Consider the following 72,089-nt stretch of genomic DNA (forward strand, 5'->3'; position numbering starts at 1 on the left):
GGGAATGCAATGGTGACAAAGCAATTTTGTTCCTGGTGCAAGGGTTAAAAGAAAAGTATTAATAACTATAGCTAAAATAAATTGTCAAAAGAAACACATTATAAAATGACATAAATTCTGACATCAAAAGCATAAAATATGGGGAAGGGGCCATAAAAGTACTTTGCTATGTGCAAAGTTAAGTTGTTATCAGCTTGAAATAGGCTATTACAAATACGAGATGCTCTATGTAGGCCTCATGGTAACCACAAATCAGAAATCTTTAGTAGAAGGACAAAACAAAAATAGAAAGCATTCCAGTACAGAAAAATATCAAACAATAAAGGGAGATAGCAAGAGAGGGAGAGAAAAACAAAGTATCTACAAAACAAGCAGAAAACAATTAACACAATGGCAGTATTAAATCCTTACCTATCAAAAATTACCTTGAATGTGAATGTATTAAATAACCTAATAGAAAGCTATAGAGTGATAAATGGATTTTAAAAGTCTTGTTTTTTTAAAAACAATTTAATTGTATGCTGCCTACAAAAGACTTTTCTTATTTTTAAGGACACACATAATTGAAACTATTTTGGAAAACAAAAGAGAGCAGGGATAGCTAAAATTATTTAAGACAAAATAGACTTTAAGTCAAAAATTCTAAAAAGAGACAAAGTAAGACACTATATAATGATAAAGGACTCAATTCATCAAGAGAACAGAAGAGCTATAAATATGTACTCATCCAACAGCAGACCATAATTTATAAATTATAGGATCTGGAGGGAGAGATAGATTGCAATATGGTAATACTCAGGAGCTTCAATATCCCAGTTTCAACAATGGATATCTCATCTAGACAGAAAATTAGTAAGGAAAGATTGGACTTGACCAACATTTTCAACCAAATGAACCTAACAGACAAATATGAAACCTTTCATCCAACAAAAACAGAATACACATTCTTCTCAAGGGCACACAGAACATTTTCCAAGACAGATCATGTTAGGGCACAAAACAAGCCTCAGCAAATGAAAGAAGACTGAAATAGTATCGAATCTCTTTTGACCACAATGCCATGAAACCAGAAATAAATAGGAACAGGAATTTTGGAAAATTCACAGATACATAGAAATTAAACAACATGCCCTGAACAACAAATGAGTCAATGAAGAAATTAAAAGGAAAATTTTTAAAATATCTTGAAACAAACTAAAATGGAAATACAATATACCAAAACTTGTGGGATACAACAAAAGCAGTTCTAAAGTAAAATTTACAGCAATAAATTCCTAGATAAAAAAAGAAGAAACATCTCAAATAATTAACCTAATGTTACACCTAAAGGAAGTAGAAAAAGAACAAACTAAGTGCAAAGTTAGCAAAAACAAAAGGAAATATTAAAAATCAACGCGGAAATAAATGAAAGGCCAGTCATGGTTGCTCATGCCTATAATCCTAGCACTTTGGGAGGCTGAAGCAGGCAGATCACTTGAGGTAAGGAGTGCAAGACCAGCCTGACCAACATTGTGAAACCCTGTCTCTACTAAAAAGACAAAAGTTACCTGGTGTGGTGGCACACGCCTGTCATCCCAGCTACTCCGGAGGCAGAGGCAGGAGAATCACTTGAATCTGCGAGGTGGAGGTCGCAGTGAACCGAGGTCACACCACTATCCACCACTTTCCTTCTGATGCATCACTGATTACTTTAAACCTAAGTGGATTAAACTCTCCAATCAAAAGATAGAGATTAGCAGAAAAATGAGAAAACATAATCGAACTATCTGCTCTATATAAGAAATTCACTTAAGATCCAAAGACACAAATACATTGAAAGTAAAAGAATGAAAAAGATATTCCATACAAATGGTAACCAGAAGAGACCAGCCATAGCTATATTAATATGAGATAAAACAGACTTTAAACTAAAAAAAAAATTATGAGATAATAAAAGCTTCAATACATCAAGAAGATACAATAATTACAAATTTTTTTTGCATATAACAGGTCGTCAAAACATATGAAGCAAAAATTGGCAGAATAGAAGGGAGAAATAGTTCTACAATATTAGTTGAAGAATACCCCACATTGAATAATGAATAGAATAACCAAACAGAAGATAAGTAAGGAAACAGAGAATTTGAACAACACAATAAACCATCTAGATCTAACAGGCTTATACAGAATATACTATGCAACAGGAAAAAAAGTACACACTCTTCTCAGGGACACACAGGACACTCTCCAGAAAAGATCATACTCTGGGTCACAAAACAAGTCTTAATAAATTTTAAAAGACTGAAATCATGCCAAGTATCTTCTCTTACCACAGTGGAATGAAACCGGAAATCAATGACAAAATGAAAACTGGAAAATTCATTAATGGATAGAAATTAAATAACACACTCTTGAAAAACTAATGTGTCAAAGAAAAAAATAACAAGGAAAATTACAATGTATCTTTAGACAAATGAAATCAAAAGTACAAGACACCAAAACTTACGAGATATGGCAAAAAGTTGTACTAAGAAGTTTACAGAGATAAATGTTTACACTAAAAAAAAAAAAGAAGAAGAACGATCTCAAATCAGCAACCTAACTTTACAACTTAAGGAACTAAAAAAAAGAGCAAATTAAATCCAAAACTAGCAGGCAGAAAAAATAAAGATTAGAACAGATATAGAGGAAATGAGAAAAGAAATATAATAGAGAAAAACAACGAAATCACAAGTTAGTTCTTCAAAACGATCAACAAAATTGGCAAACCTTTAGGTGGATGGACTAAGAAAAAAGAAAGAAACAAGACTCAAATTACTAACATCAGAAATGAAAGTGGGGACATAACTACTGATTCTACGGATATAAAAAGGATTATAAGAAGTACTATGTACTACATGCCAACAAATTGGATACCCGAGATGAAATAGAAAATTCCTAGAAACACAAAACCTACCAATACTAAATTATGAAGAAATAGAAAATCTGAATAGGTCTATAACTAATGAGGAGGTTGAATCAGTAATCAAGAATCTCCCAATTAAAAACAAAACAAAACAAAAAAGCCAAGGATGTGATAGCCTTGCTGCTAAATTCTACCATTTAAAAACTAACCCCACTACTTCTCAAGTATTTCCAAATAAAGTTTTAAAATCTGATTCATCCTATGAGGCCAGCATTACCCCCAATACCAATGCCATACAAAGACACTACAAGAAAAGAAAATTACAGACCAGTATCTCTCATGAACACTGATACAAGAATCCTCCCAAAAAATGATAACAAACTGAATTTATTAGATTAAAAAGGTTATACACCATCCTCAAGTGATATTTATTCCTGGAATACAAGGAGGAATTTTAAAAAATCAATCAGTGTAATACATAACATTAACAGAATGATGGCAAAAAACACAAACATTGCAATTGATGAAGTAAAAGCATTTGACAAAAGTCAATATCCTTTCATGATAAAAGCACTCAAAAAACTAGGAATACAAGAAAACTATCCTCAATATGATAAAAATCGTATGTGAAAAACCTACAATGAACATCATACACAATAGTGAAAGGCTAAAAGCTTTTCTCTAAGATTAGAAATAGGCAAGTATGCCCACTTTCACCACTTCATTCAACATAGTACTGGAAGTTCTAGTCAGAGCAATTAGGTTAGAAAAAGAAATAAATGGCATCCAATTTGGAAAGTAAGAAGTAAAATTATCCCTTTTTCAGATTATATGACTTTATATGTAGAAAATCCTAAAGACTCCATCCCCCCACCACACACACACACACACACACACACACACAAATTGTTAGAATAAACAAATTCAGCAAAGTGGCAACATGCAAAGTCAACACAAAAATATCAGTTGCATTTCTATACCTATACCGTAACAACGTTTAATCCAAAAAGGAAATTAAAGAAATGACGCCATTAAAGCATCAAAAGAATAAAGCACTTAGGAATTAACGTAACCAAGAATGTAGAAGACTTATGCAATGAAAACTATAACACATTTCTGAATCAAATTAAAGAAAACGTAAATAAATGGAAAGATGTCCCACGTTCATGTGCTGGAAGACTTAATATTGTTAAGATATTTATACTACCCCAAACAATTCACAGATTCAGTGCAATCCCTACCGAAATCCCAATGATGAATTTGCAGAAGTAGAAAAACCCATACTAAAATCCACATGGAATCTCAAGGGACCCCAAATAGCCAAAACAATTCTGAAAAAGAAGAACAAACCAGGAGGACTCACTTTTTGATTTCAAAACTTACTACAAAACAAGAGTGATTAAAATAGTGTGCTACTGACATAAAGACAGACATATGCACCAATGGAATAGAATAGAGAGCCAAGAAATGAACTCATGCATATGTGGTCAAATAATTTTTGACAACAGTGCAAAGACCATTCAATAGGGAAAGGATAGTTTTTTCAACAAATGGAACTGGGAAAACTGAATATCCGCATGCAAAAGAATGACACTGGACCCTATTAAAAATTAATTCAAAATGGATCTATGGCCTATATGCAATTCTTAAAATTATAAAAATCTTAGAGAAGACAACATAGGGCAAAAGCTTCTCGACAATGAATTTGGCATTGATTTCTTAGATATGACATCAAAGGTACAGGCAACCATAATATGACAAATTAGACTTCATGAAAATTTAAAACTTTGTGCATCAAAAGTAAAAAGGAGACTCATAAAATGGAAGTAATCATTTGCAAATCATATATATAATAAGGGGTTCATACACAAACTATATAGAAAACTCCTAAAACTCAACAACAACAACAACAAAAAATAACCTAATTTGAAAATGAGCAAAGAACTTGGACATTTCTCCAAAGAAGTATACAAACTTCTTTTCATGGCTACTAAGCACATGAAAAGATGCCCAGCATCACTAAAGAGGAGTCCAGATGGTTTGGACTTCTAGCAACAACCAAAAAAAAAAAAAAAAAACACTCACTCACCGATAAAAAAGCTTTACAGTCTTCAGACATAACTCGTAAAATTCAACAGGAGTTACATGTGAAGACTGCTAACCAATGAAAGAGAAGAAATAAAATAATTTTTTTCTTGATATCCTGAAACTTCCATGTAAATAGTTTAAAAATAATCAAGTCAAGACTGGCCTAGAAAGGAAGGTATTCCTAATTTACGTGAGGTTCTAAAACAATCAGCTGAAGTGTAAACCCATGGATCAAGGTCTGACTTCCCCTAGACCTTGGTGTGGATGTCAGAAAGAGAATAGCTCTGGGGCTCTTATCTGTGCCTGTCGTTTGGAGACGACCCTGAAGCACACTGCGCTGGGCAGAGAAACCCCTAAGAAAAGAGATGGTCCTTTACTTCTGCACAAAGGCTAACATGGCCCCTGACGCTGTGTGCTGGTTCCATAAATGTTGAACGAGTCACCAAAAACCGCATCTCCGCAAAAAAAAAACCCTGGAGGTCTTTGTCACCAAGGAAAGTGGCTTTTTTTCTTTTTCTTTTCTTTTCTTTTTTTTTTTTTTTTTTTTTTTGATTTTGAGACGGAATCTCGCAATGGCGCGATCTCGGCTCACTGCAACTTCCGCCTTCCGGGTTCAAGCGAGTCCCCTGCCTCAGCCTCCGGAGTAGCTGGGATTAGGGGTGCGCGCCACCACGCCCGGCTAATTTTTGTATTTGTTTAGTAGAGACAGGGTTTCAACATATTGGCCAGGCTGGTTTCGAACTCCTGATCTCAGGCGATACACCCGCCTGGGCCTCCCAAAATGCTGGGATTACAGGCGTGAGACACCGCGCCTGGCCGGAAAGGGGCTATTTTAAGAAGACCCAGAACATGTTTCGCCGGGTCGCATTATTCTGCATGACGAGGCTCACAGAGGAGAACCCCACCCTTACTCCAAAGGCCTTTGACAGCAGCTCTGGAAAGGGCAGGGTTTGCTTCACCTTCTGCCCAACGTCTCCCCAGGCTGCCCGTGCCACCTTCCGGTCTCACCTCCTCGGAGTTCGGGTCAAACGCGGAGCTCCAGTTTCTCAGCCCCTCCTGGAGCTCAGTGATGTCCACCACGCCGTCCCCATTGCGGTCCAGGTCTTCGAAAAGGATCCCGTAGCGTAAGTAGTCTTCGTCATCCTGGCAAGCCACCGCCTCCAGCACGAAGCCCTGTATCCAGAGCAGCATGGCTGGGTCCAGAGGCTGCGGGGACCACTAGGCCACCCCGCCCGCACCGCGGCACTCGCCGCCGCCTCCTCGACGCCTGGCTGCGCAAACCAGGGGGTCCCGGCTGTCAGCCAGCTTCTGCAACTGTCTGGCGGAGCCGCTGCAGTTCGGAGCCCACGCGGGCCCAGCCACCCGCGCCTGCGGGCTCTCGGGGCCACGGAGAGGCGGCGCCACCTTGTGGGACCTCTGAGGCGCCACGCGACATCTGAGGCGCCAGGTGTGAGGTGAGGTGCCAGACATGAGTTGAGTAGCCAGACGTGGTCGCGTTGGGTACCCAGGGCCCTTGGACGGGTGGTCGACAGGGGAGCCGAGGGACGTTTGGGGAAAGGGAGCGCATTCCCCAGCAGGCTCGAAAGGGTACTCGCGGGTGTGAGATTCTCGCGATGCAGACTCAGTGCCTGCCGGAAGTCACTGCTGCCATGGGAGATGTGGCCAGGAGTGAGCCGCTCAGACGCGCTCTTATGCCAGCGTCCAGTACTCTGGTGCCACCCTTCCTCCCAGGAGGACCTGCACCTAGAGGTCAGGACCCCGGCGACCCCGCAAAAGAGGTCTAAAGAGGAAAGGCCTCCTGAGGAGCCTCTGCCCTATCCCTGTCTCTCTCTTCCCTCCTTGCCTGCCAAGCCCATGTTGGCAAACCTATTTTGGCCATAGTGGGATTAGACTTTTCATGTTTTTATGTAACCTTTTTCCAGTTAATTGGGTTGTGTGCAGAAATACTTCTATCTCTATTAATAAACGAAAGATAAAAATAAATAATAAAGGTAAGATACATACGATTAAACTAGAACATTTCTCCAAATCCAGAAATATGAAACACACATCATAACAGTTCCAATTTGTATGCCACATTTCTATTCATAAATTTTGTTCTAAAATAGAGAGAAAAAGTAAATAGCAAAATACTTTCAAGTAGATCTGAAGCATTCAAAGTATCTTTGGTATGCATTTCTTTTAAATCAATCTCTGAGTTTTATTATCTATAGGGCTATTAAGGGATCCAGTTCCCATTTATTTTTCCTCTATATTTTAGAATAGAAGTTCAAATAAACAAATTTAATTTCTAATTGCTTGTTAATTATGAGTCATGATAACATACTAATTTATCAAGATGTGCTTTATATTAGTCACATTTATGTAAACTGTATGAGTTCATTATATATGTTTCATATCTTTCTATTAATCCTATTAAGAAAAAAACGGATAATTTGTCTGAAAATTGACTTTAGTTACTCAAATTTATGTTAATTGTGCGTTTATATTCATTTCAATTTTTAGAAAATGTAACAACTTAATTCCATCATTAATAGTTTATTAAGTACCCTATCCCAACCTGAGAAAGTTGAATTTCTCTAATGTCACAGCAAATTCAAACGTGGCATTTAACAAGAGGGAAAAAGATTATATCAAATATTCTTCTGAATTTTAACACTTTACAGTGAGAGCAGATTTTAACTACATTTTAATAACCTTGAGAAGTATGATACAACCCCAAATATTAAAGTAATCAAAATCTTTAGTTTATAAAATGGCAGAAAATTCTGTGCCCTGAAAAACTGGAAAAATTGACTGATCTAATGTATTACTGGTTGTTTGGTATATTATAAATTATATCATTATAGTTAAATTTATTAAATCACAATTTTAAAACGCATCTAATCTTTATAATGTAGCTATACATAGACATCTTAAAATATCTTTGGCCTGGTCTCTTTCAACATAAATTGAAAAGATAGAGGCAAAAAAAGGAGGGATGGAGAAGAATACTATTCATATAAGTTTAAGACTGTAAAGGGAAGTTCCAGTCAGCCTTTCTTTATTCTAGTAGATCGGAGCTTGAAAGTAAAATATAAAGTACATAGAGAAAAAAAGAAAAACCCAGTCTTTTTAAACACAAATTTAAGTATAAGAGCTCACACATTTTTCTGAATTACTTTGGTTACATTGGTGACTTTCTTGTAATTATTCCATTCACAACACTGGTAGGAGACTGAGGTATTCTGATGCCATGAAATTGTATTTAGGGCTTTCTATTTTGTTTTGTTTATTTTAGAGAAGGAAAAGGAGCCCCAACTCAACTGTTTTGCTGTGAATTATAGTTTTCAATGCTTGAGTTTTCTATTAGTACTTTCAAATATTTTAAATATACACATATGGCAAGAAGAGGTGAAAAAATAAATTTAAAATGCACATAAAGCACTAAAATATTAGCTTTTAAAATACAAAGTAGAGAATTCAGAAAAGCTTCAAAATATTCTAACTCTTTAATATGAAATTATACTAGGTTAATTATATAATCAGGTTATATTCTGTATTATAAATTGCATTTTAATTCACATAAATGCAAATTTCTCTGACTTATCGTTAACATTTGGAAAAATATAAATAGATTTTATGAATATTGCAGATTTTAATTCACCAAGAAATTAATAAACTGTATTTCTGGTTTACTTAAAATTCAATATTTAAGTCTAATTTGTATGTTTACCTTTTGGGAAAATGGATATAGCATCTTTTCATACAGACCTTGTGCAAATTAAGGAAAAAGCCAAGACATTTTCATATTTCTAAACAAGTGTCCAGATAATGACTGTTCAAAATTTCATTTCTATATTTTATTTTTGAGATGGAGTTTCACTCTTGTTGCCCAGACTGGAGTGCAATGGCACAATCTTGGCTCACCGCAACCTCTGCCTCCTGGGTTCAAGTGATTCTCCTGCCTCAGCCTCCTGAGTAGCTGAGATTACAGGCGTGCGCCACCACCCACTTAATTTTGTATTTTTAGTAGAGACAGAGTTTCTCCATGTTGGTCAGGCTGGTCTCGAACTCCTGACCTCAGGTAATCCACCCACCTCGGCCTTCCAAAGTGCTGAGATTACAGGTGTGAGCCACCACGCCCAGTCTCAAGATTTCATTTCTAAAATATTCCCAAGAGCAGTTTTGCTGATTCATAAACCACACAGTTTACAACACACTGACATAAGAAACTTTAAGGAACTTGGAGTCACGCCTCTGGAAAACCCTGTCACTCCACTCCTTTTATAAATTTGAGAAAATAAGCTGATCATATTTAGCTGTGGGGCTCATATCATGGCTAGAGAATGCAAAGGAAGGGAAAAGACCAATTAATTTGATATTTTAGCTTTCTTAAATGTTAAGTTAAAACATGCTAAAACAGATAATAAAATAAAATTAAATAAATTATTGCACAAGGATCCCCAAGGGAAAATCTCTAGTTAATTATAGTTTATAGTCAGAGGCTCTCATGGAACTATTTGATGATCATCACTATTTATTCTTCCTTCCTTTTAGGAACAAAGTCTGTCCACTAATGGTGAAATCTACTTATGATTATTGTGGAGTTACAATTTAAAAAATTCTCTAGACATACACAGGTACCTTCATTCAACCTCTCATGTCTTAAGAACGTCTCAAACTCAAAAACAACAAAAAATATATGTATGTTTCTCATTCTGTGTTTCACTTTTCAGGGAATGACTGCACCATTCATATAGCTTCTGCAACTGAAACCCTAGAAGGTATCCATGACATTTCCCTTTTAATCGCAGTTTATAACTATATATTTGTATACATTTTTAATTAATTTCTATCTTCCCTACTAGACTATCAATTCTATAACAGCAGAGTCTCTTTTTGCTCACCCAAATACCATGTGCTTGGCTTGTTGCACAGTACCTGGCTACCTTAAATTCTCAAATTACAATAGCTAGTATTTTTCTCTCTAATCTTTATATTATCCTACTATTTTTCTCTCTAATCTTTATATTATGTTCCCAAAATTGATGTAGCTAAATAGAGTAAAATCAAGACAATTGAAAAGTAAGTCTTTCACTGTTCGTTTTAGTCTAAACATTCTGTTTCCCCCTCCCGCCCACCCCTACAAGAAATTAAATAACTCCTCTAAAATATAGAGAAGATCCCTTGAAAATTTAGAAAATATTACTTGCCATGGAATTTCTTGGAAAATGTTCTGTTGCTGTATGCATCTTTTTGTTTTTTTAATCAGAAACTAATAACATCCCCTCCAGTTTTTATAGTTTTGTAATGAAATTGGAAACTTTCTTACTTTTTTCTACTGTTGAATTTACTTTGCCCATTGATTTTCTCCCAACTTATTATGAAAACTGTAAACTCTAGAAAGGATAGCACAATGAACATTTATATATTCACCACCTATAAAATGCAACATTTTGCCGTAATTACATTTTGTCTCTCTCCATTCTACTTAAACATGTATATAAATGTGTGTGTGTCTATCTGAGCCATTTGAAAGTAAGTTACAGATATGATGACACTTAACCATAAAGTACTTGGACATATCCTAAAAACAAGGACATTAGCTTACGTAACCACAATGCCATGATGATATTTGAGAAATTTAAAAATAATTCTCTATTACTTGAGATGTTAAGGCAGGAGGATCACTTGAGCTCAGGAGTTTGAAGCCAGCCTGGGCAACATAGCAAGGTCCTGTCTCTTTAAAAATAAATGAATAAATAAACAAACAAACAAATAAATAACCTCTATACCATCAATACTTATTCTATATTCAAATTTTCCCAATTGTCCCCAAAAATGCCATTTACAGATTTTTTCAAACTAATATCCAAATAAATTTACCCATTGCCCTTATAATGTTTATTCTCTTAATCAAGACTGGTACCAGTCCACCACCAATACTGTTTTTCCCACAACAATGACTTTTTGAAGAACCCAGCCCAACTGTCTTATAGAATATTCCACAATCATGATTTGTTTGATTGTTTCTTAATGGTATTATTTAACTTGTTCCTCCATCGCCTGTATTTTCTACAGTTCTAAAGACATGGTCAGATTGTAGTAAAAAACAATTTGGGCAAAAATACTTCATAGGAGAGGCTGTGCAATTTACTGTCTCCTCAGTTTAATAACATCTTTGTTTTCTTTCTCAAATAGTTACCATATGTCCAGTAACATGGACCCTATTCACCTACGCTGAAATTTGTTAAATATCTAAGGAAAAAAACAGGGTGAATGAAGTTCTTATGTCAGTGTACTTTTCTTCTCTTTGTTTTGCTTGCATTGTTTGCTGTCCCGTTGTTTGCCCTCCCATAACTTGAAGCAGTGACTTTCTTTCTTATTACAAGCAGTAAGGAAGGACATCTTATAATAATAAAAAGGTCAATCCTAAATTTGTGTGTACATAATAATACAGCTTCAAAATATATAAAGCTAAAGTGGCAAATGTAGAGGAGTGATAGGGAAATCTGCAATCATGGTTAGAGATATAAACGTGGTTAGAGATTTACCTTTTTCAGTACCCAGTAAGAAAAGCAGACAAAAAAATTAATAATAATCTAAAACATTTGATAACACATTTAACTAATTGATCTTATAGAACACATATATAGAACACAAAATACAACTTCAAAATCCATTTATTTCAAAGAACAGAAATCATACAGAGCACATTCTGATGGCAGTGCAATTAAAACATGAGTTCACCATCAGGAAGATAATTGGAAAAATCCCCAAATGTTTGTAAATTAAGCAAGATATTGCTACATAACTGATGGGTCAAAAAGAAATCACGATGGAAACTGGACATTTTGAAATGAACAATAATGAAAACAGTACATACCAAAATTTATTGAGTGTAGGGAAAGCAGTACTTAGAGGGAAATTAAAACTTTAAATTAATATACTAGAAAAGAAAAAAAAAAAGTCAATTATTTAAGCCAGGAATTAGCAACCTTTTTCTGTAAGTGTCCAGAGAGTGAATATTTTAGGCTCCGCAGACCATGTGATCTCTCGCAGTTACTCAATTCTGCCCTTGTAGCCATAGATAATACATAAACAAATGGAAGTGTCTGTGTTAAATTAAATTCAATTTACAGAAATAGGTGGCAGGTCAGATTGCGCCCTCAGGCCAAAGTTTGCCAACCCATGACCTAAACTTCAAACCCAGGAGATTAAACAGGAAACAGAAAGAAAGGAGCATGAAAATAGTAAAGATAGGAGTAGAAACTAATGAAACAGGCCAGGTACGGTGGCTCACACCTGTAGTCCCAGCAATTTGGGAGGCTGGGCAGGCAGATCACTTGAGGTCAGGAGTTCGAGACCAGCCTGGTCAACAGGGTAAAAAATTAGCCAGGCATGGTAGTGCATGCCTGTAGTCCCAGCTACTTGGGAGGCTGAGGCACATGAATCCCCTGTATCATTTCTGATTGTGTTTATTGGAATTTTCTCTCTTCTCTTCTTTATTAGTCTTGCTAGTAGTCTATTTTATTGACTTTTTTATTTTTTATTTTCAAAATCCAGCTCCTGGATTTGTTGATTTTTTTGAAGGGTTTTTCATGTCTATCTCCTTCAGTTTCACATTGAGCTTGGCTATTTCTTGTCTTCTGCTAGCTCTGGGGTTTGTTTCCTCTTGGTTCTCTAGTTCTTTTAGTTGTAATGTTAGGGTGTTGATTTGAGATCTTTCTAGCTTTTTGATGGGGCATTTAGTGCTATAAATTTCTCTCTTAACACTGCTTTTGCTGCACCCCAGAGATTCTGGTACATTGTCTCTTTGTTCCTATTGGTTTCAAAGAACTTCCTGATTTCTGATTTAATTTCATTACACACGCAGGAGTCATTCAGGAGCAGGTTGTTTAATTTCCGTGTAGTCGTGTGGTTTTGAGTGGGCTTCTTAATCTTGAGTTCTCATTTGATTGCACTGTGGTCTGAGAGACTGTTATTATTTCAGTTCTTTTTGCATTTGATGAGGAGTGTTTTACTTCCAATTATGTGATCAATTTTAGATTAAGTGCCATGTGACACCAAAAAAATGTATATTCTGTTGTTTTGGGGTGGAGAGTTCTGTAGATGTCTATCAGGTCCACTTGGTCTAGAGCTGAGTTCAAATCTTGAATATGTTTGTAAATTTTCTGTCTTGACAATCTGTCTAATATTGACAGTGGGGTATTAAAGTTTCCCACTATTATTGTGTGGGGGTGTAAGTCTCTTTGTAGGTTTTTAAGAACTTGTTTTATGAATCTAGGTGCTCCCGTATTGGGTACATGTATATTTCGGGTAGTTAGCTCTTCTGTTGAATAGATCCCTTTACCATTATGTAATGCCCTTCTTTGTTTTTTTGACCTTCGTTGGTTTAAAGTTTATTTTGTCAGAAACTACGATTGCAACCCCTGTCTTTTTTTTTTTTCTGCTTTCCATTTGCTTTGTAAATTTTCCTCCATCCCTCAACTTTGAGTCTATGTGCATCTTTGCACATAAGATATGTCTCTTAAATACAGCATACCGAATGGCTCTTGGCTTTGTATTCAGCTTGCCATTCTGTGTCTTTTAATTGGGGCATTTAGCTCATTTACATTTAAGGTTAATGTTTTTATGTGTGAATTTGAACCTGTCATCATGATACTGGCTAGTTAATTTTGCAGACTTGTCAATGTAGTTGTTTCATCATGTCACTGGTCTGTGTACTTCAGTGTGTTTTTGCAGGTGATTTTCCTATCCATGTTTAGTGCTTCCTTCAGGAGCTCTTGCAAGGCAGACCTGGTGGTGACGAAATCCCTTAGCATTTTCTTGTCTCAAAAAGATTTTATTTCTCCTTTGCTTATGAAGATTAGTTTGGTCTGATATGAAATTCTGGGTTGGCATTTCTTTTCTTTAAGAATGTTGAATATTGGCCCCCAGTCTTATCTGGCTTGTAAAGTTTATGCTGAGAGGTCCACTGTTAGTCTGATGGGCTTCCCTTTGTACGTGACCTGGCCTTTCTCTCTGGCTGCCCTTAACACTTTTTCCTTCATTTCAACCTTGGAGAACCTGATAATTATGTGCCTTGGGGTAGAACTTTTTGTGGAGTATCTTATTGGGGTTCTCTGGATTTCCTGAGTTTGAATATTGGCTTGTCTTTCTAGGTTGGGGAAGTTCTCCTGGATGATATCCTGAAGTGTGTTTTCCAACTTGGTTCCATTGTCCCCAACTGTTTCCGGTACTCCAGTCATAGTTTCAGTCTTTTTACATAGTCCCATAGTTCTCATAGGTTTTGCTTGTTCCTTTTCATGCTTCATTCTCTAATTTTGTCTGCCTGCCTTATTTCAGCACGATAGTCTTCAAGGTCTGATATCTTCTCTTCCACTTGGTTGCTTTGGCTACTGATACTTGTGTTTGCATCATGAAGTTCTTGTGCTGTGTTTTTCAGTTTCATCAGATCGTTTATGTTCCTTTCTATACTGGTTATTATAGTTAATACCTCCTGTAATCTTTTATCATGGTTCTTAACTTCTTGTATTGGGTTAGAACATAATCCTTTGGCTCAGTGAAATTAATTATTACCCACTTTCAGAAACCTACTTCTCTCAGTTAATCAGTCTCAGCTTCAGCCCTGTTCTGTGCTCTTACTAGAGAAGGGTTGAGATCATTTGGAACAAAAGAGGCATTCTGGCTTTTGAAATTTTCAGTGTTTTTTCATTGGTTTTTCCTCATCTTCATGGTTTTGTCTACCTGTGATCTTTGAGGCTGTTGACCTTTGGATGTGGTTTTTGTGGGGTCTTTTGTGTTGATGTTGTGGTTGTTGTTGTTACTTTCTGTTTGTTTATGTTCTAACAGGCCTCTCTTCTGCAGGTCTGCTGCAGTTTGCTGGGGGTCCACTCCAGACCCTGTTCACCTGGGTATCACCAGTGGAGGCTGCAGAACAGCAAAGATTGCTGTCTGCTCCTTCCTCCAGAAGCTTCTTCCCAGAGTGGCATCGACCTGATTGATGTCAGCCAGAACTCTCCTGCATGAGGTGTCTGGAGACCCCTGATGAAGGTCTAACCCAGTCAAGAAGCACAGGATTGAATCGGGGACCTGCTTAGGGAGGCAGACTGACTGTGTCTTAACAGAGCTGGTGTGCTGTACTGGAGGAGTAGCCCTCATTGGGATCAGGTGGTCTCTTCAGAACCAGTAGGCAGGAAAGATTAAGTCTGCTGAACCTGAGACCATGGCTGCCCCTCCCACCAGGTGCTCTGTCCCAGGGAGATAAGAGTTCTGTCTGTAAACCCCTGACTGTAGCTGCTGGAATTCCTGCAGGGATCCCCTGCCTGGTGAGGAGGGATGGCTTCGGGTCCCACATAGGAAGCAGTCTGGCCATGATCTGCAACAGCCACTTTGCTGTGTTATGGGGGAGTTCCGCCCAATCCAAACCTCCTAGTCTCCTTAGCACTGTCAGGGAAAAACCTCCAACTAAAGCCTCAGTAATGATGGTCGCGCCTCCCCTGGGAAAGGAGTTGTCACAGGCGGACTCCAGACTGCTCTGACGTCAGCAAGGATTTCAAGCCAGTGGATTTTAGCCTGTGGGGCTCCGTGGAATTGGGACCGTCTGAGCGAGACCACTTGACTCCCTGGCTACAGCCCCCTTTCCACTGAAGTGGACATTTCTCCTACCTCACTGGAGTTCTGGGTGCTGCGGGAGTATGTAAAAACTCCTCGGCTGAGCGCCCTGATTCATGCGTGTAATCAAAGCACTTTGGGAGGCCGAGGCCGGTGGATCACAAGGTCAGGAGATCCAGACCATCCTGGCTAACAAGGTGAAACCCTGTCTCCACTAAAAATACAAAAATTAGCCAGGCATGGTGGCGGGCACCTGTAGTCCCAGCTATTCAGGAGACTGAGGCAGGAGAATGATGTGAACCAGGGAGGCAGACTTGCAGTGAGCCAAGATTGCACCACTGCACTCCAGCCTGGGCAACAGAGCGAAACTCCATCTCAAAAAAACAAAAACAAAAACACCTGCAGGTCAGCACCTGCCCAAACAGCTGCCAACAAAAGCAGCTGTCACTGGTCTGCCCAGTATTGTGTTTGAGACCCAGTTTTGTGTTTGAGGCCCTGCTGAGATAGGCTCCTGAGGGCATCTCCTGATCTGCGGATTGCAAAAATCTGTGGGAAAAGCTTAGTACCCTTGGTGGGTAGCACTGTCCCTTACCACTTCCCTTGGCTGGAGAGGGAGGTCCCCCTGCCCTGTGCAGTTCCTGGGTGAAGCAATACCCTGCTTCTTCTCGCTCTCTGTGGGTCATGCCAACCATCTAGTCAGTCCCAATGAGATGAACTGGGTATCAGTTTCCAACTCAGTTGGAAATGTAGAAATCAGCCACCTTCCTCCTTCCTCTCACCAGCAGCTGCAGACCAGAGCTGCTTCTAGTCGGCCAACTTGGCCCCTCCCCACAGAGGTAAGTTTAATAAGTCTTCTAAATTTGTCCTTGCCATAATGATCAGTGATGATCTGTCTTTTTTTTTTTTTTAAATTATACTTTAAGTTCTAGGGTACATGTGCACAACATGCAAGTTTGTTACATATATATACATGTGCCATGATGGTGTGCTGCACCCATTAACTCATCATTTACATTAGGTATGTCTCCTAATGCTATCTCTCCCCCCTACCCCCTCCCCACAATAGGACCCGGTGTGTGATGCTCCCCTTCCTGTGTCCAAGTGATCTCATTGTTCAATTCCCACCTATGACTGAGAACATGCGGTATGTGGTTTTCCGTTCTTGTGATAGTTTGCTGAGAATGATGGTGTCAAGCTGCATCCATGTCCCTACAAAGGACACGAACTCATCCTTTTTTATGGCTGCATAGTATTCCATGGTGTATATGTGCCACATTTTCTTAATCCAGTCTGCCACTGATGGACATTTGGGTTGATTCCAAGTCTTTGCTGTTGTAAATAGTGCCACAATAAACATACGTGTGCATGTGTCTTTATAGCAACATGACTTATAATCCTTTGGGTATATCCCCAGTAATGGGATGGCTGGGTCAAATGGTATTTCTAGTTCTAGATCCTTGAGGAATCACCACACTGTTTTCCACAATGGTTGAACTAGTTTACAATCCCACCAACAGTGTAAAAGTGTACCTATTTCTCCACATCCTCTCTAGCACCCGTTGTTTCCTGATTTTTTTTAATGATTGCCATTCTAACTGGTGTGAGATGGTATCTCATTGTAGTTTTGATTTGCATTTCTCTGATGGCGAGTGATGATGATGATCTGTCTTTTATTTATTTATTTATTTATTTATTTATTTATTTATTTATTTTTTTAGGGGGATGGAGTCTTGCTCCGTAGCCCAGGCTGGAGTGCAGTGGCCGGATCTCAGCTCACTGCAAGCTCCGCCTCCCAGGTTTACGCCATTCTCCTGCCTCAGCCTCCCGAGTAGCTGGGACTACAGGCGCCCGCCACCTTGCCCAGCTAGATTTTTTGTATTTTTTAGTAGAGACGGTGTTTCACCGTGTTAGCCAGGATGGTCTCGATCTCCTGACCTCGTGATCTGCCCGACTCGGCCTCCCAAAGTGCTGGGATTACAGGCTTGAGCCACCACGCCCGGCCGATGATCTGTCTTTTAATAACTTAAATGCTTTCCAGATTTCAAGACTCTCACCCACATCAAAAATAAAATTATGTATCTGCTGTATTACCAGGTTTTTAGAATGTTGTACTTTATCCTCTAATTATAGGTCAAATAACTAAGGTAGAAAGGAGTAAAGCAACTTCCATGTATGTAGTGAGGATGTTGGGGGATCTGGGAATAAAATTCTGCCTTGGGATTCCCAAGAGGTTGATGATTATGATTTTTGTACTCTTAGAAACAAACTAAAATGACATTCTGTTTTGTTCCTCTGCTTACCGTAATCAATTCTCTAAACTACAAAATCTCTGCTTATCGAGATAACTTGGATTGTCAATTTGTTGAGCTCAGCAAATGCATTTCCTGAGCCCTTGTGAGTAAAGCTCTGTGCTGGTTACACTGGGTATCTGTGCCCAGCTCAGCCTGGGTTGTGAGAAAACCAATAGCCAATACCCACAGGCTTATTCTGGTAAAAGGGAGATGATAACAAATGGTGGGGTTTTTTTTTCTTTTTTTTTTTTTTTTTTTTTGAGATAGTGTCTTGCCATGTTGCCCAGGCTGGTCTCGAACTCCTGGGCTCAGGCAGTCTTCCCTCCTTGGCCTCCCACAGTGCTGGGATTACAGCGTGAGCCACCACACCTGGCCTTGTGATGGTGGTTCTGATACGGCTGGGCTTTCAACCTCCCAAGGATTCTGATCAAACAACCTCAGGAGAATCTTCTGCAGAGAGTGCCCAGCTGCCAACTGTCATAGTTGAGTGTCACAGAGTGGCATGGGTCTCCTCCCACTGTTTTATTTCACAGATTACACGTTGTTAGTAGGAACATCAGCAGAAGGAGCATGAGGATGTTCCTTCTAATGATTAGAAAAGATATGATAATGCTGCTGGGTGGGCTGTCGATTTTAAAAAAGTGATCAAGGGCCTTCTCAGAAAGTGATTTTAGGAACTATAATGCATAGATGGGATAAATTATAGTGTAAGAAGTGAAAAATTATTGCACTGAACAGCATCTAACAGCTTCTGGAGAAAACATATTTCCCAACTGACCCTAATGATGGACTTAAATACCAAAAAAGAGAACCACTAACTTCCATTATCTTGCAGAAACAGGAGAACCTTAATACACTTAAAACTGGAAAAAATGTCTGTGCCTCTAGGGCCATGCAGTGAAACAGATTGCATGGTAGGTGACATAGGCAGGGGCAGAATGGAGTTTGACAATGGCCATAAGATGATGAAAAAATTATTTGGGGCCTTGAAGCAGCAGGTGAACTGGCTTAGAGGAACATTGCACAGTTGTAGAAAAACAACTTTTGCAAAATTTTCCTCCACTCAGTGGGCACTACATATTTATTCTAGGATCTGCATTCATTCTTTCACAGACTATCTACTTATTGGCTTGGGCCTACAATGACTTTTCTGAGAGAGGTGAGGGATTAGCACAATAGCACACACACATCTGAAAGAAATAGTGAATTCCTAATTTTCAGATTTTAGTCTCTGACCTAACCAAAGAATTGACCATTATAGATTTTAACTATTAATAATATTAATGATGCTCACAAATATGAAGATTTAGGCACATCTTATGATAAGATATGCTTTCTAAAAAAAGAAATGTTAGAACTGTAGTCCAGGGATGTTAATAAAAGTGGCAAATAACATTACATCCTCTTTAAAAAAAAAAAAAAAAAAAAGATGAGGTCTCACTGTGTTGCCCAGGCTTGTCTTAAACTACTGAACTCCAGTGATCCTCCCACCTCAGCCTCCCAAAGTACTGGAATCACAAGCTTGAGGCATCACCTTCGGCCCATATCATCTGAACATCCAACAGGAAACAGGTAAAAGAAGGAAGAAGGCTGACAACCCAGTGTACAGATTCATATGTAATATACAAACTGTTGATTGATTATAAATCAGTGGAATTAAATCTATGTTTGTACTGGCTCTTGGGTTCTGTCATAGAGGCAGAACATTGAGAAATAAAAAACTGGAGTATAAGATAAATTTATTTAAGTAACTAGACTTTAGTAAACCACAGACAAACATTTAAGAAACCACCTTTAAAGCTGTTTGTGAGCCATGTTTCAGCCTATCAAGTTTGAACTATAGGAGAGATACATAATGACAAATGAATGCTTTTGTTTTTTGTGACACAGTCAACTGACCCACTGGGAACGTGACCTTGTGAGTCACCCAGGTGAGCAAACTTGACATGATTGGATATAAACCTAGGTCAATAACTAAAGAGGTACTCAAATGTGCTACACATGTCAACTGTGACATAACAAACTGAAGGCCATTCATTCTCCCTTGAGGGAATGAAGCTGATACAGCAGGGGACTGCAGAATCAGGGTCCTGATGCTCACATACCGAAGTGAGTGGGCTCCTACTTCAGATGTGTAATACGATCTACTGTCTCCTAAGGCTGAGTATCCCACAAAGAAATCCCCTCAGCCCAACATTATTAGTTATTTTAAAGCTTTTGGTCTCATTTTATTTATTTTTTATTTTTTTATTTTATTTTATTTTTTTTTTTTGAGACGGAGTCTCGCTGTGTCACCCAGGCTGGAGTGCAGTGGCGCGATCTCGGCTCACTGCAAGCTCCGCCTCCCGGGTTTACGCCATTCTCCTGCCTCAGCCTCCGAGTAGCTGGGACTACAGGCGCCCGCCACCACGCCCGGCTAGTTTTTTGTATTTTTAGTAGAGACGGGGTTTCACCATGTTAGCCAGGATGGTCTCGATCTCCTGACTTCGTGATCCACCCGCCTCGGCCTCCCAAAGTACTGGGATTACAGGCTTGAGCCACCGCGCCCGGCCTTGGTCTCATTTTATAATAGATCACACCAGAAATAAGAATAGTCAGGATCCGGTACAAACTCATGATAACTTGATAGATATATCATTGAAGACCATCACAAAGTCCCTGATACTACATAATGCTGGGATAAATTATTGAATACTAAATTTTAAAAAAGGGATAACATTGCAGAAACAGACAGGCACATGGGAAGTCTCATCAACTGCATGAGCACTCTTAAGGAAAACCTATTGATGAACATAACAGAACATTTCACATGCATTGGTCCACAAGGTACACATTCTGCCCAGCCTCAAAACTTAATATAGATTGGGACATTCCTCTTCCTTGGGCTGATGATAAAGCTCCAAGTAAAATGAAAAAGATTCTTTTCACCTGGTAAATACGCAGGACCCCCCCTCCCCCGCCTGCAAAGATGTTGTCACTGCCAAATGTAACTTCAATTTGAAAAGCATTTGTTTCTAGCAGGATACAAGATCAATATACAAAAATCAATTCTATTTTATGTAATTCCAATGCACAATTGAAATGTAAAAAGCAATACCACTTCCAATAGTGTCAAATGTATAAAATACATAGAGATAAATCTGACTGAAAATTACAAAATGTTTCACAGAGAACATAATGAATACCTAAAAACTAGAGATAAATTCTTTGTTCGTGGGTCAAGAGACTTAATATTGTTGAAATGTAAATTTTCCCCAATTTGATCTATAAATTCAATGCAATTCCGCTCAAAATCTCAGTGAGCATCTTTGGTAGAAAGTGATCAGCTGACTCCAAAATTAATATGAACTAGCATAATCAAAATGCTAGTAAAACGAAGAACAAACTTGGAGGACTAGCTCTACCTGATTTGAAGAATTATTATAAAGTGATAGTAATCAAAACAGAATGGTACTGGGATATGATCTCACGCCTGTAGTCCTAGTACTTTGGGAGGCTGAGGCAATCCCTCTATGTGGATTGCCTGAACTCAGGAGTTCGAGACCAGCCTGGGCAACATGACGAAACCTCATCTCTATTAAAAGTGCAAAAAGCCGGGCATGGTGATACACTCCTGTAATCCCAGCTACTGGGGAGGCTGACGCATGAGAATCACTTGAACCCAGGAAGTGGAGATCACACCACTTCACTCCAGCCTGAGTGACAGAATGAGACTGTGTCTTAAAAAAAGAAAAGAAAAAAAATTAGTAAAATAGGAACAAAATACACAGTCCAAATATAAACCAATGCATATATGGAGAAAAAGATATTTGACAAACATGAAAAAGAAAAATATTTAAAAATGTATAAACTTTCAACAAATGGTAGAGTATTTTCTTTTAAACAAATGGACATGACATCTGTGTGCATATAAAAATAAGTAAAAATCAGATTCACGTGTCATTCCATATATAAAAATTAGTGTGTATCAGAGGCTGGGAATGAGAGTGGGGAGAGGGTAGAAGTTGGTTAATGGGTACATTAGGTTAGGTTATGCTGTGCCATACAGTTAGGTTGAAGAAATAAGTTCTAGTGTTCAATAGTGCAGTAGGGAGACTACTGTTAACAATAATTTATTGTATATTTTTTTAAATAGCTATAAGAAAAGAATTGAAATGTGTGTAACACAAAGAAAATATAAAAGTTTGAGGTGATAGATATCCTAATTACCCTAATTTGGTCATTACACATTATATACAATTATCAAATTATCACACATACTCCCAAAACATGTACAACTACTATACATCAATTAAAACATTAATGAAAAGTAGATCATAAACACATTTATGATGATTGAAATCACATCAAGTATTTTTCTGGACCACAATAGTATGAAACTAAAAATCTACAGAAGGAAAACTGGAAAATTTCACATATAAGTGGAAATTAAATAACATGCTTTTGAACAGCTGATGGGTCAAAGAACAAATCTAAAGGGAAATTTAAAAATATCTTGAGACAAACAAAAATGAAAACAAACATAATGGAACCTTTGGAAACAGCAAAAGCAGCTCTAAGAGGCAAGTTTATGATGATAAATGCCTACATTGGCTGGGCACAATGACTCATGCATGTAATCCCAGCACTTTGGGGAGGCCAAGGTAGGCAGATCACTTGAGGTCAGGAGTTCAAGACCACCCTGACCAACATGGTGAAACCCCATCTCTACCCAAAATGTACAAAAATTAGCCCAGCATGGTGGCACGCACGTGTAATCCCAGCTACTCAAGGAGGCTGAGGCAAGAGAATTTCTTGAACCAAGGAAGCAGAAGTTGCAGTGAGCCAAGATCATGCCACTGCACTCCAGCCTGTGCAATGGAGTGAGATCCTGTGAAGGAAAGAAGGAAGGAAGGAAGGACGGACGGAAGGAAGGAAGGAAGGAAGGAAGGAAGGAAGGAAGGAAGGAAGGAAGGAAGGGAGGGAGGGAGGGAGGGAGGGAGGGAGGGAGGGAGGGAGGGAGGGAAGGAAGGAAGGACGGGAAGGATGGGAGAGGAGGGAAGGGGGGAGAGAAAGAGAAGAAAGAGAGAGAAAGAAAGAAAGAAAAGAAAAAGAAAGAGAAAGAAAAGGAAACCCACATTAAGAAAGAGGGTCTCTAATAAGTAACCTAACATTATACCGTAAATAACTAGGAAAATAATGAAATACAGTTAGCAAAAGGAAGGAAATAATAAAAATCAAAGCAGGAACAAATCAACCAAAGAATAGAAAAACTAGTAAAATTGACAAAACTGAGTTAATTTTTTGAAAAAATAAAATTGACAAACTTTTCACTAGACTAAGAAAAAAAGAGAAGAGTCAAATAAATAACATCAGAAATGATGTGGAGGTATTTCAGCAGATGCGTCATAAATAAAAAGTATCATAAGGAACTATTATAAACAACTATATAGCAACAAATTGGATAACCTATAGAAAATGGATAAATTCCTAGACACATACAACCTATACAGATTCAATCAAGAAATAATAGAAAGCCTGAACAGACCAATAACAAATATGAAGCCAGCATCACTCTGATAGCAAAAAGCCAAAGACACCAGAAGAAAAGAAAACTACAGGTCAATATCTCTGATGAACATAGATGCAAAATTCCTCAATAAAATACTATCAACCCAAATTCAACAACACATCAAAAAGAATATATGTCTTAACCAAGTGGAATTTATCCCTGGGGTATAAGTTTGGTGTAGTATATGCCTTATTTGTTGAGAGTTTTTCTCATGAAAGAATGTTGAGGTTTGTCCACTGCTTTCTCTGGATCTACTGAGGTGATCATGTGGTTTTCATCTTTCATTCTGTATCACATTGATTTGCATATACTACACCATACAAATTTAGAGGTTTTTTTTTTTTTATTTCTGTGAAAAATGCTATTGGAATTTTGATATTTTAATGATATTTATTCTTCCATACCATAAACATGGGATATCTTTCCATTTATTTGTACCTTCAATTTCTTTAACAATGTTTTATAATTTTCAGTGGATAGATCTTTGCCTCCTTGGTGAAATTTACTATTTGTAAATTATATTACAAAGCTATAGCAATCAAGACTGTATGGGATTGGCATTAAAATAGACACATCGACCAGGAACAGAATAGATAGCCCAGAAATAAACCCAAGTACATAAAGTCAACTACTTTTTGACCATGCCCCCAATAACACACAATGAAGAAAGGATAGTCTCTTCAATAAAAGGTATTAGGAAAACTGGGTATCCACATGCAAAAGAATGAAATTGGATTCATATACAAAACACACAAAAATCAACTCAAAATGGATTAAATACTTATGTGTAAGACTTAAAATCATAAAACTCCAAGAAGAAAACAAAGGGGAAAGACTCCTTGGCATTGGTCTTGGTGATGACTTTTGTTTTGCGGGGTGGGGTGGGAGTTGCAGGGGATAGGACACCAAAAGCAAAAACAAACAAATGGAACCAGCTGGGCATGGTGGCTCACACCTGTAATCCCAGCACTTTGGGAGACCGAGGCAGGTGGATCACCTGAGGTCAGGAGTATGAGACCAGCCTAGCCAATATGATGAAACCCCATCTCTATTACAAAAAAATTTGCCAGGCATGGTGGCGGAAGCCTGTAATATCAGCTACTCAGGAGGCTAAGGCAGGAGAATCACTTGAACCCAGAAAGTGGAGGTAGCAGCAAGCCAAGATTGTGCCATTGCACCCCAGCTTGGGCAACAAGAGCGAAACTCCACCAAAAAAAAAAAAAAAAAGGGACCACACCAAACCAAATAGCTTCTGCACAGCAAAGGAAACAATCAACAACATGAAAAGGCAGCCTATAGATTTGGAGAAAATATTTGCAAGCCATATATCTGTTAAGGAGGTTAAATCCAAAATATAAGGAACTGATAGAACTCAATCACCGAATAAATAAAAAATGGACAAAGGACCTGAATAGATATTTCTCCAAAGAGAGCAAACAGATGGGCAACACGCATATGAAAAGTTGCTCAATATCACTAATCATCAGGGAAATGCAAGTCAAAATCATGATATCACCTCACACTTGTTAGGTTGGCAACTGTATAAAAGACAAAGGAGAAGTGTTGGCAACGGTGTGTAGAAAAGGAAACACTTGTACACTGGTGGTAGAAATGTAAACTGGTACAGTCCTTATGGAGAAGAGCATGGAGTTTTCTCAAAAACTTAAAAATATGACCCAGCAATCCCTCTTCTGAGTATATATCCAAAAGAAATGAGATCAGCACCTACTAGAGATATCTGCGCTCCCATATCCATTGCAGCATTATTCACAATAGCTGAGATATGGAAACAACTTAAATGTCCATCACAAATAATGTTTTTACTTATATATGAGAACGTGCTGTATTTGGTTTTCTGTTTCTGCATTAATTCACGTAGGAGCATGGTATGTTTCTCTAAATGTTTGTCTTGTCTCTGATTTCCTTCCACAGTGTTTTACAATTCTTGTTGTAGAGATTTTTCACCACCCTGGTTAGTTGTATTCCTAGGCATTTTATTCTCTTTGTGGCTATTTTGAATGGGATTGCATCCTTGATTTGGCTCCCAGCTTTGATGTTACTGGTGTATAGAAATGCTACTACTTTTGTACATTGATTTTATATCCTGAAACTTTACTGAAGTTGCTTATCATTTCTAGGAGCCTTTGGGCAAAGACATTCAGTCAACTACATTTGACCGTGACCCCAATAACACCCAATGCGGAAAGGATAGTCGGGCAAAAAAATGGGGTGTTCTAGGTATAGAATTAAATCATCAACAAAGAGAGATAGTTTGACTTTCTCTGTTTGTATTTCAATGCCTTTTATTTCATTCATTTGCCTGATTGCTCTGCCTAGGACTCCCAGTACCATGTTGAATAAGAATGGTAAAAGTGGGCATTCTTGTAGACGTTAGGAACAGCTCAAATGAAAAATCTATGAATCAACAACTCTGTGCTGAAAAAAATCAAAGAAAAAAAATTAACAACCTAACATTAGACCAAGGGGAACTAGAAAAAGAAAAGCAAACCAACCCCAAAGCTAGCACAAGAAAGGAAAACCAAATCAGAGCTGAACTGAATAAAATTGAGATGTGAAAGTACATAAAAAAAGCTCAACAAATCCAGAAAACAAAACTAGAAGAAATGAGTAAATTCCTGGAAACATACATTCTCCCAAGATTGAACTAGGATAAAACTGAAATCCTGGAACAGACCATAAAGAGTTTTGAAATTGAATTGATAATAAAAAGCCAACCAACCAGAAAAAGGCCCGGAACAGGTGGATTCATTGCTAAATTCTTATATAATGAAGAGCTGCTAATAATTCTACTGAAATTATTCCAAAAACTTGAGGAGGAAGGACTCCTCCCTAACTCATATTAAGAGGCCAGCATCATTCTGATACCAAAACCTGGCAGAGACATACAACATAAAAAGAAAACTTCAGGCCAATATGCCTGATGAACATAGATACAAAACTCCTCAACAATAAACTAGGAAATCCAACCCAGCAGCACATCAAAAAGCCAATGCACCATGAGCAAGCAGGCTTCATTCCTGGGATGCATGGTTGGTTCAACATACATTATTCATCACATAAATTGAACTAAAACTGAAAACATGATTATCTCAATAGATGCAGAAAAGGCTTTTGATAAAATTCAACATCACTTCATGTTAAAAAAAACTCCCAACAAACTACACACCAAAGGAACATACCTCAAAATAATAAGAGCTATCTATGACAAACCCACAGCCAGCATCATATGGAATGGGCAAAAGCTGGAAGCATTCCCCCTAAAAACTGGTAAAAGAACAAAACAATAAATTACACTTCAATAACACTTTTAAAAAATTGCTCCTCAAAGACATTGGTAAGAGAAAGAAAAGACAAGCCATATTTAAGGAGAAAATGTTTGGAAATTATAGATCTGATAAAGGACCTCTGTCTACAACACTAAGGGAACTCTCAAAATTTATTAATAAAGAGACAATCAAATTTTCAAGTGAATAAAAGATTTGTAGAGATATTCAGCAAAGAAGATATATGGAAGGCACATAACAATATGACAAGGTATTCGATATCATTAGTCATTAGGCAAGTGCAAATTTAAACCACTGTATACCAAGTAAAATGACTAAAGTTAAAAGAATCACCATTCCACATATTGGCAAAGATGTGTGGAAACAAAAACTCTCATACACTGCTGATGGGAATGTGAAACTTTACAAGCACTTTATAAACAGTTTAGCAGCTTCTTAAAATAGTAAACCTGTACCTACCATATGATACTGCTATTTCACCCAAAAGAAAGGAAAGGATATGTCCATACAGATTCGTTGACAAAAGCTTTAGTTTTATAACCAGAAGCCATCCAAATCCATGAACAGATGAATAAATAAAATAAATTGTGATATATTCATCACATGGAATATTAGCAGTATAACACAGTGATCTATTAATACACATGACAACATGGCTACATCTCAAAATAATTATTCTGAATTAAAAAATCAAACCAAAATAATTTACATAGTGTATAATTCTATTTATAGAAAACTTAATCTATTATGATAGAAAGCCAACCAGTAGTTGTCTGAGGTGGGGTAGAAAGGTGAAGGAGGAATTACTAGCGATGCAAGGACACTTTGGAAATGGTATATATATCCACTATCTTTTTTTTTTTTTTTTTTTTTTTGAGACAGTGTCTGGTTCTGTCACCCAGACTGGAGTGTGGTGGCACATTCTTGGCTCACTGCAACCTCTGTCTCCTGGGCTCAAGTCATCCTCCAAACTCAGCCTCCCAAGTAGCTGGGACTACAAGCACATGCCACCATGCCTGGCCAATTTTTGTATATTTTTTAGAGACGGGTTTCACCACGTTTCCTATGCTGGTCTTGAAATCCTGAGCTCAATCTATCCACCTGCCTTGGCCTCCCAAAGTGCTGGGATTACAAGCATGAGCCACCATGCCTGTATATATTTACTATCCTGATTGCAGATGTATACGATGCTCAAACTTTTTAAATTAAACACTTTAATTATGTGCAGTTTTTTGCATGTAAGTTATATCTCAATATAATTGCTAAAAGTTTAAAATATTATTTTAAAACTGCCATAGCTTGATTTAATAAATCTTTTTATATTTAAAAACTGATATAATTCTGTATATTATCAGGACAAAAGAGAAAAACCATGTGATTACCTTGACATACACAGAAAAAGCATTTGGAAAATTGAAAACTTTTTTCATGATTAAAGAAAACAAACTCTCAGCTTGATAAGAACAGAAGGCAACACTTCCAACTCTACTAAGGGCATATTTGAAAAACCCACAGGTAACATTAATAAGATTGAATGCTTTCTATTAAATAGAGAAAAACGTGGAATATCTGCTGTTACTCTTTCAATCCAGCATTATACTAGAGATATTATCCATTGCAATAAAGTAAGAACAGTAAATAAATAGAAACATTGCAAAGATTGAAAAGAAAGAATTGAAGCTATCTTTCTTCACAGATCATGATTATGTATGTAAACAATTCCAGAAATATACAGAAATTTACCAAAACTATTAAGTGAATTTGGCAATGTTGCAGAATGTAAGTTTAATATAAATAGTCTGTTGTATTTCTGTATATTAGCAATGAGTGTTTGGAAAATAAAATAAAAATACAATTTCATTTAAAGTAACATCTGAATTCATGATGTGCTTAGAAACAATCAACAAAATTTATGTAAGGCCAGAACACTGAAAACTACAAAACACTGCTTTGAGAAATTATTTAAAAAAAAAAAACAAAAACAAAAAACAAAAAAACAACTAAATTAGTGGGGAGATAAACCTTGTCATGAATCAGAAGTGCTGTTATAGTTAAAAAGTCAGTTCTACCCAAATTGATCTCCAGATGCAATGCAATTCTAAGAAAAATTCCAACAGGTAATTTGGTAGAAATTTATAAGCTGATTTGTATGAAAATGTCAAGGATCAATAATAATAAGAGAGCAATATTATAAAAGAACAATGGTGAATGTATTCACTCCCTATTTCTAGATTTACTATACAGCTATGGAAATCAAGATAATGTGTATTGTTGAAAAATAGAACATATATCAATATAAGACAAAAGAGAATTCAGAAATAGATCCTTATGTATATGTCTAATAAATGATTCTTAGACATGAACATAGTTATATGTATATATACATAATCACCTTTTGATGATTATCTATCTTTATCTTCAAAGCAGGTAACATTCAGAGAACATAAAAAGAAGCCACAATAGAGGAGAAATTATATTTATCTCCAACAAAGGATTTTTTAATAGTATGTATATATAATGCAGTCTGATAAGATAAACAGCACAATGAAAAAATTTCTCAAAAGACTTGAATAGATACTTCAGAAAATAAGATACATAAATGGTCAATTCGCAAATGAAAAGATGCTCAACTCTTTAGTCATCAGGGAGATCAATCAATACAACAATGAGATACCATTACTTATCCATGAGAACGGCTGAAATTAAAAAGACAGAAAATACCACATATAAAGCACTTGGAAGTTTTATACTTGCGGGAATGAAAAATGGTACAACTCCTTTGAAAATCTGGCTAACAGTTTCCTGTAAGACTAAACGTGTACAGATCAGATGGACAGTCCTTCCACTCCTAGGAATTTACACACTATATCCACACAATGATCTGTATGTGGATGCTCATGATGCTTTATTCAAAATAGCCCAAACCTAGAATGATACAAATGTCCAGCAATAAGTGAATGTATAAACAGACATGGTATAGCCACGCAAAGGAATACTACTCAGCAATTACAAGGCATTAACTGTTGCTGAAAATACTCACATGGATGGATTTTAAAATTAATATAACACATGAAAGAAGGCAGACACAAAAGAACACAGGTATAATTTCATTTATAGAAAATGGTTAAAAATGCACTGCCAGAAAGTGACAGTGGCTCCTCAGACCTGAGGGTTGAAAGATTGATAAACTGCAAAGGGTTACAAGAAACTTTGGGCTTATGGAAATTCCTATATCTTGATTGTAGCAGTAGTTCCATTAGTGTATACCTTTGTAAACATGCATTGGATTATTCATTTTAAAGTGGTGCAGTCTATTGTACCTAATAAATATCCTTATAACGTTGATTTAGTCATCTTAATATCTCCATACTAGCAATTAGCAGCTAGAAAATGAAATTCAATAAAAAATAATAGAGATTAATATCCAAAATCATTACATGCTTAAGAATACATATAATGAAGCAGGTACAAAGCCCCTGAAACCTATTGGTGAGAGAAATTAAAGAAGACTAAATAGAGAAATATATTACATTCATGGATTGGAAGATTCAATTTTGTTAGGATATTACATCAACATAGTTCTGATTAATGTTTCTAGTAGGAATTTTTAGAGAAATGTAAAACCTAATTTCAAGATGTATTTGAAAATCAAAGAACCTAGAACAGGCAAGTCAGTCTTGAAGAAGCAGTAAGTTGTAGGAGTTATTCTGCTGGATTTCAAAACTCATTTTAGAGCTACAATAATTTAAAAACTATGGTACTAGTGTAAGTATATAGAAGTATATCAACATACAAAGAATACAGACTCAAACATTATGCTCACATATATACAGTTATTTAAAGTTTTTAAAAACAAAGACACCAGTGCTTCTCATTGGGGAAATGAAAGACTTTTCAATAAAAAGTTCTTGAGTGAAAGAAGTTTAAGACCAGCCTGAGCAACATAGCAAGACCTCGTCTCTACAAAAAATTTAAAAACAAAAAATTAGCCAGAAATAGTGATGCGTGCCTAGAGTTCCAGATACTTGGAAAGCTGAGGCAGGAGGATTGCTTGTGCCCAGGAGTTCAAGGTTGCAGTGAGCTCTAATAACAACTGCACTCCAGCCTGGATGACAGAATGAGAATCTGTCTCAAAACAAAAAAAACAAAGAAAACGAAAAAAAAACAAAACAAAAAAGCATCTCACATTAATAGTAAGTGGCCAGAATATAATGCTGACTGCAAGTTGTAAGGAAATATATTAAATGAAACAAATTGAATTCAAGAATTGTTTTGTTTTGTTTTTTGTTTGTTTGTTTTAATGTGTGTTTGCTTGTTTTGCAGAAATGAGGTACGGGGGAGAGAAACACCTACTTGGAAAGCACCTACACAACTGAATTGGAAAATGTGGAAAGGGGATTGGGGAAGGGGGACTCTTCTTGACATCGGGCTCCAGTGCTTACAGCAAAGGGAACTTGGGCAAGTTACAGATTCTCTGTGCCTTGGTTTCTTCATCAGCAAAACAGAATCATCCCATAAACTGTAAGGTCCGTGGTATCAGAGTGTCCCCAAACTGACTGCACATCTGAGTCATGTTAACAAACATTCCAGGCCCCACCTGAGGGCACTGAATCAGAATCCCTGCAAGGAGGACACTGGACTTCTATTTGCACTGACCTTCCAGGTGTTTCTTACTCTGGTCAACTTGCGGGTAGGAATCATTGAGCTCCATCACATCATTCCAAAGCCAAAACACAAAAGCAGAACAAGAATGTATTCAATGCAGTCTCTAAAGAGGAGAAAACTGTTGGGGGAACCTAGAAGTGAAGGAGACATGCCTTGCTGGGCTCCATCTAAACTTTATCCTGAGTATGGCAGAAACACGAGACCTTCGGGACACATGCCTGAGGCAGTGACAGTCCAACCTTGGAACAGTGGAAGCCCTAGTTTCAAATTCAAGCTTGCTTTGAGTAGATGTTAAGTTTACATCTTTTTGCATGGCAACAGGGCCAACTTTCTCCAAGCTGCTCAACTTACAAGAAAAGGAATCGTACTGCTAAGACTTCAAACTTCAGCAGACTTGGGTAAGTAAGTCTAATAAATCTGTTCTAGCCGCCTAACAAGAAACCAGAAATTTAGCAAGTTCTTTTTCATTCAGGACAATTGTGTTCACTAGATCAGAAGCACTGAGACATGAAGAAAAGACCCCCTAAAAAGGGAAGCATTCCTTCCTGCTCTAGGACATCCCTGCCAACTTCAGGGAGGTTGGAACACAGCTGCCCACTCTACAATATGGTTTGCTTTTGTGTCTGGAGAGTGTCTGACATCTTGAGACCTGGACCCATTTCAGAGAGCTTTGAGAAGAGCCTGAATCACTGGTGGAATTGGACAGTGCATGTAAATGGTTCAGCAGGATGAGGGTAAGTGCAGGACACGGCCAGGTCATACTGAAAGACAATGAGTGGCGCTGATGGGGACAGACAAAGATTAAAAACAAAAGTTTGTGCTTCAATTTCAGAAACTCAAACCAATAACTAATTTGCTCTTATAAGTAATAACGAGTATTTTTCTATTTACATGAGAATTTAACCTCAAAATAGAAATCAGAAAACTATTAAGTCCAGGGCATAAAACCTAAGCCATAGCTTATATTTATTCTTTCTAAATAGAGTTAAGAGAATAAAATCTTCTCCATAAAAATTATATATCATGGTTACAAAAAGGCAAAAATCTTAATGAGAATAATTGGTATTCTATAGAAGAGTGAATTAAATACAGCCAACGGAAGACCCAAGTGTCATACTTCTCTTGTATATTAGGAAGTTCCATTGAAATTCCAGGTAATAGAGGTTATTTCCCATACTGTTAAAGCAAGGTTGCAGACACTTCTAAACTTTGACCCCAAATACTCTAGTAAGGCACATCTCTGTTCTGGAAAATGATACAGTAATGAATACTATTCCCTTGACTCAATATGGTCATTCTGCCAGAATCACAGAAACAAAAAAATGGAAATATGACCAAATACATGATTTGCTATCCTCTTCTTCAGGTTTCATACCTGTTTCTTATAGATAATAACATTACCTTAAGGATTATAATGAAAATACAAAGTCTAAATATGTGCAGTTTTGGGGAAAATGCCTGGTACAAATTGGTCGATTAATATTATTTATAATTATATGAATATTCACTGAATTCTATGGATTCTGTGAATAATCACTGAATAAATGTGATTGCTTTTATTGACAATGCTCAAGACTCATCCCTGTGAGACCTCAAGTAAGCCATATAACTTTCTGATCTTTCTGATCTGCAGTTTCACCATTTTTAAAATGAAGGAATTTTGCAAATTTTTCCTCCTCCCATATAATATCAGGTCTCACACACACCAGAAAATAGATTTATTTACAGCCTTTGCTACCTCTCAAAGCACTGTCATTACACAGTGTAGTTGGAGGATGGTGCAGGCTGCTGAGAGGCACGCTTTACAATGGGATTGATCCAGTCCTCCTCCCTTCACTTCCACATGAATGCTGAGTAGCCCGTGGTCACACTTATCACACCTCAACTCAGGCAAGTCCAGCAGCCAAACTTAGGAGACTTGGGCTACAGGACAATCTCCCAAGTTCTAGCATCACAAAATCTAGGTGGGGATGAAAGCTGAGAAAGTGAGGAGGTGGTTCAGGGGATCACGCTCCCCTACTCATCCCTCTCATCTCAAACTCACCTTCTATTGCACAGGAACACTGAGGATCACCAACCACCTCTGACCATGAGCTTGATCTTGCCAGGTTCTGTTACTGGAATGCAACCACACATCAGTGGTTTAGAGCAACTCAAAATGTGTATATATCCAACAGTGTTCCATAAGAAGTGTTCATGGCCCTGTTCTTTTCAATATATGGGAAAACTAAATGAAAATAGTTACAGGTTTACAAGACTTCCCAAGATACATGGTCACACATGCTTTCAGGGGATATATACAAATGATTTTCATCACTTGACACCTTGAAAAGAACTCTTGTGGAACCAGAATGATCTTTGTAAGTGATAAGTATGAAACGAGTGTTCAGTGACATTAAAAAAGCAAACCAATCCACGCATAGAGGAAGAGCTATGGATGTAGGGATGTGAAACTGGTCTTAAGTGTAGTGAAAGGACAAGATGCTTCCCCAGTAAGAGAAAAGAAACCAACATAACAATGGGATGCATCAAGAATACTGAGAAAGGATAGAAAATATTTTTTAAAAATAAATTATTCACTCATTTTCAGTAGGCACAGAAAAAAACTGCAGAAGACCCAAAGGATACCATAGCAGTCTAAAATTTGATATCTTTCACTTGTGGAAAAGCATTGAGATCATTTTACCTTAAAAAGAAGGTGGGGTGACTTTGTGACTACCAGTAAGAAAACAACCTTATGGGAAACTATCTCTACCTTGATGATTTTATACACACAAGAGATGAGCAATGAGGAATATGCTTAGATGTATTGGGAAAGAGGTGGGCCTATAGCATTGTCACAAGGGTGCACTAACACTGAGAGTGACTGCTAAAGAAATGGTCCCCATCAGTGACCCTCAGGTGAGACCAGGGAGCCAAGTGTTTCAGCACAGGCTGGGCAATTGGAATACAGGGCTCGTAAGATTCCATGACACCCCCACCTTCTAATTCTGTTATTGCAACTGCAGACCGTTACCTGGCACGCTGGCTGCTACCTCCCTCACTCTTGTCAGAGTCGGAGCTTTAGGCAGTGCCTTCACCTCTGAGCTCAGGCATCCTGGACCCTGTTTTTGTGGTTAAGGACTCTAAAGTGTTGTGGGTGTTGATCAAGTTTTTCTCAACTGTAAGTTAACAATTGCAGTTATTGTCATCTCTCAGTCCTGATGAAACCTAACTGATTTCACTAGTTTTTGAGCCATCATGTGTTTGGGTTTCTTCTCCCCAGTCCCTGACTCTACCTCTTCTGCCACAAACATCAGCATGGTGGTATCTGCCGACCCTTTGTCCGGCGAGAGGGCAGAGATGAACATCCTAGAAATCAACCAGGAATTGCGCTCCCAGCTGGCAGAGAGCAATCAGCAGTTCCGAGACCTCAAAGAGAAATTCCTTATAACTCAAGCTACTGCCTACTCCCTGGCCAACCAGCTGAAGAAATACAGTAAGTTCTATAGATTCACCATCACGAAAGTGATGAATGACCACCTGTCTTCTCTCTGAGAAACTGAACGGTCTCTTCATCAAAATTAATGTCATCCTTCCCATACTTCTAGGAAAATAGAAATGGGTTTTTTAACTTCATGGTGTTAAGGATGGAAAACAGAGGCACAAAGTATTTAGCAACTTTTCCACATTTGCAGTCTGGTGTGAGGTGAGAGGAGAGTTAAAATCCAACATATTGACTGCTGACACAGGCACAGAACCACCTGTTCTTCTCAGCAAGAGGCTAAATCATGTTTATGAGAATCCTCTCTGTACCATGTAAGATGCTGCAGACAAATAACATCTAGTCTGTTGGTCTAAACGTCTGGGACTAATGAACTTCCATTCACTTCAAACTTCTTTGAGGCCTAGTAGGCAAAGCTCTATTCTGGGCACCCTGGGGGAAACATAGTGACAGTACACAGCACCCGCACTAAGGAGTTTAAAGAGGAGACTACTCCTAATAGTAACTGCGGCAGCCATAAGTGACAGCATCAAGAGCAAGGAGTACCATGGTGAGAGGGAAGTCCTGCTTCCTGGGGCACAGGCTCTCATTCCTAAAGAGTAAGAAAGCTGGCACATAAAGACATTGTGGAGGTAGCAGTGTAGTGTACAGAGCAGGGACCCTGGGCTCCTGGGCTCCATCCAAGTTGCCTATCTTCTCAGTGCCTAGGTTTCCTCATCTGTACATGGGTTGTACAATAATACGTACCTCAGAAAAGTGCCGCAATGACTTACATGATGCATTTCTTCTCAATCTCCTAGAACAGTTCTTGGCACAGAGAAAACACTCTCTATTAGTTCTTCATTCTACTGGGTCTAACTTAATTCAAAGTTTATTAGTATTTGGGCATATTTCCACTAAAGCCTCAGGGTGTTATGCCTCATATTTTATGCAGTTATATTCAGATACGATATTTTACATATTTGACATACTTGTGCTTAAAATTTCCAGTACCAGGGAAACCATGAGTCCCATAGTGCTAAGGGTCTTCCCGACTGTGCAGGATATTATTACTTCATGACCCAGTGCAGTGTTTTACAGGAGAGGCTGCAAGGCTTGGGAAAGTGTCCCAAGATTCAGAGTCAGACCTCAGGGGCTGTGAATTCTGACTCTGCCTTGTTCCAGGTGAATCATCTTGTCAAGTTACTTGATGTGCCCTTGAGTTTTTTTGTCCCCATTTCTAAGTTGGAGAGTATCAGATGCCAGAAAGTTGGGAGGTTGATAAATAAAGATGTGGAAATGCCTGCCTAGAGCCTGGTACTGGGGCTGCTTTCGTCCTTGGGATGGATGCTGCTGCCTGCCCTGTAGGCAGTGATCCCAGCAGCTTGTTCAGCCTTGCACTGAGGCAGGTGTGTCTGTCTTTTCTCAGAGTGTGAAGAGTACAAAGACATCATAGACTCTGTGCTGAGGGATGAACAGCAGTTCGTGGAGAAGCTGGCAGAGAAGCTCAGGCAAGCTGAGGAGCTCGGGTGAGCAGGCCCCGTTGGGGGCAGGCAGATGGGCAGGGGTGTGAATCTCTGAAGTGCAGCAACTCAGCTGGGAGAACTAAGAGCTAAGCTGGGCCAGGACAAGGGCAGGCATTTACATGGCAGGCATATGTCACACAAATATTTATAAAATAGAGAACAGTCATGTTAGTAAGTTATGGGTTGCAGTTGTTTCTTGAACCTTGTTTTCTCTTTTTAAAACAAAGCATTGTTGAGGTGAAATTTGCATAACCAAAGTTATGCAAAAGAAAGTGAACCACCCAGCAGCATTTAGCACACTCAAATGGTGTGTGATCACCACCCCATTTACTCTTAGTTAGAATCACCTCCTGACTGCCGCATGTCATTTGTTCAATCAATGTTGCCTTCTTGACCCTGTCCTTTTTTTCTTGCTACATCTTTCCAATTCACCCCATTTGCACCTGGTCACATTTCTGTGCATGGCTTTAGTTCAAGTCACTGCAAGATGCACTGTGTGAATTTCCATATAGAAATGTCCATGGCCAAAGTGAAGAACTGAAAGGACATCCTTTTGGAACCGATCTAGGAAGACACCGGCTTTTGTTTACAGAAAAGAAAGATGAATGGAACATCATGGAGGATCTTACAGGAGCACTCTCTTATGTAGAGGAAGCCTTTAAAAATATATACATATGTATAACTTTAAAAATATATGTATTTTTTATTTTATTTTTCTCTTGGCCAAAGGCATTTCCCCAAATATGTGCTGACCTTCTGCTTGGAAGGCTCCTTGAGGACATTCTCACAGAAACCTCTGTTGCAGTATTAGAACTGATCACTCATCCCATTCCGTTATTAAATGTTCTCTACTATCTCACCTTAGGCAATATAAAGCCCTGGTTCACTCTCAGGCACGAGAGCTGACCCAGTTACGGGAGAAGATACAGGAAGGGAGAGATGCCTCCCGCTCACTGAATCAGCATTTCAAGGCCCTCCTCGCTCCTGATGACCTTGACAAGTCCCAGGGTCAGGATCTCCAAGAGCAACTGGCTGAGGGGCGCCGGCTGGCAGAGCGCCTTCTCCAGAAGCTGAGCCCAGGTGAGGTGGCCACGGGCCCTGATGACACACAGATCTAGGCTTATGGAAGTCCCCAGACCTCCACACCTCCACAATGACAATTTTATGGGTAGTGTATCTTTCCAGTAAACATCTGTGGGCGTGACATGATCAGGACTTCCTGTGTAAAAACAGAGATGGGAAACCCATTGGGCTGGAGGTCACAGTATTGCAAAGGTCTCCTCCTTTCTTGATGGAACATGGTTTTTGGAGCAAGAGGCAGCATTCATCCAGTTTTAAAGGACAGGAAGGAGGCTGTGACAGGAGGCAGCTTGTTAGAGTGAAAAGAGCCTGGGCCTAAGAGTGAAGGTTCCCAGGCTCTGTCTTCAGCAATGTCTTTAGCAACTGTGACCAACTGATTAATTTATCCTTCCTGGGTTTCTGTCTCTAAATCTGTAAAGGCAAACAAATTGTCTCTGGCATTCAAATATGGGAACACTTATGACTCTATTTCACATGAGATAAAGCCCCTCGCTCTGTGCTGTTGGAGAAGGCACTTGAAGTGCTGGCATTTGGTGGTAGGAAGTGGCTTAGGCTGGAGCACTCCCCATGGAGACAATGTCCCTAGATAACGAAGTGTAAGACACCTGGAGGGCCCATGAAGTCCCTGATGTATGGAGTATTGTGGGACAAGGCTGTTTGTCCTATTCTAAGAGAAAGATACAGGTTCTAAATGCGAGCTGTGACAGGACACACAGCCTGTGCCTGGGAATCAGATGTGTGGCAGGATTGGGGAGACAGCTGCTGAAGTTCAGAGAGAGGCTGGACAAGTCTTCAGTGATATGAAGAGGAAAAGATCTTTTCAATATTTGGCCACATCTTGATGGTGACCCTGCAGATCAGAAACGCATTGCCTCATGCATCAGGAAACCATTCCAGGGCATTTTCTTAAAGATAAAACATGAGAGCTTTCAGTACAATGCAGACTCATACATATAGATGTTCATGTCTCCGTGCACATAGGGCTCACTGTGCTTGCATAGGTGAAGTGGGAAATATCTGAATGGACACTTCTGTATTTGCAGAGAATGATGAAGATGAGGATGAAGATGAGAAAGATGAGGAGGTTGAGAAAGTACAGAAATCACCTGCCCCCAGGTAACACTGTATAATCAGGAGCAAGTAATGGGTGGTAAAACATGAAAAGGGTCTCAGAAAGAACCCAAGGCGGGTGAAGGTAGTCACAGATTCCAGATGCAGGATAAATAAAGCTGCAGAGTCCACTGATTCCATCCACTGACCCAGCAAGGAAATAGCCCTGTTAACATGCTTGTCCATTGTCTTCATGGTACCTCTAAGCATGACCCTAGATGAACTCACAGCCCAAGGGACTTCCTGCACACACAAAGGAGACATGTTCTCCCCTGCAGTGAAAGCCAGGAGGAGGCGCAAAGCTGCTTTCTATACGGTTGTCTTTATGTTCTTTTAAGGAAAGATAAATAGCAGAGAGGCAACAAGCAGAGGAATTAGGAAGTACCTAGCAAAGTTGAACACAAAGAAAAGCACCTAGACAAAAAGTTTACATTTCACAGCACAATATTAAAATTTAAAAAAAAAAAATAGAAGGCACACCATCTCTGGAGTCTACAATGGCTCAAAGGCCTGTATTCCCGTGGCCACCATGTGTTAACTACAACCCAGGTTAGACACACTGTGTGGCAGCTGTTTTTAGTCTCTGTGTGCTCTCAAGACTGTACCATACAGAGACAGCTGAGTCTCCGTCCTCAGCTCCTACCTACCCAGTGCAGTGATCACCAGCCACTGTTTCCTCTCTGGTTTTCTCTGCTCTGTTGCAGAGAGGAGAGGATTGTCTGTTCCTTCTTAAAGGGAAACTCCCCTTTGCTTTCTGAGACCACTCTCTTATGCCTCCTGTCAAAACCAGTAGGACTTCCTGGGGTCCAATGCCTTTTGGTTTGATATTCTGTCATTTCTATCCCACCGGGCACATCAGGGAGGTGCAGATGGCTGAAGGAAAGGAAGTCCCTCAGGACTCACTGGAGGAATGTGCTGTCACTTGTTCAAATAGTCACGACCCATCTGACTCCAACCAGCCTCACAGGAGCACCAAAATCACATCTGAGGAAGACAAAGTCGACTCTGCTCTGGTTGTAGAGAATGAACCCTCTCATGATGAAGAGAAGGAAGCTCTAAACATTCTCCCAGGTAGCCTCTCTATTCTTTGTCCCTCCTGCCTCTGTCTAGGCTGAGGAAGATCAATTCTGAGGACAGGCTGCATACATACATATTGGTTTGATTTACAAACTAAGACAGAGCTGGGTGCAGTGGCTCATACCTGTAATCTCAGCACTTTGCGAGGCCTAGGTGGGTGGGTCACTTAAGTTCAGGAATTCAAGAGCAGCTTGGGAAATGTGGTGAAACCAATCTTTACACAGAATATGAAAAATTAGCCAGGCATGGTGGTACGTGCCTGCCATTGGAACTACCTCGGTGGCTGACGGGGGAGTCACCTGAACCCAGGAGGCAGAGACTGCAGTGAGCCATAATTGCACCACTGTACTCCAGCCTGAGTGACAGACAGAGGCCGTGTCTCGAAAAAAAGAAAAATAAAGAAAGACAGAGAAACAGAGAAGGAAGGAAGGAAGGAAGGAAGGAAGGAAGGAAGGAAGGAAGGAAGGAAGGAAGGAAAGAAAGAAAAGAAAGGAAGGAAGGAAGGAAGGAAGGAAGGAAGGAAGGAAGGAAGGAAGGAAGGAAGGAAGGAAGGAAGGAACTATGAGGGAATATTGCACACAGTTATCTGAGAGTCAGAGACCTTTCCTCTCCTCCTTGGCCCATGGCATCACTTTGTCTTCCTGGCCCCAATGTCAGCATGTTGGACCACAGGCAGGTGTGACAAAGTCATAGCCATCTGTGTACAGGAGGTTGCTGTCAGGCCTCCTGGCTCGGTTCCTATGTCTCTTGTCACATGCAATAATGATTAGTGTCCCTGAACAATGTCCATGGAGTTTCTATCCTGTCACAGGCCACTGACAGTCTCGCCTGTGTATTTGGAGCTGTTGTTTCTCTGGATTCACTGTTCTCAGACCGAGGCTGGGTCTCCTTTAGGTCAGCTTGTCCCAGTTAAGCAGTCACCTTGAAAGCAGGACATAAACACCTCTACCTTTATCTTGCTTATAAGTTTCCCTAAACAAGGCTGAGCCCTGAGTTCTTCACCCCATGAGTGGCCAATGTTTCTGTGTAGCATCGCAGACTCTTTTTTATGCAAGGGTTGTTAGAATTTATCCATCAGTTCAGTCTCCTATATAAATTTCTCTAACCATTCATTGACCATGATATATGATGAGATAAATCGGTATTGTAACAACACTTCTGGAGGGTAGTAAGGGCCATTTTTGAATTCTTGTGAGAAAAGTTTTGTTTAACTGTTGGCACAGACTTAGGTCAGAAGAGAGGTAATTATGATCTGCCAGACGAGGGAGATTTTGTTTCATGGGTATGGAAAGAAGGCTCATCTACTTCTGACATCACTTAATGTAGGGCACCTTAGAACCTTCCTGTCAAAATGTCACATTCTTACACTGAGGATATTTATGTTCTTGTGCTATCACTGGACACTGATTTCGACTTGTGTGAAGTGTGATTTCCTTACTGTGACCTGCTCTTCTGAATTTGTTTACAGAAAATCAGAATGATCATGAGGAAGAGGAGGGGAAAGCACCAGTGCTCCCCAGGTAACTGTGGATTCGTGGATTGTTAGTTCAATAGTGACACCTGGACACCACGGATCCAGGGAAAATAGGAAGCGACGAATTGTCTCCTCCATTCATCCAACTGCAAATTACTCCTTTAACAATGTTGTCTTCTTTATTGTGGTACTTGAATAGCTTTCAATTTCTTAATCTCTCTCAAGCATGGGAACTGACAATCAGTTGAGCCAGGTGAACTGACTAAACTCAGGGATTTCCTGATCTCACCTGTGGTCTCCCATGTGGTTAATCCAGAGTGAGATGCATATATGATTTCTGTGTGTTTTGTGTCAGCATGTTGGCAACTACTTAGTTGCAAGAGAGAAAATTAAAAATAAAAATTTCATATGATGTCAAAATATTGAAAAAGGGGGACCATAAAGCAGCATCTGTGTGTCTGGAATGCCCCAAGAGCTCTGGTCACTTGGATGCTGCATGTAAATGTCAACACAATTTTTGTGAAGGAAGTGAAGCCCCATGTTAGATCTCTCTGAGGCAAGTCATGCGGCTAGTTTACAGGGAGAGTCTGGGTCTCCTGCAGCAGCTCGTTTGTGGCAAGTGCACTGAGCACCTGCTGCTCGCGTTGCTCTGTCCCCAGGACAGTCACATCCACCCCACATTTAGAAGGATGGGTTTTCTCTCTTGGAGGAGATGCCCCCTTTGCTCTCTGTGACCACTCCCTTTGTGTCCCATCAAATCACATGACATGCTGTGGTGTTGAGTCTGTCTTGATCTAATCTGCTGTCGTTCCTATCCTACCTGGCTCATCAGGAAGCTGCAGGAGTCTGAAGAGAAGGGAGTCCTGCAGGACTTACTAGAGGAATGTGTTTTTTCTCATTCTAGACACCATGATATATCCAACTCTTACCTGCATCATGAAGTCACTTTCTTGGCGCTGGATGAAGAGAAAGTTTGCTCTGCTCAGGATGTTGCCAGGGATTACTCCAATTCCAAATGGGATGAAACGCCACTTGGCTTCTTAGGTAGACTCCATATTCTTTGCACCCCACAATCTGTCCATAATGATAGATGTCATACCTTCAGGAAGACACGATGCTTATATACCGGTTAGAACCAGGCTTTAGGATTAAGTTTGTAGGAAGGCATCCTAGGAGTCAGAGTTGTGCTCCATCCTCCTCCAAAACCACATATTGTCTTTCATCTTTGCCCCATTGGCAAATCACTGTACCCAAGGTTGACCTGACAAATTCATACCCACCTCTGCAGCCTGGGTGCAGGATGTATCCACCAGTCCTCCTGATTTAGATTTCATCTGTCATCTCACATGAAATCTTCTAATTTTCCTTCTCAAATAACCTGAGTTTCTCTGCCTGTCCAAGGCCACTGGCAGCCTTATCTATATCCTTGGAGCTGTCATTACCCTCGTTCACTTCTCTCAGGCTAGACTCCCTCCCCTTTTAGCAGGCTTGTCTTAGCTAAGAGGTCTGTGAGTACCAGAACATGACACCACTATTAGATTTTGTATGTTTCTGAAAGGAGGCTGGGCCCTGGAACTCCCTGCCACATGAAAGGCCTATGTTTCCATGTAGCGTTAGAGAATCATTTGATTTAATCTATCCTTCTAAATGTACATTCTACAAAAACACCGAAAACATGTTATCAGATGGAAACATACTGAATACTGCAGTAACCTGCTAGGAAACATTTAAGTAGATTTCCGGGATCTGTCAGTAAATAGGATATGGTTAACATTTTGCTGTGACTCAGGACAGAAGGGACTGTGATGATGACCTGTCATATCAGGGAGATTTGGTCCATGGCTCAGGAAAGCAAACCTAGTGACTTCTCACAAGGCTCACCCTGAGGCCTCCTGGAAAATTTCTCTCACAATAGCCTGTTATCACACCGAGTTTATTTATACCCCTAGGTAGGTTTGCACACAAGGTTGTGCCCGTTTGAATGGGATAAAGTTCATGTGACTGGTCTTTTCTTAATTTCCTTGCAGAAAAGCAAAATAATCTTGAAGAAGTGAAAGGAAAAGAAACAGTTGATCCCAGGTAATTAAAAAAAATCAGGGGCTGTCAATTCAGGGGTGATACCTTTGGAACTCATATCCACAGAAACCCAGAAAGTCCTAAATATACCAAATTAATCCCTTCATCCAACCAGAAATAATCCTTTCTAACCATGTTTTACATTTTCATTGTGATACTTGCATCGTTGGCCATTTTGCATTAACTTCTCAGGTTCAGTACATAAAACCAGTTGATCTTCTGAACAACTAAACAGTCCCAGAGATTTCCGTAAAGCAGCTAACTTCTTATGTTTTCAACCAGCCTGAGATGCATATCTGCTTTCTGCTGTTTTGCATTAACACAGTGCTAAGCATTTCAAGGCAAGGAAATTAGGTAGAAAAAAATTATTATTATACCACACATAGTAATGAGAGAAGAAGGACTTGATGGCATGAGATTTTGGGAACATTATTATGCCTCAAATGCTATGTTTACTTGGTCACTACACATAAAATTTAATACCATTTAAAAGAAAGTAATGAAGCCATAATTATGGAACATGATATTCAGTAAGTCACGACTGTACCATACAGAGACACTCAGTCTCCTTCCTCAGAAAATCGTGATCTGGCCACTTCGCTGAGTTCCTGTTGCTTCTCTCTCTCTCTCTCATCTCTCTTTCCCTCTGTCTGTATTGCAACCTACCCCATGGCAACCACACTGTGACCCACCGAGAAGAGAAGAATATTGAACTATTTAATGGGCTGCCCCATTTGTTTTCTGCCATCACTCCCTCCTGCCTCACGTGAATCCAGCAGGGCTCTGAAACTCCTTGGATTAGTCCTTACTCCTTCCTACCTTACAGGCTCAGCAGGGGACCGCTGAGGGGGGACAAGCGTGAAGTCCCCCAGGAGTCACTGGATGGATGTTGCTTGACTCCTTCCATCCTTTCTGACCTACGTCACTCCTACCACCCTTATTGGAGCACTTTGTACTGTTTTGAAGAAAAGCAAGTCAGCTTGGCTCTTGTAGACAGTGAGTACCCCATTGTGAACACGATAAATCTCCAATTGGTATCCCAGGTAGAGTTTGAATTCCTTTCACCCCTGGCTGGACAGAGACGTGTCATTAGTGTGAGCAGGACTCACAGAAATAGGATGATTTGCATCAGAATCGAAAATCAAGTTGGAAGCACAGACATGGGGTGGGTCAGTGAGCTTTGCTCTCTTCCTCATCTCAGACCATGCCTGTGTCACCCTGGGCCACCGCCACGACATTGACAAATTCATACCAACCTACGTAGCACGTGCCCAACAGGTATCTGTCAGGCCTCTTAATCTGAATAAGATTCATCTTGCCACCTATTGTGTTCCTTACAAATTTCTTTCCCCAACCAAGTCCTATGAGATTCTACCCCTGCCCAAGGCCTGTGACATCTTTGTCTATGTTTTGGTAAAGATATTACCCACATTTCAAAGAACCTAGCCTCATTCTCTGTGTCTCTGATGTTGGCCTGTTTTAGGTGAGCAGTACATTTGCTTTTGTTACGTTTCTAGAAACAAGACTGGGCCTTGTCACTCCTAGATGTCACGAATAGACAATGTCTCTTTGTAGTACCAAAGTTTCATTTTGATTCGAGGGTCTGTACGTTCTCTCCTTCATTCTAATTTCAGTGTCTAAAATCCTTGCAACCTTGAACAATGTGGGTATTTGATGACTGAAGGCTGAATAGTGTAGTTTTCCCTCTAGAAAGCAGTTGGGGTGTTTGCCTTGAATTGGTGTGAAAAAATTGCATAACTATTTGCACAAAATCAGGACGGTTGATGTTGGGATAATGATCTACCAGAACAGGGAGATTTCATTCCTAGGCTCAGGGAAGAAAACCAAGGCATCTCTCTCATGACAGGGCCTCAGGCCTCCTGGAATGTTTCTCTCACACTGTCCTGTTCTCCCACTGAGGAAGCTGATGATCCTATGTTAGGACTGCACAGTGGATTGTTTGTGTGTGTAGGAGAACCTGCTTAATGTGTCTGTCTCTGTCTGAATTTATTTGCAGAAACTGAAAAGGATCAAGAGGAGCTAGAAGATCAAGACCCACCGTGCCCCAGGTAACTCTGAGGAATCATGGACAGTTAATTCAGTGTTGATATGAGGAGTCTCAGATGCAGGGAAAGTCAGAGTGTACAGAATATACCTGCTCCATCTGTTCAGCCAACCATGAAATAGCCATATTCATAAGGTTGACTCTTTTCATTGTACACCTGTATTTGTATTTCTTCCTTATTAATTCCTTTCATTTCTACTAATCTGCATCAGTTGATTCTATTGAACTGATCAATCACAGACATTTTCTTCAGTTCCCTTTTCTGTCCTTTTTGCTTAAGTGAAGTTGAGCTGCACATCTGATGTCTGCCTCTTTGGCATTACCATGTTTACAAGTATTTGACAGCACGAAAGTGAATGAAAATAACTCTGTCATGCTACAATGTTGAGAGCAAGAGATGTTGAGGATACAGGAACTCTGTCTGGGAAGACTCAAGAGTCTGTATTCATTTGGCTACTGATGCTAATTTCAACAAAATGTATGCAAAAGTACCCAATGCACTGTGTCCTGGCAGTTTCCCACAGGGATCACTCCATCTCCTTCTCCCCAGATCATTGCCTGCCCAGTGCACTGAGAGCCCGTCACACTCTGTCTCCTGCTTCAGACATGGAAGCATGGTTGTATCTCTCTGAGGGGACTGTACTTTGCTTCCTCTGGGCCTTCCTGAGGCCCTCCCTATAGAACCAGCTGGGCGCAGTGGTGTTGGTTCTCTCTGGTGTTTATCTTCTGTCTTCTTTACTCCAGGCTCAGCCAGGAGCTGCCAGAGGTAAAGGAGGAGGAAATTCCACAGGACTCCGTGGATGAAGTTTACTTGACTCCTTTAGTTGACCGTGACCTATCTGACTGCCACCAGCCTTATAGCAGCACCTTGTCCTCACTGGAGGATCAACTCGCCTGCACTCCTCTGGGTATAGCCTGTGAGTACTCCAGCCTGGAGGTCACAAACCTTCGCTGTCCTCCCAGGCAGCCTCTGTATGTTTTGTTTCTGCAACTTGTGCAACTCAGACAGACCACCTCTGCAGGCAGGCCCTAGACACTGAGCCTGTTTTGAATTTGGCTCTTGGATCCAGTTTTAAGGACAGACATCCACTGGGTAAAGCATCCTCTTCTCCTGTTCCAAGTGCCTCCTTTGTCACCTGGATCCTTCTCACAAGAGCAGGCTGTGGCTGTCAAAACAGGCCAGAGAGGGGTGTGATGAGGGCTTATTGCAAACTCTTGGCCATAGTAGCTCTCTTGGAGAAATTTATATAACAGACCTCCTTCTTTAAGATAGGGCATCTGTCTTTTCTGAAATTATGTTGCTAACTACATGCCCTTATCTCTTCTCTGGCCATCCACATATGCTGGGAGTTTTTCCCAATTATTTGGAGGCCTGTTTCATGATTCCTGTGTCCCAAGCTAGTTTCTCTTCTTCAGGGATCCCCAGCCATAGGGCCATGGGCCATTATGGGTCCATGACCTGTTAGGAACTGGGCCGCAGAGCAGGAGGTGAACGGTGGGAGAGCTTTTCAGCCTGGATTCCACCTCCTGTCAGATCAGCAGGGGCATTAGATTCTCACAGGAGCTCGAATCCTATTGTGAAGTGCACATGCCAGGAATCTGGATTGTGCTTTCCTTATGAGAGTCTAATGCCTGATGATCTGTCACTGGCTCCCAGTGACTGTCACCCCCAGATGAGACCACCTAGTTGCAGGAAAATGAGCTTAGGGTTCCCACTGATTCTACATTATGGTGAGTTGTATAATTGTTTCATTATATATTACAATGTAATATTTATAAAAATAAAGTGCACAGTAAATATAATGTGCCTGAATCATCCCAAAACCATTCTCCCTACCCTGGTCCCTGAAAAACTGTCTTCCATGAAACCAGACCCTGGTGCCAAAAAGGTTGGGGACTGCGGCTCTACTTCCTCCGAGGGGGTCTTCCCTCCACTGACGCAGTCCAGCATCCCTTCCTTTGTGCGTGGCCAGGCTTGCATCCTCTGCAGAGCTCCAGTGGTTTTCTCCACGTGTGGGTTTCTAGTTTCAATCAAGTTTTGGGCTCAGTGCTATATTCTCATGAAAACCATCCACAACTAGTGTCCCTCATGAGGTTCTGGCGTAACCGATGAGCAAAGCAGAGTGGTTCCTGTCCCCATTATGTCCCAAAAGGCCTTTCTCTGAGCAAGTGCCCCTTGAGATAGCAGCTTCACAGGACGTGTAAAAACAAAATCCAGTTTTCATTTCTTCTTGCTCATTCTCTCTCTTTTTTTAACCTCTATTCTGGGAATTTCATGTAGATTTTGGGGGGTTTTACCCATTACATTGTCTTCTAGTAAGAGCAAATAACTCTGTGCTGCCCCTCAGTATATTGAATTATGTTGTAATGAAATTAACAAAAATGTCAGGTGTGGTGATTCACGCCTGTAATTCCAGCACTTTGGGAGACCAAGGAGATGGATCGCCTGAGCTCAGGAGTTTGAGACCAGCATGGGTAACATGGTGAAACCCTGTCTCCACAGAAAAAATTAGCGGGGCATGGTGGTACACACCTGTAGTCCCAGCTTCTTGGGTGGCTGAGGTGGAAGGATCACCTGAGCCTGGTTAGTTGAGGCTGCAGTGAGCCATGATTGCACCACTGCACTCCAGCCTGAGCAACAAAGTGAGACCCTGTGTCACAAACACACACACACACACACATACTCACAGGCACACACACACAAAGAAAGAAACTAGCAACAAAAATGTTGGCCTCTATTCTATTTTGGTCAGTAAGTGCCTTTCATACTGGGACCATCACCTTTCCCATTTTGCATTTGAGTTTCAAAATAGCAAATGCTTTTCTAGGATCACAGTGATTCATGAGACAATTAAAATACACACTGTCCTTGCACCTGCTGTATGCCCTGCCCCTTTGCAAGCAAGCTCTGTCCTGCTATAACCCATTCAGGGCTCAAGGGACACTTGTGAGTGGGCAGTGGCATCTCCATGTTGGAGCTGAGGTCACTGAGGCATATTTAAGAAAACTTAGAAAACCTTGCAGAGAATGAGGATGTGGAGAGGGGAGGAGAGAGAGGAGCCTCACAGCAATGTGGATCCGGCCCTGCAGGCCCCGTCCCCATCCTGAGCCTGACCTGGACTTGCATGAGGTCATTGGAAGTCTTTTCTTAGTCCACTCAGAATGTGTATTCCTTTCCCTGTGGAAATGGAAATAATTTGTTTAAGGGGTGCCACCCGAACGCCACTGGAGCAGTGGGTAATGTGAGGATCGTGTCCTCTGTGACCTTCCTAAGGAACCGCACATGCTGATCTGTGGCTCTTGTGGCCCCTGAATTTCTGGGAAGGGACTGGTCCCTCTCCTACATTGCCTCTGTCTGCTGACACCCACTATATGGCAATAGGATGGATATGTGTGGGCAGGGGGTCAAACCATTATGGGCAATGGGAAATTCAAAATGCCCCAGAACCCAGAAATTTTGCCTCACTTAGTGTTTGGTCTGTAGCATCCCAGCCCCCTTTCTCGTGGTTCTTTCTCAAAGCTTCGCACCTCTAACTCTTGGCCTGTTCTTACAGCCCTGTGTATGGAGAAAAACAGCTCCTCCTCTCCTGTGCTCTGAGGGCTCTCTAGAACTTTCCCTCTAGGCACAGGAAAGAGATGAATAATAACAGAATAATCGAGATGGTCTTGTTAGACGATCCAAAGCCCACTGGACTGAAGCAGAGGTTTTTCACTTCAGGGACACCCCAGCCTGGGCCCCTGCTGTGTCGGTGTACCCAGACACAGACAGGAAAGGTGACGTCGCCTGCACTGACATGATGTCTGTCTGTGTGGCGTGGGTCACTGGGTGGCTTTACTGAAAGCAGGGACATCAGGGATGCGTGTTCTGGGCATGCTTAACAAAGGGAAAACTCAGATTGTTTCTACTGAAGCCCCTTCTCCTTTCAGCTCCCACCAAGGTGGCCTGTCCCCAAGGAACTTGGAGTGGAGACTTGAGCCACCACCTGTCAGAGGTGCAGGCTTCACAGGCACAGCTGGAACCAAGCACCCTAGTGCCCAAATGTCTGCGACTACAGCTGGATCAAGGGTTCCACTGTGGGAATGGCTTGGCCAGGCGGGGCCTTTCCTCCACCACCTACAGCTTCTCAGCCAATGCTGATTCTGGGAACCACCGGCCCTTCCAAGGTAGGGAAAGAAACAGAGTCATGAAGCTCTCTTCCAGGTGTTGGTGGTCACGGTGCTGTGGGTGCAGGAGAGAATGGGACCACTCTGTGCTTCCTCAGGGTCAAGTTGAAATTCATGATGCTCCAACCCAGTGAGATGAGCAAAGGTCTGGGGCTTAGAACCAAATCTGCTCTCAGGTTCTGGGTTTGCCACTTTCTGCTTGTTGACTTTGGCCAAGGTTTTTGTCTTTTTGCTATTTACATCTCTGTTCCCTCATCTGAGATACCTGAAAGATAATATCTACCTGCAATCATTGTTGGGAATATTTATTATTATAATTTCTGAAGGGTCTGATTCCATAAGAATTGCCCCATAAACCTATGAATAGGTGTTATCTAATCCTTTTATCTTTCTGCTCAATTTACACTTAGAAAGTGACTTCACGGATGATGTCTCCTCTGAGATAGAGCAGTTATGAAGATCTCTGCTTTCTAGGGCCCCTCCTCCTCTCCTTTCTCACACAGACTCTTCTGCCAGTTTTCTTCCTCTCCTTCCCCATCCCTCATGAAGCCAATTTTCCCCTATCGGGCACTTTCACTAACAACCTATGAGGCACATTGAGTAACAGTGTAAATCCTCGGCCCACACTCAGTCTCCTGACATGTCCAGCTTCCTCTTTTTCTTCTGCTTTTTTTTTTTGGAAATAAAAGGGCAACTTTCACATGGAAAGTGTTCACATCAGTCTGTTTTATGAAATTCCATTTAGTTCAAATTCTCCACTCATGTCCATGGCCATGTCCTCAGTTTCTGTCTCACAGGGATCCACTTGTGCTCAGATTTCCTTAAAACCCTGGGTCTTGTTCATTCTCACTCTCCGCCCCACTCAGTATCTCCTCCTGGAGCCCCTGGGGCTGCCTGGTGCTCATCTGTCAGGCGATGCCCTCGGCTGAGGAATGAGGGGACCCCGGTCCTCAAGAGGAGGAAGGGTTGGGTGAGATAACGAGCACCATTTGGGTCCGAGGAGAGGACACATGGAAGGTGCTCAGGGAGTGTCGGGGGATATGCAGTCCCTGACACGTGCCGTGAAAACTTATTTAAACTGATTTCTTCCCACTGGACTCTCCTTTGCTTCTCTGTGGATTCTCACACCCCCAGCCAAGACTCACCCCACTGGCTCAGACACACTCCCTGTTGCTCACTTTCCCTGCAGTCCAGAGCCTGAACCAGGCACCAGGTAAGAGGACAGAGTGAATGCCTTTTGTTTCATTAATATTTTCCTTCACCTGGTGATTTCTCCCCGCTGTCTACCAGGTCATTTGTTTCTCCCACACCTTTTCTTTCTCATTCTTCTCATGTTGCTATTTTTTTTTCCCATTTCAATGGACCTGAATAGTGATGATACTGTTACATTCAATCTCTCCCAAATCCCTATATAATATTTTTTCTCTAAATTAACATGTACAGATATATGCATTTATATCATTTGTCCTATTATGTGTGATTATGTATATCTGGTGTGTATGCTATATAGGGTGTATATATATGTAGCAGATCATATAATGATGCAACTTTTATAAATTCTCTAGGTTTAGTCTTCCTGGTTCTTTTCTCTCATCACCTGCTGTCACCTCTGTCTGATCTCACCTCGGTGCCACATGGGCTGCCACCCTGCCAGGCCCTTCCATTCCCATCTCCTGTTTGAACACAGCTCTGATTTAACTTTGATTTTTATAATCTCAGCTCTCCCCAAAGCGTAGCCTACATAGAGTTTTATATCCTTGCCTTTGCCTTATCTACCTGGAAGCTATTTGTGTTTCTTAATCTTGTGTTTCTTGAATATTGCTGTGAATTGGCAGTGCCTGTGGCTCCTGGCAATCTTGTCATTACTGAGCAATGTAGGAAAGATAAACAAAAAGAAAACATTAAAGTGACTCTATTGGCTTCCCCTCACTCTTTGGACTTTCTTGTCCAAGGCCCCTTTCTTGATTTAATGTCCTCTGGGTGGAAGAGAAAGTCACAGTAAGATCATGGGTGCCAGTGGATCCCATTGGCTGTGGTTTTATTTTCAGAGCTCATTTTGGAGCCCTCCCTGGGGATGAAGAACCCTCCCCAGCTGGAAGATGATGCACTTAAAGGCTCAGCAGACAATACACAAGGGTGTCAAGTCATTGGCCAGATTCATGCCTCCAGTGTCCCGAAACCAAAGATCATCAAAAGAAAACTACCACTCAGCAAGTGGAGACTGGCATGCAGATTCCCTGGCCTGCAAGCTTAGGGTGCAGAGGTAATCACATCTATGGCTGATAGCTGCACTCCTTATTTCTCTGTCTATGGTGACAGCTCATTCTCCCACTGCTTTTTCTCACCCGTTTGTTCTCTCCAACAGCTGCTCTAACCTATGTCTGGTCTTACCTCTGTGTCCCACGGGTTCCCACCCTGACAGGCCCTTTCTGTCCTCATGTCCTCTTTGCTCTCTGAACTCTGCTCTATTCCTTCTTTAATGTCTTGAGAGTCCCTCTCATGGCCACAGGAGAGCCAGGCCTCCTTGTCCTCATCCAAGTGCGTAGGTTAAGCTGCTGAACACAGGGTCGTTTGCCTGGAATCACACTCTCTCTTGGGAAATTTAGCTTTCCTCCCTTCATCCCCAACTCCATTGCCCCTTTCTGCAGAAATCATTGCTTTAATACATCATTTACACATAGATTTTCCCCTTGAATCTTCTTTGAGCAACCCAACCAAGTCAACTCTTAATCATCACTTGTTCCTCTGAATGGGAAGTGTTAAAACTAAGCACAAAGAGCCCCACGTAGGAAACTAAATTAGAACCAGGGTCACAGGCGGGAGTTCCCCACTGGCCTGGAGTCAGGTTTGTCTTCATCCCCAGATGTGCAGCCTAGTGTCAATGTGGATCGAGTTGCCAGGGTCTCAGTGTTCTCACCTCATGGACTCGCTTGAGCTGACGATAACTGGGGAACATTTATGACATTCTAAAGGGACATCACTCCAAAAGTACATGCAGAGGGCAGGACTTCAAAACTGCATACATCATGAGGTTCACCATTGCAACCTCTCTCCTTTTTATCCTCATTTCCACTTCTACAAGTCCAGTGAAGGGTCTAAAATGCAAGTCAGATACATCTTGAGGCCAGTGTATATGAGACAGCATTTTATGAATTAACTTTGAGAAAAGTGACTCCAGGACCAGCTTTATGCATACGCAAGATGACAGACAGGAATCTGTCTACAGGACAATCTTTTCTTTGGCCCAGCCCTGTTGATAAGAGAGAGATTGAACTGAAATTGTCAGGGAGAAGGCTACAATCCATGGAACCACTGGGAACAAAGCCTATCATGAGATAAATGGGGAAAGGGAAGAAAATGATGGGAAATTGGGCTGGTCCATTTAGTATCTCTACATTCCTGCTGCCATTTAATAAGCACCTGGTGAGATTTCAATTAAGATGAATCCCTTCAACTCACACCTCAGGATTCTCACTTACATGGCCTGGGGTGTGGTTTGAGCATCCGTAGTTTTAAAATGCTCCCATGTGATTCTAATATGTGGCTAAAGGTGACAAGGACCTCTGGTCTACTATGACCTCAGCTTACCAACATGGAAGTGTCACATACGTGTGGCTACTCCACAGAAAAGGCTGAGTATCCATCAGTCTTTGATGGGATCTGTATTCCCCTCCCAATAGTACTGTTTGTATAGCATAGAAAAAATCAATAGGAAAAACAAGAAAATTAATAGATTAGACTTTTAGCCTCTGCTTGAAGCACACTTGCTCAGTTTTGAATAAAAGATAAGAAATAGTCATTATATTAACACCTAATTTACAGAAATAATACCTCCCACATTACATATAGTAGAATTTAGTATTTTCTTTTGCATTTTAAAAGAAAACTTCCAGTTTACATTTCCCCACACCCATTTTATAGCCCACTCATGGAATCACCACTGCAATGTGAAAATTTTACTTTTGGTCAGTTATTGTCCTTCCACAAAATCCCCAAAGAGAACTCATTGGTCTCACTTTCCTGAAGAGAATACAATAACAAACCAAGACTGAAATTCTGCAAGAGATTTTTATATGAATACTTCTTAATGCCTCTCTTCACACTGGCATAAAATATTAAAAAGAAACCTTTCCCAAAATGTACTTGAGGAAAACAGTAAGTGGTAGAGGAGAATGTAGTAAAACACAAACTAATCCGTTTCACTTTGTACTTCAGAGTTTTCTTGTTCTAGATATTGAGAATATTTCCAGAGATGCCTTAAGGTGGAACCAGATGTGGAATCAACTTCAGGGCATTAGAGAAAATAAGTTGGGCCATGGTTACAGTCCCCACTCTCTCTTTACTAACTCCATTTTGAGTCTCTTTTTAAAAATTTCCTTTCTTTCCTGATCCCCTTTGGACAAATACTTATAATTATCTTTTTTTTTTTCCTTTTTAACCAACCAAAGAAGCAGCAGCAACATCATATTTATTTGTAAAATCTTATTCCTGCAGTTGCCAAGGTGACCCAACCTCCTCTCATGACTGTTGAAACGTCCAGATTGGAGCCTTTCCTCTCACTTTCTCCAATCTTTATTGAAAGGGTCTTAGTGGGTGGATTCTGATTCCTGGGTTGTCAATAGCAAGTCATGTGGCCTTAGCTCAATCTTACCTCTGTGGCATCACTACTCCTCTGTTGTAAAAGATGGAACTGGACGTGGATATTGTCTGAGGTTTCTGCTGCTTCTCACACCCAGGGTTCTTCCCAGGGCCTTCACGTTCCTCCCTAGAAGACTAGGACAGGGAGTTGTAAAGGGGTGGGTTTCTCTGCAGAAGGTTCTCTCCTTCTGCTCCCCTCTGTTTCTTGGCAGGCATCATTGATGCTGAGCACATCCTCACGTGGAGGAAAAGCCATCACTCTGCTCCAGACAGAGGGGATCAGGAGGAAAGGGGCTGATGTTCCCCGCTGCTGGTTGTGCATAGGTGGGGTCCTTATATCCTGCACCCCAGGCTGACTGGAAGCTCAGGGAAGTTCAGGAATGTTTTGTTCTCACTTGTGGATGGCGCTTCCCCCTTCAGCCAGCCCAGGGCTCACCCTTCAGCTCATCCTCCCAGCAGGAGATCCGTTTGCCCCTGAGATATCACTACTTAGAAGTCTCTCCAGACTCAACCACGGGGAGGACCTGACAAAAATGCTCATTTGAGTTTTTCTCTCTCGCCCCTACAGATACCAAATACTGCTGGAAGGATGCAAAGGATGAAAGGATGTCACAAAAAGTAGCTTTTACACTTGATGAAAAAAACAAAAACAGCAAAGCAAGTTCAAGTCCAAACACAATACTGCAGGGGTCCTTCACTGAGGATTGAATTTTAGACACAGAATACTCTTGATGATTTCAAACCACTACACTCCTTTGATTTGAGAAGCCACAGTCCATCCCCCTCCAATTGTGATCAATACCTAGGGAGACCAATGCCCAGATGGACAAACAACATTCACAGGCCTTAGCCCTGCTCCTCTCAATTCCCATCGTGTAGAGAACATGAGTCAGGAGCTGCTAGCAGGAGACAGCATGTCAGCCGGGACTCTGCCAGGGCAGAGTATGAACAATGCGATGTTCTTGCTGAAAACGCTTAGCCTGAGTTTCATAGGAGGTAACCCTCAGACAACTGCAGAATGTAGAACATTGAACAGGACAACTGACCTGTCTCCTTCAAACAGTCCATGTCACCACCAAGAACACAACAAAAAGGATAAGAGACATTTTGGGCTCAAAAAGTGTAAAAAGACAGTGTAGCTTGTGCCTTTTTAGTCATTTTGAACCCAAAACGTCTCCTCGTCTTTTTGTTATTGTCATTGATGGTAGTGACATGGACTTGTTTGTAGAGGACAGGTCAGCTGTGTGGCTCGATGGTCTACATTCTGAAGTTATCTGAAAATGTCCTCATGATTAAATTCAGCCTAAACATTTTGCCAGGAACTCTGCAGAGTCCATGCTGTGAGCTTCCTACCTCAGTACATCTGCAGGCAGAGAAGGCCCAGTGTGTCCATCCCCATTGTTGTGATACTAGGATGGTCACTTGGTAAAGGAGCGGTCTAGGAGCTCTGTCCCTTGTAAAGACACCTTGGTTATAATTAATTTGGAAAGCGGTTTGAAATAGTATCAATATCCTGTATTCTAACGATCTTCCTCTGAACATTTTATCATTAACCACTCCTGCCTGTGTCAGTTATTATATTTATGTCTGTACTTTGAAAACTTTCTATCTCAAAATCTCACTTTATACTTGCTTTTGCTGGCATTCTTCACACAAAAAAAATATTCCCTGCCCGAATTTTAACTTTCATCCAAAATTAATTTTAATTTCTTTTTGCTGGCATTCTGTTGTGAAAAAGAATATTCTCTGCCCCAATTTTAACTTGCATCCAAAATTAATTTTAGTCCATCGGTTAAAATGTTTAAGTTTTAAATCTGTTTCATTAAAACATTTTTTGCCTCTCACTCTGGACTATTGGATTTTTTATGGATAATGTTTTAAGCTTTATTATTATGATTGATTTTGGTGTATAAGAATTTAGATTAATAAAACCATTTTTATTTTCCTGTTTCATTCTAAACTCCTCCATGTTCTAGTCTATGTTTACCATATGTTGTAGATTGTATTTACTGTATTTCTTTGTTGATGTTGTTTTCTTTTTGTGTTTGTGTGTGTGTGTGTGCTTTTGGTTTGTTATTTAGGAAGAGTTGTATAGCTCCCGTTTAACATTGCACTGAAAAGGTTTTCAATTGCCCAGTAGCAGGGTTCTGATCCACCAGGTCTCAGGCCTCATCTGTGTTTCTCCACACTCCCTTTCTGAGGAATATTTTACCTGTGTTTTGTCATTAACAGGCCCTCACTGCTGTGCTGGCCTCTGTTTGTCTGGTGTTTCCTCTCCCTCTGCTGTTATGTAGTTCCCAGACCTGGCTAAATAAAATCACCTGGGGTCCCCAGTGCTCAGGATTATGGGTGGTTTTTTGACTCTGTGTTAATCCTTAGGGCTTTGAAGTGTATGTGTAGAAATTCAGCTATTATTCTATCCTACTTCTTCAAATGCAGAACTTCAACAGTTTAAAAAAGGAGACAGAATCCTATACTACAACATCCCCATAATCACTGGCCGACTTCAACAATTATCATCGAATGGCTGAGCTTTACAAAATGCAATCCTTCCTACTTACCTATGAAGAGTGTGTGTGTGTGTATACGAATATATTAATATATATGTATGTATATGCATATGGCATATACGTGTGTGTGTGTTTTGTGTATGTGTTTATATGTGTGTTTGTGTGTGTGTGTACAGACAGTTTGGACATGAGATTCTGGAGGCTGAAATTCCCAAGACAGAAAGATGGGTACCCAAGAAACTATTTCCTTCTTATTAGGCCTTTTTCTTCTCCTCTGGTCTTTGGTTGATTGGATGAGGCCCACTCCCCTTATGGAGGGCAATCTGCTTCACGTAGACTGCCTATTCCAGTGTTAATGTCATCCAGATCCCCCCTCCAGTACACAGAATAATATAGGAACAAATGTCCTGGCACCCTGGGGCTCGGTCACAGTGACACACACAATTAATCATCACACAAGTTCTTTGTCATATTAGTGATTTTCATATTTTTCTCCCAATCTGTAGCATGTCTTTTTATTCTATAAATAGTGTCTTGTGCTGACCAAGAATTTTCAATGTGTATAAAGTTGAATTGATCAATGTTTTCTTTAATTGTTTTGTTGATGTGATAACTAAGAATACTTAGCCTAACTGCACATTGTGAAGATTTTCTCTTATGTTTTCTACTGTAAGTTCTCTAGTTTTGCAGTTTACATTTAGTTCTGTAATTAATTTTGATTTAATTGTGATGCCAGTATGGAGGTTTAAGTGGCTTTTTAAAATCTTTGTTTAGTTTTTTCCTTCAACTTTTATTTTAAGTTCCGGGGTACATGTGCAGGATGTGCAGGTTTGTTGCATAGGTAAACATGTGCCATGTGGTTTGCTGCACAGATCATCTCATCACCTAGCTATTAACCACAACATCTGTTAGCTAATCTTTCTGATGCTCTCCCTCCCCCCAACCCTCACCCCTCACTTCTGACAGGCCCCAGTGTGTGTTGTTTTCCCATGTATCTATGTGTTCTCATCATTCAGCTACCACTTATGTGAGAAAGAGTGGTGTTTGGTTTTCTGTTCTTGCATTAGTTTGTTGAGGACAATGGCTTCTAACTTCAACGACGTACCTGCAAAAGACATGAGGCATTCATTTTTATGGCTGCGTAGTATTCCATGGTGTATATATACCATATTTTCTTTATCCAGTCTGTCATTGATGGTAAATGAAAGTCATAAACCCCAAATATCCCAGAAACACAGTGTATCCTAAGGACAAGAAACATGAAGAAACCTACACCAAGGAACACTGTACTCCCATTGATCAAAACCAGTGACAAACAGAAAATCCTAAAAGGAATAAAAGGGGAAAAAGCACATTACAAACAGAGGACTAAATGTAATGATGACATTCGATTTCTTATCAGAACCATTACAAACTGGAAGTTTGTAATAGTTTTATACACTGAAAAAAAAAAAAAGAAAAAAAAAAGCCATCAAAACTGACATCTGAATAGACTTCCGAAACTAAAGAGATTGAATTAGCAATAAAAAAAACTAATGGCCAAGAAAAGCCTGGGCCCAGACAGATTCACAGCTAAATCTTACCAAATATCTAAAGAAGAGTTGATATCAGTTTTTCACAAATTCTTCCAAAAATAGAGGAGAGAACATTTCCCAGCTTATTCTATGAGGCCAGTAGTACTCAAACACTGTAAGCATCGCCAGAAAACTACAAATGAATATCGTGTTTAAATACAGACGCAAGATCCTCAACAAAATATTAGCAAACTGAATCCAGTAGCGTCTGCATAAATTATACATGATGACCAAGTGGGATTTATCCCAGGGATAGAAGGTAAGTTTAACATCTGAAAACCAATTAATGTAGTATCAGTAGAAAATAAACCAAAACTAATCTGATCATCTTAATAGACGTAGGAAAGGCATACGACAAAACTCAATATTCTTTCAACAAACAAGGAATAGAAGGGAACTTCCTCAACCTGATAGAGGACATCTGTCAGAAAGCTTCGGCTAACATCATGTTTAGTGGGACAGACCGAATGCTTTCACCTTTAGATTAGGAATAATACAAAGATGTCCACTCTCACCACTTCCATTCAATGTTGTACTGGAGATTGTAGCCAGGACAATTAGGTAAGAGAATGAAAAAAAAAAAAAAATTGTATCCAGATAGGAACAGAAGAAGTTAAACTACCTTTATTTGCAGATGATATGTTCTTATATGTAGAAAACCTCAAGGAGTGTACTAAAATACTAGTAGAATTAGTAAGTTCATCAGGGTTACAGGACATGAGATCAGTACTTAACAATAAATTGTATTTCAGATTATCAGATTAGGGATACTCAACTTACACACTTAAATCTCTGGATAGTGAAATCATGAGTATTTTTTCCTCTGTGATCTCCTATATTTTCAATATGGTAAATACGTGCCAGTTTCATAATCAGAAATGAAATTACAAAGATCATTTAAAATTAGCAAAAGAAATTGATATGAAAGAGATAATTTTAAGATTGCTGAAAAAACTCATTCTAATATGACCCAGTTAGCTAATATAGTTTCTTTGTTTTAAAGATTAATTGCTTAGACAGCATATAATCAGTATAAAAGAAGTGTATTTTAATCTATTTTTAAAACTTAGTAACTTTATAAGAGTTGATTTTCTTAGTCACCATTGCTTTCATAAATAACCTATGTTCTTCGAGGGGGAGCACGGTAATATTTCAATGCAAGCAAAGTATTGTTTACAATGCTGTTCATTGATTCATCCTGTCGGGTCGCAAAAGGCTACCAGGAAGTTTGTGAAAGATGTTTGGTGGGTAGCAGGAAGTTGTGAGGTTTAACAAATAAATTTGGCTAAATAAAATTCTGATGGGTGCACGTAGTGGCCAGTACTCCAATTCATGCATGTGCAATCTGGATTACTGTAGCCAAGTCATCATTAGGTTGATAATGATTTAATAAACCAAATAGGTGAGCGGGTTGGTGGCTCACACCTGTAATCCCAGCACTTTGGGAAGTCAAGGTGGGTGGATCACTTGAGGACACAAGTTCAAGACCAGCCTGGCCAACATGGCGAAACCCAGTCTCTACTAAAAATACAAAAATTAACTGGGTAGGGTGACGCATACCTGTAATTACCACTACTTGGGAAGCTGAGGCACGAGAATCACTTGAGTCCAGGAGGTGGAGGTTGCAATGAGATGAGATTGTGCCATCGTACTCCAGCCTGGACAACAGAGCAAGACTCTGTTTCAAAAAAATAATATTAATCATCTGAATAGTTTTTTAGATTCAGTGACACAAATGAAGAGCAATGGTCTTCATTTCTCTACTTTTATTTTTTTTGGTAGAACTGTTATTGTTTTAGACCAATACACATTTTTTTAACTATAAAAAAAATGTTTTAGAGTCGGTGTCTCACTCTGTCGCCCAGCCTGGAATGCAGAAGTGTGATCATGGCTGACTGCAGCCTCAAATTCCTGGGCTGAAGTGATCCTGTCACCTCTGCCTCCTGAGTAGCGGGGACTACCAGGCATATGCCACCAAATCTGGCCAACTTAAGCTTGTATTTAAGTATTTTTTCCGAGGTCATAATGGCCTTTAGTGTGATAGTATATTCTAAACAATTTACGATTATGAATTTTGGTCCCCAAACACATGTTGTAGCTTCCAGTATAATTCTTCCATTTGCAGAAGAGTGAGGACTTAAGGTATCACTCTCTTCTGCCAATAATAACATTCTTGAGTTCATGTAGTACTTTAGAGTGTACTGTGTGGGTCTCAGGATTCTTTCAATACTCCTTGCAGGATGGCGGAGCCGGCATTATGAATTTGGTCTTGTACATAAGGAAACTGGAACTTAGAGATTTTCAGTTAATTTGCCTGAAGTTGAAGATGTCTAACAGAAGGAAATGTGAACTAAGATGATATTCAGAAAGGACAAGGTGGTTGGAACCAGACAAGCATGGATATGAGTCATGATTCTGTTATTTGGGAAAGTCTCTCAATCTCACTGATAATCAGTTTCCACATATGAAAAAAAAAGTTATTAATTCCATCTTTTTTGAAATATTATAAGACTTAAATAAGAATAATACATGTTAAGCATCTAGAATTTAGGATGTTTCTTTGACAGCCATCTCCATTCATTTCTCTTAAATATCTTCATGTTGAGGAGACAGTTGTAGCTGAATATTTTAAGCATGGAAACAAGCATGACTGGGGGATGCAATTATAGACAATTTTAACTGTGATTCCCTGGGTCACCATGAATTTCTCCTGTGGGATAAATTCTTCCCTTGCTCTAGATGAAAGGCAACTCCTACAACTTATCACTTCCAGTTAATGAAAGGTTCTTCAAAAAAGGAATTCATATGTGAGACCCAGGGTGGTCATCAAAACTTCAACCTCAATTTCAAGCTAAAACTTCTTCTCCCTCCACTCAGGCCAGCTGCAGATCAAAAGCCTGCAGCGGAGAAAGTGGATGTGTTGGCCTTTTTCTTTTTTCTCCTTCCAGGATTGTTCCTTCTCTGGCTCTCTAACCACACCAGAGTCACAACAGGGTAGAGAGGAGAGGAAGCGGGCAGTCAGCAGGTTCTCACTTTACTCATACAATTGTGAGCTGCACTACGTTCTCTGCCCTGAGAGCTTTTAAAACCCTCTCTGTCTCTTATGACTCTTTTTGGGGAGTTATGTGGAGACTTACCCCACCCATTACTATGGATCTCTCATGTAGTTTCTTAGTGGGGATCAGGTTCTCTCCTCCCTGGCTGGTCACTTATGTCTCCTTTTTCAGGTCCTAGACGTCTGATGGTGCCTCAACATTTTTTCCCCTGCTGAAATCTGTATTTCTTCCAGAAGATTCTCTTCAGAAAAAAATCCAAGACAACCCCACCATGGCTGTCTTGCACAGTCCACATCTGGTACAGGAGAAAAATTCATATATTCTTTCTTTCAACAAACTGAGTGAGAAACTCACCCAAGGCAGCAGCTTCTCTTTCACTTTATTGTGAGAACTGTTAGCTGACCTTTCTTAATTATTTCACTGTGTCCTCAAAACCTGTGACAATTGCATCAAGCTTTGTGTCTGTCATGAAGAGGGGATAAGAAATGCAGTGTATACATGCAATAGAATATTATTCCACTTGAAAAAGGAAAGGAATTCTGACGTGTTACAGTATGAATGAACCTTGAGGACATTATTCTAAATGAAATATGCCCGTCAGAAAAGGACCAGTACTGTATGATTTACTTATATGAGTACTTAGAGTAGTGAAATTCATAAATAGAGTAGCATGGTGGTTGCCAGGGGCTTCCAGGAGGGAGGAATAAGGAGTTAGTGTTAATGGCTACAAAGTTTCCTATTTGTAAGATGAAGAGATTTAGAGTTTGGTTGCACTAGTGTGAATGTACTTAATGCCACTGAATTGTACACTTAAAAATGGTTAAGATGGTAAATGTTATGTTATGTGCATTTTACCACAATTAAGAAATAAGGCCAGGCATGGTGGCTTATGCCTGTAATCCAGGCAGTTTGGAAAGCCAAGGTGGGAGGAGTCATTGAACCCAGGAGTTAGAGCTCAGATGGGGCAAAATAGTGCAACCCAGTGTTTACCAAAAAAATATTAAAAATTAGCTGAGCATCGTGGTGCACGTCTGTAGTCCTGGCTACATGGGAGGATGAGGCAGGAGGATCACTTGAGCCCAGGAGTTTGAGGCTGCAGTGAGCCATGATTATGCCATTGCACTTCAACCTGGGCAACACTGTCTCAATAAAATAAAATAAGAAAAGAAAAGAAAACTAACTTTAACCATCTTATGCCATTTTTGCAGCATAAAATTGCATTATACACTTCAGGCTTAAATAGATGACTGAGTCATGGATAAATCATTTACAGGAATTACAAAAGTCCTGACTCAATATGAACCTTTAATTTTATTATTGTTGGAGGGATGCTGATGTAATCGTTTTTGCAATATAAAATATAATTCTCAAATATAAATGTGTTACATTTCTTTTCTTTTTTTTAGTAATACTGAAGTGCACAGTGAGTGAATATGGACAGAGAATATTTTTTAAAACAAAAAAAGTGTTACGCTCAGGTTTTAAATCATAATATTTTTAGCTCTGTATTGTTTGTTGGTGTATTTTAAGGCTCTATAACTGTAGTGATGAATAAAAAAGGAAAGATCCACTTAGTTTTCTTTCCTCTTATCCCCTCAGCCTGCATTCACCTTTCAGCTTTAATAATCTAGTCCAGAGCCATTCTTCAGCTTTCAGTTACAGCACCCTCTGCTGAGCTGTTAGCAACATTACGTTGTGGCCATTTTTCCATTAGTAGGTACCTTTTTTCCAGAAGTAAAATATAATTTTCAAAATAATATTTTGACAATGCACTACAGAGATGAACTCTCTGCAAATCCAATTGCTCTCAAACTATTTGAAACTTATTACAATTATACATTTACAGCCACATTACTGCAAAGAAACAAGTAGTCATGAGTTTGAAGATACAATCAGACTTTAATGTAAAGGACATTCAGCTTTTGAGTGTTTTTAGCAGAAAGACATGAAGGAAAATAACAAAAAGTTCTACTTTAAAAATGAGTAATAGATACTTTAAAATAAGAAATGTGCATTTAAAATTCTTCTCTGCAGCGTGTGTTAGCTGTTAAAATGAATGATAGGGGAACAATTTTTATAGATTCTTAGGTTAATTGTTATTTATATGACCCAAATTTCTTCTAGCTATAAAACCCTTAAGTGTGACCCTTGACTAGATTATATGCTGTAGGAAGACTGAGAATTGTGTTGGTTTTCTTTACTGCTGCATCCCCTATATGAAGATCTGCGTATGACACATAGTAGACACTCAATAAATATTTAATAATTGAAGGAACAAAGTATGTAGGAAGAAATGTCTACACACACCTGCTTTGCGTGTTGAAAAGCACAGAAGAGTTTACTATGGAACCACTTGTGATTTGTCCTTTCATTTCCATCTTACTTAGAGCCCTTTTCTTCTTAGAACTTTGATCACCATTGTTATAATATGGTACCTAACTCTTCAGTGTTTGGATCTCTTCTTGTAAAACTTTAGACATCTAAAATGATTGGGGGAAGGTAGTTTATATAAGAGAATTCATGTAACTGTGCTTCTCTTTAAATAATCCTATCTAAACTTTTAATTAATGTAGTAGCGGTTCCCCTGTCCTCTCAAGCAAAGAATGTAGATAATAATTAGCCTTTTTTGAAGTTAAGCTTTCTGTTTGTTTTAATATTTATGATTGCCTCGTGTTGTAATGAAATTCTAGCTTGGATGTTAGTTCTTCCTCCACTCACTAGTCTCTTCTGTCATTGTGCGTGGCTCAGACGTTCCTGACCTCTCCCCAGCTACCCTTGAGGCTTTCCTGCTATGAACCTGCTCTTCTGCTGGAAAGCAATTAAGCAAATATGACAAGAGCCAGATATTAAATAAAATTGAATATGTATCCGAATAAGGACCAAAAATCAGGGTTTCAGTGCACAGTCTCTGTGTGGAGCTGAGAATTCCGTCTTCATATGAATGACGTGTTATCCCCATGTATCACCTAACAAATAGAACACATTTTGCTCCTGGCACATGATATCTTCAAATGAAAGCTGGGAAAGTTTGGAGTCTTTATGAACTTTTTCCATAGAATATATTCTCAAAGTATATAAGAAACAACATCAAATAAGCTCAGTGCCCATTACATACATTGCATCTTGCCAGTGCTTATTTGAAATGTCTCCTACACAAATAGGAAGAAATGTGAGTATTACGGGAATTTGGTTTATTCTTTGTTCACCCTTTCTTTTACACATTTGGCCCCAAAATAAGCAGAAGGAAGGTATTCCAGAGGGAATTTTTGGGACGAATGCCAGCATAATCTTACCTTGTGATTCTGTCTGGTTAAGGATGGATCATATGCTATGCACCTAGTATACAATTCCCTTTTCCCTTAGTGACCTTTGTGGGTATGGAATAATCACTGCTTCCACTCACCTTTGCAGCCGTCTTCATGCCAGCTTTCTAACCCATTCTCCGTGATGCTAGCAGCATCAGAGACAGCATCACAAGTGGAGAGATTGCAGGAAGGTAAATTATCTGCTGTAACTTTGTTGAGGGAAGTCACGGACCCTGAATGTAGGGACCTGCTGAAGCCATGACAGAAGAACATACATTGTGAAGATTTCATGGACACTTATCACTTTCCCAGTCAATACCCTTGTGATTTCCTATGCCTGTTTTTTACTTTAATCTCTTAATCCCATCATCTTCATAAGCTGAGGAGGATGTATGTCACCTCAGGACCCTGTGATGATTGCGTCAACTGCACAAATTATTTGTAGAGTATGTGTGTTTGCACAATATGAAATCTGGGCACCTTGAAAAAAGAACAGGATACCAGCAATGTTCAGGGAACAAGGGAGATAAGACTTTAAACTCTGACTGTCGGTGAACCAGACGGAACAGAGCCATATTTCTTTTCTTTCACAAACAAATAGGAGAAATATCGCTGAATTCTTTTTCTCAGCAAGTAACATCCCTGAGAAAGAGAATGCGCCCTGAGGGTAGGTCTGTAAATGGCCCCCTTGGAGACGGCCATCTTTTAAGGTCAAAGCCGAAGGGATGAAATAAGCCCCGGTCTCCTGTAGCACACCCAGGCTCATTAGGATGAGGAAATTCCCACCTAATAAATTTTGGTCAGACAGGTTGTCTGCTCTCAAACCCTGTCTCCTGATAAGATGTTATCAATGACAATGCATGCCTGAAACTTCATTAGCAATTTTAATTTCGCCCCATCCTGTGGTCCTGTGATCTTGCCCTGCCTCCATTTGCTTTGTGATATTTTATTACCTTGTGAAGCATGTGATCTCTGTGACCCACACCCTATTCGTACACTCCCTCCCCTTTTAAAAATTGTTAATGAAAACTTGCTGGTTTTACGGCTCAGGGAGGATCACGGAACCTGCGGACATGTGATGTCTCCCCCGGACATCCAGCTTTAAAATTTCTCTCTCTTGTACTCTTTCCCTTTATTTCTCAAACCAGCTGACACTTAGGGAAATAGAAAAGAACCCACGTTAACTATCGGGGGCAGGTTCCCCTGATAAACTTGTCATGGCCATGAAACTAGGCAACAACGGCGGGTATTCCATCAGTCTAGCATCACTTTGACCACTTTTGCTGTAGTGCACTGTTGGTCTGATACAGTATTATAGGTTGGTTTTGTTTAGATCACACAGAGGCAGTTTGCAGGGGAAAATATATCACAGGCAAACCTGAGGAGTGGTACAATCTGAGGAAGTTAGGGAGGGCTTTTTAAAGGGCATTAGAAGTTTGTACAGTAAGAAAAATTAATTGACAAAAAAGTTGCAAGCACACTTTAAGGAATGCCTATATATGTTCACCCAGAGATTCCATCCACGTTTCACACCAAATGTCCCAACAACTTATTACACTTACTTGTCAGATTTCTTCAGTTTCTTCAACTCAGAACAACACAGTCATTCCTGATCTTTGGGGACTTTACATATCTGAAGGTTACAGGCTGGTTATTCTGTAAAATATCCTCAAGTTTGTTTTCTCTGATGTTTCCTCATGATTCGATTCATGTTATGCATTTTGTTGGGACTATCACAGAAATGATATTCTCTCTATCACATGACCCAGGATCTTCTTTCCTGTTACTCGTGATGTTAAATTTGGTCATTTGAGTAAGCAAGTATTTGCTAAGCTTCTTCACTATAAATTCTTTATTCCATTTGTAATGTATAATATTTTATTGAGACAGTTTGAAACAAGGTAAATATCACACTTCTTATTCAACTCTTACCCACTGAATGTTTGCAATTTTTGATGTTTTTTGCCTGAATTACTTTTACCATGATGATCACCAGATGGTGATATCCTAATTCCATCATTCCACTAACATTTATTAGTTGGCATTCAACTTTAGAGAAGAAATTTCTTTTATCCCCTTTGTATGACATCTATGTGGATTGATGATTCCTGTTTCATCTACTGTGATATAATCTGCTAACATTATTTATTTTGATGTGCAAATTGTCTTAGGTTTTTCCAGGGAGAGCCCCTTCGAGCTGACTCTGTGTCCTTTCGACACTACTCCATTCTTTGAGCACTTACTATCTGGTGAAACAAGATGTTCTGGGCTTATTTTGCACCTTTGTTCTCCCTATCCTGGAATCAGCTATTTCTCCAAGGGTCCCTAGTTTCTTTCAGAGAGTGATATTTAGAAAGAAAGATCTGGGTACTGGATGTGCTCATTGCTACTAGGCCCTGTCAGTGGACAGAGGTAGAAAATATATGTATGTAAGTCTGTACATACATACATACACATTACACACATACACACACATCCCTTTATATTTCTACATCTACAAATATTTAAAACCATGATCTCACACCAAAACTACTAATTATAATCCAACACTATGGGATTCATTCTATCTTAACTCTTTTCATATTTGTAACTCACTTCTCTGACTTAGCTCTCAATATCCTCACCATATTTATTTGCTCAATCCCCTTGTTTATAACCAATCCCTCAGCCTTATTAGGCTGTTGCCCTTCTCAGCCCTGAGTTCTGACTCTGGTTGAGCAGCTTTTCTCATTTGAGCCTGCCTAATGACTTTAATCTGATGAGGAAGGAAGGAAGAAGGAAGGAAGGAAGGAAGGAAGGAAGGAAGGAAGGAAAAAAGAAAGGAGTAAGGAAGGAAGGAGGAAGGAAGGAAGAAAGGAAGGAAGGAAAGTAGGGATGTGGGGGCTTTATACATAAAAAATAAGTGTAAAATATCAATTCAAGTTCCATGATTATTGATTCTTGGAAGTACATTTTTAAATTTTAGATATATCAATCTTTAGGACATAATTTAAATTCTGAAAATCTAGAAACAGTCTTAGTATAGTCTTTTTAATCATTTCAAAATGCTGAGGTATGTGGTTTTTAAGGCAGTTTGAATTTAACACAACTATGTTGAAATGAGAAGTATTTACATATTTTAGTGATGATGGCAATTTTCCGGTAACTAAGAGCCACATTTTTGTGGTTGAGAATTGCTTGCATTTATTTTGGAGGATGGAATGGGGTTAGTAGATAGGCAGAGCAAGAGATGGAATGTGTTTTACCTGGAATTCCATTTCCTAAATGAATTGGAAAACCTGATGGAATTTCCAATTAGCTTAATGTGATGTAAGTGAGCCAAAACTTAAAATGATTGTTTCACTAAAGACTACTAGGACACCCAAATTCAAAATTTATTGCACCATAAAATTATCCTTCTAGAGATCTTTTGTGGGGCAAGATGACTGAATAGGAACAGCTCTGGTCTCCCAGCAAGACCAACACAGAAGGCGGGTGATTTCTAAATTACCACTGAGGTACCCGGCTCATCTCATTGGGATTGGTTAGACGGTGCAGCACACGGAGGGCTAGCAGAAGCAGGGTGGGGTGTCGCCTCACCTGGGAAGTGCAAGGGGCGGGAGAACTCCCTTGCCTAGCCAAGGGAAGCCTTGAGGGATTGTGCCCTGAGGGACAGTGCTATCCGGCCCAGATACTATGCTTTTCCCACGGTCTTCAAAACCTACACATCAGGAGATTCCCTGGGGTGTCTACACCACCAGGGCCTGGGTTTGAAGCACAAAACTAGGCGACCATTTGGGCAGGAACCCAAGCTAGCTGCAGGAGTTTATTTTCATAACCCAGTGGCACCTGGAACACCAGTGAGACCGAACCGTTTCCTCCCCTGGAAAGGGGGCTGAAGCCAGGGAGTCAGTGGTCTTACTCAACAGATCCCACTTCCAAGCAGCCCTGCAAGCTAAGAACCACTGGCTTGAAATTCTCACTGCAAGCACAGTTCTCTGAAGTCAACCTGGAACTCGAGCTTGTTGCGGGGAGGGGTGTCCACCATTACTGAGGCTTGAGTAGGCAATTTTCTCCTCACAGTGTAAACAAAGCCACCAGGCAGTTTGAACTGGGCGGAGCCCACCAGAGTGCGGCAAAGCAGCTGTAGCGAGACTGCCTTTCTAGATTCCTCCTCTCTGGGCAGGGCATCTCTGAAAGAAAGGCAGGAGCTCCCGTCAAGGGCTTATAGATAAAACTCCCATCTCCCTGGGACAGAGCACTTGGGGGAAGGGGCAGCTGCAGGCGCAGCTTCAGCAGACTGAAACATCCCTGCCTGCCAGCTCTGAGGAGAGCAGCAGGTCTCCCAGCACAGCGCTGGAGCTCTGCTAAGGAACAGACTGCCTTCCCAAGTGAGTCTCTGACCCCCATGCCTCCTAACGGGGAGACAACTCCCACTAGGGGTCGACAGACACCTCACAGAGAAGAGTTCCGGCTGTCATCTGGCAGGTGCCCCTCTGGGATGGAACTTCCAGAGGAAGGAACAGGCAGTAATCTTTGTTGTTCTGCAGCCTCTGCTGGGGATACCCAGGGAAACAGGGTCTGGAATGGACCTACAGCAAACTCCAGCAGACCTGCAGAAGAGGGGCCTGTTAGAAGGCAAACTAACAAACAGAAAGCAAAAACATCAACATCAACAAAAAGGAAGCCCATGCGAAAACACCATCCAAAGGTCACCAACATCAAAGATCAAAGGTGGATAAATCCATGAAGATGAGGAAAACATCAGCATAAAAATGCTGAAAATTTGAAAAACCAGAATGCCTCTTCTCCCCAAAAGGATCACAACTCCTCTCCAACAAGGGAACAAAACTGTATGGAGAATGAGTTTAACGAACTGACAGAAGTAGACTTCAGAAGGTGGATAATAACAAACTCCTCCGAGCTGAAGGATCATGTTCTAACCCAATGCAAAGAAGCTAAGAACCATGATAAAAGGTTACAGGAACTGCTAACTAGAATAACCAGTTTAGAGAAGAACATAAATGACCTGATGGAGCTGAAAAACACAGCACGAGAACTTCATGAAGCATACACAAGTATCAATAGCTGAACTGATCAAGCAGAAGAAAGGATATCAGAGATTGAAGATCAACTTAAGTAAATAAAGTGTGAACACAAGACTAGAGAAAAAAGAAAGAAAAGAAATGAATAAAACCTCCAAAAAATATGGGACTATGTGAAAAGACCAAACCTACATTTGATTGGTGTACCTGAAAGTGATTAAGAGAATGGAACCATTTGGAAAACAAGACTTGAGGATATTATCCAGAAGAACTTCCCAAAACTAGAAAGAGAGGCCAACATTCAAATTCAGGAAATAAAGAGAACACCACTAAGACACTCCTCAAGAAGAGCAACCCCAAGACACATAATTGTCAGATTCACCAAGGTTGAAATGAAGGAAAAAATGTTATGGGCAGCGAAAGAGAAAGGTAAGGTTACCCACAAAGGGAAGCCCATCAGACTAACAGTGGATCTCTCTGCAGATACCCCACAAGCCTGAAGAATATGGGGGCCAATATTCAACATTCTTAAAGAAAATAATTTTCAACCCAGAATTTCATATACAGCCAAACTAAGCTTCATAAGCAAAGGAGAAATAAAATCCTTTACAGACAAGCAAATGCAGAGGGATTTTTGTCACCAGCAGGCCTGCCTTACAAGAGTTCCTGAAGGAATCACTAAATATGGAAAGGAAAAACTGGTACCAGCCACAGCAAAAACATACCAAAATGTGAAGACCATTGACACTATGAAGAAACTGCATCAAATAATTTCTAAAATAACCAGCTAGCATCATAACGACCAAATTCACAAATAACAAATAACAAATAAGATCAAATTCACAAATAACAATATTAACCTTAAATGTAAATAGGCTAAATGCCCCAATTAAAAGACACAGAGTGACAAATTGGATAAAGATTCAAGACCCATAGGTGTGCAGTTTTCAGGAGACCCTTTTCACGTGCAAAGACACACATGGGCTCAAAATAATGAGATGGAGGCATATTTACAAAGAAAATTGAAAGAAAAAAAAAGCAGAGGTTGCAATCCCAGTCTCTGATAAAACAAACTTTAAACCAGCAAAGATCAAAAAAGACAAAGAAGGGCATTACATAATGGTAAAGGGATCAATGCAACAGGAAGAGCTAACTGTCCTAAATACATATGCACCCAATACAGAAGCACACAGATTCATAAAGCAACTTCTTAGAGACCTACAAAAAGACTCAGACTCCCACACAATAATAGTGGGAGACTTTAACACCCCACTGGCAATACTAGACCAATCAATGAGACCGAAAATTAGCAAGGATGTTCAGGACTTGAACTCATCTCCTGACCAAGCAGACCTAATAGACATCTACGGAACTCTCCACCCCAAATCAACAGAATATACATTCTTCTCAGCACCACACAGCACTTATCTAAAATTGACCACATAATTGGAAGTAAAAGACTCCTCGCCAAATGCAAAAGAACGGAAATCATAAAAAACAGTCTCTCAGACCACAGTGCAAATTGAAACTCAGAATTAAGAAACTCACTCAAAATCTTACAACTACATGGAAACTGAACAACCTGCTCCTGAATGACTCCTGGGTAAATAACGAAATTGAAGCAGAAATAAATAACATCTTTGAAACCAGTGAGAACGAAGACACAACGTACCAGAATCTCTGGGACACAGCTACAGCAGTGTTTAGAGGAAAATTTATAACACTAAATGCCCCCATGAGAAAGGGGGAAAGATCTAAAATCGACACCCTAACTTCACAATTAAAAGAACTAGAGAAGCAACAGCAAACAAATTCAAAAGCTAACAGAAGACAAGAAATAACCAAGATCAGAGCAGGACTGAAGGAGATAGAGACATGAAAAACCCTTCAAAAAATCAATGAATCCAGGAGCTGGTTTTTTGAGAAGATTAACAAAATAGATAGACTGCTAGCCAGACTAAGAAAGAAGAAAAGAAAGAAGAATCAAATAGACACAATAAAAATGATAAAGGGGACATTACCACTGATCCCACAGAAGTACAAACTACCATCAGAGAATACTATAAACACCTCCAGGCAAAGTCACTAAAAAATGTAGAAGAAATGGGTAAATTCCTGGACCCATACACCCTCCCAAGACTAAGCCAGGAAGAAGTCGATTTCCTGAATACCACCAATAACAAGTTCTGAAATTGAGGCAGTAACTAATAGCCTACCAACTGAAAAAAAAGCACAGAACCAGATGGATTCACAACCTAATTCTACCAGAGGTAGAAAGAGGAGCTGGTAGCATTCCTTCTGACACTATTCCAAACAATAGAAAAAAAGAGACTCCTCTCTAACTAATTTTATGAGGCCAGCATCATACTGATACCAAAACCTGGCAGAGACACAACACAGAAATGGGCCAATATCCCTGATGAACATCAATGCAAAACTCCTCAATAAAATACTGGCAGACTGAATCCAGCAGCACATCAAAAAGCTTATTCACCATGATCAAGTTGGCTTCATCCCTGGGATGCAAGGCTGGTTCCACATACAGAAATCAGTAAATGTGATTC

The 72,089-nt window shown here is 40.0% G+C and overlaps 2 protein-coding genes and 1 long non-coding RNA gene across 11 annotated transcripts in view; 2 read left to right on the forward strand and 1 right to left on the reverse strand.

The window, feature by feature from the left end:
• LOC102141746 (mitochondrial adenyl nucleotide antiporter SLC25A24-like) overlaps positions 1–6,360 on the reverse strand; it is an 80,999-nt gene extending 74,639 nt beyond the window's left edge. For 5 of the 6 annotated variants that reach the window (XM_074000396.1, XM_074000388.1, XM_074000390.1 and 2 more), the window contains exon 1: positions 5,981–6,360. In XM_074000396.1, coding sequence (XP_073856497.1) covers positions 5,981–6,163 — 183 coding nt within the window. In that variant the 5' untranslated portion in view covers positions 6,164–6,360. Of the gene's footprint in view, positions 1–1,547; positions 1,713–5,980 lie in introns of all 6 variants that reach the window. The other variant, XM_074000391.1, reaches the window with a different exon arrangement.
• On the forward strand, positions 6,135–17,859 carry LOC123567604 (uncharacterized). 3 transcript variants are annotated; one of them, XR_006690661.3, is made up of 4 exons: positions 6,135–6,426; positions 9,512–9,594; positions 9,691–9,738; positions 14,825–17,859. It is a non-coding gene; the product is annotated as an uncharacterized lncRNA (long non-coding RNA). The 3 variants fall into 3 exon arrangements; XR_012417134.1 differs by lacking the exon at positions 9,512–9,594; XR_012417135.1 differs by lacking the exons at positions 9,512–9,594; positions 9,691–9,738.
• A 13,179-nt stretch (positions 17,860–31,038) lies between these two features.
• On the forward strand, positions 31,039–55,898 carry LOC135971958 (NBPF family member NBPF4-like). Of its 2 annotated transcripts, none has more exons than XM_065548733.2 (17): positions 31,039–31,781; positions 31,874–32,117; positions 34,649–34,861; positions 36,276–36,375; positions 37,238–37,452; positions 38,496–38,568; positions 39,422–39,633; positions 41,108–41,159; positions 42,018–42,157; positions 43,141–43,192; positions 44,016–44,185; positions 45,207–45,258; positions 45,999–46,171; positions 49,182–49,418; positions 50,553–50,631; positions 51,467–51,681; positions 54,625–55,898. In XM_065548733.2, the coding sequence occupies exons 2-16, from the start codon at positions 32,099–32,101 to the stop codon at positions 51,519–51,521; spliced, it is 1,842 nt and encodes a 613-aa protein (XP_065404805.1). In that variant the 5' UTR covers positions 31,039–31,781; positions 31,874–32,098; the 3' UTR covers positions 51,522–51,681; positions 54,625–55,898. The 2 variants fall into 2 exon arrangements, with proteins under 2 accessions (XP_065404805.1, XP_065404802.1); XM_065548730.2 differs by having other exon boundaries at positions 31,042–31,781; positions 31,856–32,117.
• Positions 55,899–72,089: the final 16,191 nt, after the last annotated feature.

The sequence above is a fragment of the Macaca fascicularis genome, chromosome 1 (assembly GCF_037993035.2).
Source record: "Macaca fascicularis isolate 582-1 chromosome 1, T2T-MFA8v1.1".
Classification (NCBI taxonomy): domain Eukaryota; kingdom Metazoa; phylum Chordata; class Mammalia; order Primates; family Cercopithecidae; genus Macaca; species Macaca fascicularis.

Bases quoted from the DNA above. Each gene is read 5' to 3' on its own strand.
- LOC135971958 (XM_065548733.2), top strand. The intron at 34,862-36,275 runs GTAAGTTCTATA...GTCTTTTCTCAG, and splicing joins CAACCAGCTGAAGAAATACA to AGTGTGAAGAGTACAAAGAC. The intron at 42,158-43,140 runs GTAGACTCCATA...ATTTCCTTGCAG, and splicing joins AACGCCACTTGGCTTCTTAG to AAAAGCAAAATAATCTTGAA.